Here is a 69,183-nt window from a genome sequence, read left to right as displayed (position 1 = left end):
CGCCTTCTCCGACGCTGCACCCCGTTCAACGTCAACCGAAGAATGCGACCTCCAGCTGCTTTCTGAGAACATATCAGTTCATCACATCACATGACTGATCATCAGAGTCCAGGTGTGTCTGATCAGCTGCCATTGGTCTGGTTTCCTCAGCTGGTCCAATCAGCTTTCACAGGAGGAGGAACCAAGAGCCCAGCTGCCAGTGTTCAGTACGAGGAGAGGCTGACCTGGGATCAGAACAATCTATGACGTATTAACAGGATGTTGTTCTCTGTGTTACAATAAAACTGTAATCACTATTAAAATACAGAATGTTATTGCATTAACATTCCAGTTGAATAGATTCAATGTGGCAAGGGAAATGTTTGAGGGGGTTTGAAACAGATTAAAATGAAAAGTAAACTGTTTTTAAAAGAACAAAAGTCACAACCACACCTATAATTTACAATTTACAGCACCTTTTTCTGACACTTTGAGCCTCAGAGTTGAGGAAGAAGAAAGGAGCCACTACAAGGTAGTTCTGTTTTCTCTCATGTCATTTCTTTACTATTTGATTTAAGACTTGGTTTATTTTTGAATTCATATAAAATGCATTAACGGTGAAATTTGCAGCACATGGAAAATTAAATAAACTTATCTTTTTGTGGACTTAGTGATCAACAGACAGACAATAACTCAGTCTGTCTGTCTGTTATATACTCATATTGCCTAGTACCTGATACTCAGATAATAGAGCATGTGAAAAAAATGGGAAACATTTTTACTCTACATAACGTCTAAATGGGTTCAACTGTTTTATCTTCATAATGATTAAACTTTTCCGTCTCTTTCCTCTTTATCGTCACCTTTTTGTTTTCAGGATGGTTCACGAACCACAGAGGTTATCTTTAAAGCCTTTCTTCCAAAAGGTTGTGATTGCTGAATTCATTGTTGGCTTCCTTCTCCTGGTTGACAGCTGCAAAGGTAAACAGAGATACTGGTGACAGCTCTGGCTGAGAGAGAAAAGTCATCCAGCTACTGTTAACTGTTAATGAAGAAATGGAATAAATATATATGCCATCAACAAGTAATTAAGACCCTTGATAATTAAAATCTCTGATGGAGAAAAGTTACAAGGTGTTGAATTGATTTCCAGGTGAGTCTCTGGAGACGAAGCGTCCTCGGCTCGTTGCAGCGATGGCCGGTGATGACGTGGTTTTACCGTGTCACCTGGGAGTTACTGTGAACCCCGACGAGTTGGTGGTGGAATGGGGGAGACTGGACCTCAATCCCAGATTTGTGTTTATGTGGTTTGAAGGGAGTGAAAATGTAAATGAGAAAAACATCGCATACAAGGGAAGAACGTCTGTGTTCACAGACAGACTGAGAGACGGAGACGTTTCATTGAGGCTGACGGCTGTAAAACACTCTGACAACGGCAGATTCAGATGCTACAATCCTAGAGATTCAAGAATATTCTGTTGATCTGCTTGTTGGTAAGAAAACACAACATAACTCTCTTTCTCAGCTATTCTCTGCATACAGACCACTGCAAATGATCAGTGTCTCTGATTTTACTCTGTATACACAGTAAAATTTCCAGATTAAAATGTACTCAATTTGAAAAAAATTTTACTCTAAAAAAGACAACATTTGGTCCCAGTCTAAATAGAGTAAAATTTACTCTCATGGAAGAGTTGAAATTACAGATTAACATCAACACCATTTAGTGCAAAATTTTAATCAATACCAAGAGAATTTACTCCAAGTTGTTTAAAAGAAAAAGTACTCTACCGTATTTTAACTCCAAGTGGAATATAATTTACTCTAAAGAGAATTGCATTCTATTCTAAGTAGAGAAAAATTTTAGTCTAACTAAAAATAAATTTTACACAAAATAGAATAACATTTTATTCCATATAGTGTAAAATTGTGCTCTTAATAGTATAAAATTTTACTCCTAATTTAATTTAATTCCATATTGTGCAGTTAAACATTTAATTAAATTCTAAAACAGTGCCAAATTTAACTTTATTTCACTCACTAAGCAATTGTTTTATAGCTATAATACACAGCTGAGTTTGTAAGAGTACAATGCAAAGACCAGAAATCAGTATTTGAACAGCCATTTTTATTGTTCACAGGAAACAGTATGGAACAATATAAACATTTGCATCTTCATGACTGTATGACACCTGTAAATCAAAAGCTCTGTAACAGTAAAGCTCTTCTACATAAATAACATGAGGTCCATCTCTTGTACACAAAACTTGAAAAGCACTGAAATGCTCATTCAGACACACTGTTTGCAGAGCAAATGTAACAAACAGTAACCTCTCATCTTTCACAACAACATTGTAGATCTTATGGAAAACTGGCATTTCACAAAAAACTTCCTTACAAACAACTAAATCTGCACGATACATATTTCCATGATGTTTGGCCCATTTTACATTTAATACCTTGGTGTTGATTGGTAACTGAATCATAGCAAAACAACTATTTAACGCAGCATCCGAGCCCTCAACTCTGCAACCCTAGGATTCACTTTGGTTGTCTCAACATCTATCTCATAAATGGCGGTCTGCAGAAAGTTGTACACATTGACCAGATTACGATCATATGAAGTGCGGAACACAAAGTGAGCTTTAAAAAGCTCATCAAAACAGGCAAGAGAACCTTGTGATTTACAAGGTATGGCATGTTTGTCAATCACAATGAAGTACTTGTGAATCACGCTCCTCTGAGTCCCTACTGCAAGCAGGTATGGTTGACGGCTTTCTGCGATGCCATCAAGGTGCTCCTGGATGCTGGTTCCTGTCTGTGGCAAAAACAGTATAAAACATGATTAGTCTTGGGTTTCAAAGAAGAGAGGGTTCTAATAGATAAGGCAAATTACTTTTCAGCATCTTTTAAATGTCACTTGAAATTAAATTTGAGACCAACTTCACAAGAAATACAAATAAATAAATATATATATATAAAAAGGGAAAAATAGAGAATTTTGATCAACATAAATGTTCCCTTTACTGTAACCTTACCTTGACAAACTTCACAAGATGTTCACTGGCTTGTCTGGCTGAGAGTTTTCCTGGTCTCTTGCGCCCATGAGGTGACGGTGGCAGGAGGTGCACTAGGATCACACAACTAAAACGGGAAAAAAAAACATATCAGCTCCATACAACTCGATATAAACGGGGTTTATGGACAAAATAGTAAATCAAAAATGTTTTACTGACAACTTACACAGTTTGCATACAAAGCACAACTTTAATTCTTTTTTTTTTTTTTAATCGTTGCTCTACGTTCAAGAAAAGTTACTAGCATAGTCCTCCCGCGCCATTTTGTGGGCGGAATACTGACTCCACATGCTAGCAGAGCTAGCTCCTCTTTTAAACTCCGTTTCTCAGCTTAAAAATAGCGGCAGCCTTGACTTGTGAAAATAAAATAATGGACGTAGAATTGTACAACACTGATGGGTTTTTTCCTGCTTACATTGTTGTAAACGGCTAAATTAAGTTAGCTAACATGCTAACTAGTTAGCCAACCATGTTAATTCCTCGCTGCACCCCTCCTTCCCCCACTACCATACAGCAGCACGTCATCATAATTAGTCTTAATAATTAAAAAAATCATAAAACCCCACGTAAAATATATCTACAACCCATTTGGGGACTTACCTGGCACACAGCTAATCGTTGCCTCCGTTTCCACTGCAGGATAACAAGATGGTGGAAGAAACGAAACTTAAGGAACTTCAGTGGCGTGTTCTTGTTTTACTCCGATATAATTTCCTCTATTTTTTTACTCCGATTCTATTGACCAATGGAAATGATTTCACTCTTTAATGTATAAACAGGACTCTTTTAGATGAAAATGATGTTAACTCCGAAAAAATTACTCTCCTATTTTTCCTGTGTAGGTTTATGTTTGACTAAAATGAACATTGTTCTTTTATTCTATGAACTACTGACAACTTGTCTTCAAAATTCAAAGCAAAAATTTTGTGTTTATTTGCAGAAAATGAAACATGGTCAAACATCACCCCATCATTCCTTTATCTGATCATCAGGTTCTGCTTCCTCACCTGGTGTCAGTTTATCTGGACTGGATGTCAGCAGCAGTGGAGTGAAGCTGGACTGCAGGGCTGCAGGCTGGTATCCAGAACCTGAGCTGTTCTGGCTGGACGGAGACGGAAACATCATGTCTGCTGGACCTGCAGAGAAAAGCCCAGATCCTGATGGTGTTTACACTGTTAGCAGCAGAGTGACTGTAGAGAAGAGAAACTACAACAACTTTACCTGCAGAGTCCAACAGAGAGACATCAACCAGAGCAGAGAGACACACATTCATGTTCCAGGTAGGAAACCAAAACATTTTGATCAGTAAACACTTTAGTTATTTCAGTAACGGTTCTGTTTGGTCGTGTTTCAGACGATTTCTTCATGAATGAGTCCAGCTGCTCCGTTTCTATCAGCTTCAATGTGATTTTAGTCATCATGTTTGTTCTTGGAGTCGCTTTTCTTATTTGGATGAAGCAACAAAACAAAAAGAGTGAGTGTGTTTTATCAGGAAGCCTTTAAAATCTTGAAGAAAATTTCATTCATCATAAGCTTCTTCTTGTTTCTACAGAAAAGAAAAAGTTAACAAAGAAAATCAGTGAAGAGCAAAAGAATCTCATTGCAGCAGCAAAACTAGAGGAGGAGCAAGAAAAGAGCAAGAAGGAACAGAAAATGATTGATCAGCAGATTAATGCATTAATGGAGATGTCAGAGGAACTAAAGGAGCAGAAAAAAAAACTTAATGATCAAACGGAGGAGACAGCAACAATGATTGATGAAGATGAGAAGAAGTTTAAGGCTGTTGATGAGGAAGTAACAAACCAGACGGGGAGCATGACAGAAAAAAAAGCACAAGGATACTTAAAACTGAAGGAAATTATAACAGAGAGCAAAGAGAAACTGACTAAGAGAAAGCAAGGTCATCAAGAGGTCGGATTTATGACAGATAAACTAATAAAGAGAACAAACGATGAAATTAACAAACTGGAGGAAAGAAAACAGGAGATAGAAAACAATCTAAAGGAAATAAACAAACAACTTGATCAAAAAGAGACACAGGAGTAAATCTGATGTCACTCATGAGACAGAAATAAATGAAGTTTTCATTTATTCTGCAACATCTTGATAAAAGAAAAGTTTCAACAGGTTCAAACTCAGCAGATTTACTGAAAACACTAAAACTTTTCTATCACTGAAACACTAAAGAAAGTTTAGATGTGGATTTAATCTGACAGGTGAAAAAACTGCTGGAAACTCAGAAAACAAACCAACTGAAAACATACCTAGAATATTTTACATATGTGTAAAATCTATTTTTCTTTCAGCTTTATAAACTTTTTATTTACTAAAATAAATGAAAAAACTCAATGAAAATAAATCAATGACATTTTTGTGTAATCTGATTTATACTGAATAAACACACAGGTGGTTTAAATGTTTAAATAATGTTTATATTTTCTTTGTAATAACAAATAAATCAGATTTTGTATTCCACTGAGTGTTTGTCCTATCATTGATGAGATACTCAGAAATGAAACATGTAAAATGTTGCTCTCATTAGAAATTAAACAGTTCATTCTAAAATAATGTTTATTTTACTTATAGAGCTTTAATCATTTTTTTAGTAAACATAACATCCTGTTGTTTTTTTATCTCAATATTTAATTCTTAATGTTTTTTCACCATCATAAAGCCTCATCTGTCATTCTTATAATCTTTGATAAAATTACAGGGAAGAGAAAATTCTGAACTTTATTGTTTTACTTCATCTTTACTTTTTCACATCAGTGTAGAATAATTTTAGATTTTCTTTTAGTTCAGTAAAAATTAAAAGCTGTTAATTGGAGGTTTATATTGAATGTTGTCTTCTAACAACATGCAGAAAGTGGAAAACAGTTGGACATTCACAGAGTTATGGGGATTGAACCTGTTTTTTAATGATGATATGAATATTTCTAATCAGTGTTCAGAGAATTATCCGTTCTCCATCAGGTTCTTTATGTATGAGGTTGAAGAAGAGTCAGTGAGTTGAATTCATGAATTAATTTATTAATACCAAATAATTTTCCATAGTTCATGCTATCCTTATGAGCAAGCAGAGTAAAATGGCATGAAGCAAGTTTTTTATTCCCTTTGTTAGCTTCTGTCTACGGACTAAAGAGGGTTTTTCCCTAAACATACATGTTATTTATTTTATCCTGAGCTTTGTGTGCATGCAATAGCTAAAAAGATTTTTCGTAGCTAAAAAAGGTAGAGGAAAACATTATTTATTATTCCCAAATCATATGCAAATCAGTTTTTGAAACTCTGGAGTAAACAGCTGTAATAAATCAACAGCTGTAATAAATCAACAGCTGCTTCTTCAGATTTACTCTGTTCAGCTTCAGATAAAATCTAATTTAATTTAACTAAAATCATGTTATTTGGTTTTAAATGACCAGTAATTTAAAAGAAATTAAAAAGCATATTTATTTATAAATATTTTAATAAATAAATATTTATGTATTTATTAAAAAAATAATAAATATTCTCGTCTCTATCTAGTTTATAAGCCGTTTTGATTTTTTCTGATAAACTGACGGTATTTACTGACTTTTTGTAATTTTATAATTACTGCTCCTGCTGTATTTCAAGCTGGTCTCACTGCAGGTTCTCAGAACTTTGGTTGTTCATAAATCATCTTGCTGTCATAACCATCATGAGAGGAGTTCAGATTCTCCACCTGTTCATGTTTTCCAGGTTCAGCTTCCTTCCACAGTCCAAAAGTACATCAGGAAACTTATTCTTTCTAAACTGCTCTAAGGTGTGGAGATGGCCTTGTGATAGACTGGTGATGTTTCCATGGTAACAGCAGTGTTGTGAAACAATGCAGGCCTTATCTTGCCTGCAGCAGTTAAATGCTGCCCTGTTTTATTTTGATATGCAAGTAGATTCAGAAACCAATTAAATCTCATTTGAATTACTGCCATCGTGTTTTTCTCTGGCAGGTTCATAGGGCATCAACCCTGAAAACATTTGATCCTTCAGCTTTAATGACAGTAGATAAAGCAACACTGCAGACTAAAGGGTGTTGTGTCAACCTTTGTAAAGCAGGACAATTCAACCATTTTCTATGTAACAGGATCTTGACTCTGTTGCTCTTGGACCTCAGATGTGAACTAAGTGGATTTGGTTTGAAGCTGAACAAAACCGGTAAGATTTATTAATGTTTGATTTCTTAATTTGATTCAAAAGTTTATCTCTTTAACTACTAAAGTTAGGAATCCACTTTGTCTACTTTACTTTTTTATGGAAACCATTACATTTGTACGTAATCAAGATAGGTCATATTTTACATTTAAATGAAATCAGAATCATTTCTGCTTCACATAGAATAGTTTGTTTCTTTTTATTAGAAAATTAACTAAACAACCTAGTTTAGTTTCACAAAGGTAATATGTTAAGGATTAGTTGTTTTTACTTTTCTGTTGAACAAAATAGCTGGAGATTAACACAGAAAATTATGTATTAATTTTTGCTCCTGTTTTTGATCCAATCTTCCTTGGACACATATTTCCTAAGATGTGTGTCTGGAATTGTTCTTTTTTAAAAATTGGAGATTTTTAAGTAGATTAATAAAAGAAATGTATGAAGCTTGATATCTCTTATTCATCTGCTTTGTTGTTCAGACACTAAATGTTTGCAAACACCATGTCCAGGAGAGTTAACCTGACATTCTTAAAAAGAAAGTAAAGTTTCTTTTTTCCATATCTGAGTGCCAAACTAAAGCCCAACAGATTTACTTTCACAAGCCGAGCACTAACGCTTTGGCCAAGATGCTCCACTTGATATACATATTAAATTTTATTAGAATTTGCTTTGGGTTTGTTTCAAATGTAATGAACCCAGAGATGAAAAGAAAAGAAAAAAGAAAGACAAAAAGGTGGAGAAAATGTTTAAATGGAAATGAAATAGAAGTAGAGGAGAGAGAACAAGTCAAGTTGATAGAAATCTGCCTCTAGATCTGCAGAAAGAGAAATGACAGAACCAAGAAACTGCAGCAACAAACAACACATGTATATATAATTATAACAGTTATGACATCATTGGAAATACAAAATGTATTCAGTGGCAACCGCAGCCCAACAGAGTGTATCTGACAAACACCTGAATCTAAACACCTGTGTGTGTTCTTGTGCCTAGAAGGTTTCTCCATAAGAATGTCCAATAATCAGTTTAGCGACTCACAGTCCAACTAATCAGGACAGGAGGACAGAAGGAGGACTGGAGCCACAAACACTGAGTTGGACACCTGGGAAGGTATTTGTTGTTGGACTAATTAGCTTCCAGAGTGAAGCTTTATTACATCTGTTATGGAAATGTTGTGCATGAACATAAAAAAAAAACAATTAGCCATTAAACATGTCAGGGAATACAAAGAGGATCATGGAACTGAATTAAAGAACAAAAATGAAAAGAAAAAGTACTTCAAGAAATGTAAGTCACTGATGATTGTGATACATAAAGCAAAAATATTTAATGTTAAAGATTAATCAGTTACAAAAAAAAAGAATATAGAACTGTAAACGTTTATTGATAATTTAACATCAGAGTGAAGATGAATACAGATTATTTGAACAGTGAATTTTGTTTTTATTTTGTTGGTAACAATAAAAACAGAAGATTTTATTTAAGATGTTTTAATGAAAGTGATGTTAATAATCCAGAAATGAAATATTTCTAGACACCAAACTGGTATTTAGATGACTTTTAATGCTCCATGAAATCACAATATTTTATGTTGAAGAATAGTGAAAATCTTTGTATTGATATAGAGGATATTTAATGCTCAATGAAACAGAAAATGAAGAATTTGAGTGAAAAAGAAAATCATTGTAAAACAGCAACTGAACATTAACAAATGACCTGAGTTTGTAGATATTCTGATTATAAGAGTAATGAACAGAAGAGACAATTTAATTTGAAGTTACTCAGTACAAGTGTATTAAATTCAGAAGAAAGAAAAATCAGTTATGAAAGTGATAACAGTCATAACATTTGATAGAGTCTAAATATAGATTTTATTTGACTATTTCATTCTCCTCCACAGTAACATGTCTTCATTTACACTCAGTTTTAATCATATCACAACATTTAAACTTTTTCTCTGAAGTTACCTTTTTCCTTTGCCAGATCTTCTTTAAATTTTTTCAGTTCTTCTTCCAATCCACCAAGTCTGGACTTTAACTGATTCTCTTTCTCTTCTTGTTCTTCCATTTTCTTGGTCAGTTCATCGTTCTTCTCTGTGTGGGAAACAAAACAAACAAACTTCAGATTAGCAGAAACAATATCTTATAATAATTATATGTAAAAGCTTTGTAAAATATTATTATTCAGCGGTGAAACTTAGAACTCAGTGTATGGTTCACACAAAAATGTGTTCCTGACAATCACAGTTGGTAAGAAACAAAGATTCCCATTAAATTCCATAGGAAATGAATGCGAATCATTTTGGACCCACTCACCGAAGAATTGGGTAGTGCTGTAAATAATAGGAATAAGGAAATAATCAAAACAAAAGTCCAAAACAACAAGGGATCTTAATCAAGATGAAATGTTCAAGCTCCCAAAACACATCAGGAAAATGGTCCTGATGGCCGTGAGAGATGAAGCACTCAGCCAATGTGTCAGACCATTGTCACTGGAAAATATGAAGTTGAAGGAACAATAATGGGAGAAAAAATATTTATGAAAACTCTTGGAAATCTGAAGTAACATATGAATATAATCTTTCTCAGAAGATAACAAGACATTATCAGATTACTGATTAAGTCCAGCAATAAAGTAGTTTATTGCTGGACTTTGACCCAGTTGCTTATGAGACTCTGAAGTTTGCTGAGCCAAACTGAGTTGAGCTGCTTTCACTGCAAACACAAAAGGTATGCTTTTAGAATATCACATTTGAAACAACTGGTAAAGCCTGATTTTCTTTTGTTTTATTTACTTTATTTATGTCTATCACAAAAAAAAATCAAAGTTTTCACTTGCTTTATCTTGATACCTTTGAATTTTTTGTCTTTTAAAGATTTGGTTATTTTTGGAAATTAATGTTACCTGCTTTCTATTTTTAAACTTCAAGTATTTCGTTCTCATGTAGCATTTTGAAAAGTTTATTTAAGTTGTTATATTATGGCAGGTAACAAGTCAGAGCAGCCCAGGATCCAAGACGCCGAGGCAAGAAGTAATAACCATGAGCCACTTCTTACCCCCACAAGTCCTGAAACAAGTGGAAGTAAGCAACTCATTGGACATTTTACTGAAACTGAGACTGAAATTGTGACAACCAGTAAATCAGTGGAGATGATAAGTGAAAGAAAAATGTTTGATGTAAAAGACTATGCTAAAAACATAAAGATTGTTACATTTACAGTTGGATGAGAAAAGAAGTCCATCACATGTCTATGTGAAGCCAAATTACGTCAGAACTGGACGTTATGATCTGGATGGCTGAATTATGCTTCAGTTATTTTGGAATAGAGTAGATTTTAAACAACTTTTGCAAAGAATTACAAATAACCTAGTTGGATTGTTGGACATTTTGCATTTATTATTACAAAATAATACATTTTGGTGCCTAGTGTCTTTGTGATGATATAATCTGTATATTGTTTCCAACAACAGGTGAGAATTTAAATCCACAGAGGGAAACAAAACCACAAAATAAAGACAAGATGTTACCTAGTGTCGCAGAAGTGAAGCAGGAACTAGAACACCAAAATGGTAAACAAAGAAAATATATCAAAGCCAATCATTTGATATAAAATATTAAATAGATATATAAAAAAAAATAATAACTGATACATTTCTAGTGAAATTTGGAAAAAAAGTATCACTGGTCTATATATGACCCAAAATACTCAGGTTTTTGTTTATTTAGTTTTGTTTTTTGATATTTTGGATCTGATTGTTCAGTATTTTGCAATGTTAGTCTTTTTTCCATTAGTAGACAAGGATGATACGCTTCAGAAGGACCTAGAACAACTCCAACACACCAACAAGCGGTTACTCGAATCCCAGAAGGCATCAAAACGTGAACTGGAGACCCTGAAGGATCAGCTGACCCAAAAACTCCAAGACGTTGAGAATAAGAGGAAGGAAAATAAAGAAGAACTTCAGTTGGTGGAGGAAACCTCTGACGGGGAGCAGATGTTAGAGGAAAAAGATAGGCTGTTAAAGTCCCAGTGGAAACTGGATGAGGAAAAGAATATTTATGAAAGATACATACTCAGCACAGAGAAGGCGCTGGAACCTCTGGAGATGCAGATGACAAGAACTGAGAATTAAACAGAAGAAAAGGTGTCTAAGGCAGAAAAAAGTGATAAATAAAAACAAATGTGGAGTCACTAATCAGCAAGCTTCACTTGAACTAAAATATGCTTATTTTTCTTACGTTACTGTTTCACCAACATTTTTGAACATTTTTAATATGTTTGGTTTTGCTAAATACATGTCATGGTTAAATGTAAAAGAATGAAAACCATACACACATTTTTTTTAAACCCCTGTGATTGTCTCAGTCACAGGGATATGTACATAGTTTTAGTTTAATTACTTTTCAGTAATTTATTGCAATGATATTTTTGAATTAGGCTCAAAGGTTCTTTTTGTCAGTTGCATATTAATATTTGTTTGACTGTAATTTCCAAAGTGTTCAAATTAAACAATTACTATAAACACTGCAAACCATTTAGCCTGATGTTTTCTCCTGCTCTTTTTATATTTGTAGGATTTATTTGGATTTTCTACAAAAACTTTGTGCTTATATTTGTTTCAGACAAAACATAACTTTTCATAATGATTGATAGAATCAATCACTCAATCAATCAATCAAATTTTATTTGTATAGCACATTTCAGCAGTAAGGCATTTCAAAGTGCTTTGATCCATGTCTAAAAAATGTTGAATTCAGGAAAAAATGTGCCCATTATGAAATGGATTATAGAGAGCAAGAAGTTGTGACAAGGAACTATGTCATAATAAATTTTGAAACTCAGTTTATTTTTCTAGAAAATTTCTGACATAAATATCAAAATTTCTGAATTTACCGGCTAAAATTTATTGCCTTTTTATTCTGCTATGGCCGTAATACATCTTTGTATTTATATGACACAAATTTAAGTGATGATTTATTTTTAATATGTGAAAACCTTTTTATTAAGAGAAATCAAAATGTTGCCTGGCATAGGAAAAATTAAGCCTAGGCATAAATTCAAACTGGAAGACTCATTCATCTGACCTGCTCAGCCAAACATGTCGTCATGTGCCTCAATTCCAACCTATCGGTGATGATCTCCTCCAATCATCAAGAGTCGCTCCCTTGATAAGGACCAGCTGTTCATCTGCTCACGCTCCATGACCGAACTTCACCCGTCCTCCACCCATCCTCCTCCTTCAGCTTGTCACTTCTTCAATATTCACTCAGTCTTCGGCATCCTCTCCACCACCAGTGTCCGGGGCCGAAATGGGTTAGACGTCTCTAATCTTCATACACAGCGGCTCATTCTCTGACATTTGTCAATTAAACTTTCTAATACCATTCTCTCTCTCTGTGTGTGAGTCCTTCCATTTTGAAATAAGGATGTCGAGAAAACAGCAGAAGATGATGAGGATGTTTAAAAAATGAAGTGTTTGAAATAAAATGGAATTAATTTTAAAAATTCTGTTATTTTTTGGTTATTATTCTCATTCTGCTGCATTTGTTTTGAATTGCTTGGTTCCTTGTCTCAGTTATTATTAAATCCATGATACAACCCCATTTTCCTGTTGTTATTTGGGTCCTGAAAATAGTCATGCACGATAAATGATGCATCAGTTTTTTGTCCTTTAAAGAAACTAAAATCAAAACCATTAAAAAAAAAATCTGACCAGCTTTCTGCATGTTTGCACAGGTATTATCCTGATATATCTTAGGTGATGAGCTCCGAAGTCTATGGGGTTTGAATGCCTGTTTGCCATCACCTTAATCTTTCTCTCCCTCACAGATTTTCTGTCAGAATCAAGTTAGGATTGAGTAACTAAATTTATAGACCACTTTCCATAGAGACAGGAATTATGTGATGTAAACAGGGAGTAATAAAAAAACTGCATAACATAAAACACTAACAAAACAATGTTAATCGTGCAATAAAATACAAAAATGTTTTAAAGAGATTATGCAGGTGTAAAGAACTGAGTGTTTTAATGATTCTAATGATAAAAAGAAAACACTAGAGGTAGACATAATGTTCTGAAAAACAAGATCCTGAGGAGTATGGAAAACTTAGATCACAACTAGACTATAAAAAATACAGAAAAACAAATACTGACAAACTGATAGAGCTACTTGAGATCATGGTAAACAAAGTACAGAATGTGATGTTTTTATCATGAAACAATAAACATTTCTTATTTTGTTATTTCCATCTTGGTGCATTGATAGTGATTTAGACACACCGCCATTTGTTTCACCAAGTGCTGTTGTCTTTCAGATACTTTTAAAATAATATCAGTGTTATAAGTTGCTTCTACACATAATTTTTTGTTCCTTGTCAGTATGTTGGGAACACTGACAACAATATTTTTGCTTCCATTAAGTTTGCTTTGACCACAGTTCCTTGTAAAAGGATCGTAAAGGAATTAGATATTTTTTTCCTACAAAAATACAAGGAGGCAGAACATCCATCCATCCATTTTCTGTTCACCCTTGTCCCTAATGGGGTCGGGAGGGTTGCTGGTGCCCATCTCCAGCTACGTTCCAGGCGAGAGGCGGGGTACACCCTGGACAGGTTGCCAGTCTGTCGCAGGGCGGAGGCAGAACATGTTGGAATTTAGTTCTGTATTAGCAAATGTAAACTTGGAAATGTTTATTGATACAGCTCTGAATGTTTCTAAGAGCAGCATGTCTGCAGTTCATAAAAGTTAGAATCTGCACATTTACATTTTGATACCTAGTCTAGTTTTTATTTAAATATTATCCAGGTATTGATCGCTGCATCATAATAAAACAAAAATCAGTCTTTGAATCTCTGCATAAATTCACAATTTGATTTCCATGACTTTTCAAAGCTTATTAAACAACTGAGGACTAGCTCTGGTTTAAATTTCACTCATTCTACTGCCAGTTTGGTGGGAATTAAAACATATTTGGGACATTAAACTTGAAATATCCACCACCATCCAATGCCCCGTAATCACAACCCGTCTGAAATGGGCCCTGATAGGTGGAGCTGTTGGAATGGCTATTGGTGTTTCAAAATCCATTGCTTCTGCCTGGATATATCAATGTAAGTTACAGTTATTGAGTAGTGTTTTTGCTAGTTACAATAATTTTTTTGAGTTAAATTTTAAAAAATGAACAGTGTTAGTTTTGTAACAATGCAATGAAATGTTTATTTATCTCAGTATGTCATTTTCTTACATGACAGATAAGAAGTCAAGACAGAACAGAACAAGCTTGAGTCGAGCTGTGATCAGTCAGAGTCTCTTCTTACCACCAGGAGTCCTGCAGAACGGGAAAACAGACAAGCTGCTAAAACTTGGACTGAAAATGAGTCAACCAATACATCAGCTGAGATTATATGTGAAAAAGAAACATTTGATGTAAAAGATTAATTAGTTTACAAATAATGCCTGATATATTTCCGATCTTATAAGTTCATGTTGTTTTTCCAATAATAGATGGGAACTCTGATCTTCAGAAGGACAAAAAACAGTTGCTTGACACGGTGAACGCAGTAAAACATGAACTGGAGAACCAGAAGGATCAGCTGAACCAAGATGTTGAGATTAAGAGGAAGGAAAACAAAGAGGAAGTTCAGAATGTGGAGAAAAAAATAACTGAGAGAAAAAGCTCTGATGATGAGGAGCTGCTACTGAGGAGAAAAAAGCTTTTAAAGTCCCAGTGGAAACTGAATGAGGAGAAGAAACTTTATGAAAGACAGATACTGAACATAGAGAAAGTGATGGAACCTATAGAGAAATACATAATGAGAACAATGGAGAAAAATAAGTGTCAGGAAAACAGCAGAGGAAAATGTATCTAAATAGAATAAAATACAGAAAGAAACAAATGTGAAGTCACAAATCAGAAATAACAAGGATGTAATCGGTTGTGCTTGTTACTTTGTAAAACCTGACATGTTAACTCAAATGATTTAGGAAAACTGATTACATAAATTGATTTAAGTTTTGTAACTCAACTATTTTAGTTTAATTTATAACGTGATTAGAGTCTAAAGAACCCAAAGCAATTATGATAAGTTAACTGAAATGCATATGTTTGTCCACTTGCTTTATTTAGTATGTTGCAACTTAAACCATTAACTATGTTAGACTCTATTTATTCATTCTTATTTAAATGAATTACATGTCCATATTAAAATTAAGTCAAATTAACTTGAGTGGTTCTTATTTTAGCTACTTAGATGTCTACTAGAGTCACTCAAATAGAGAAAGCGATTGCACAAAACTAAACGAGTGGTATTAATACAACAAACTTTTTCCATTCAGTTTTTTATTAAAGCAAAACTGTAGCTTCAAACATAACAAAAGCCATTGTCAAATACAAAAAAATATTGGTCTTTTAAACCTGACACCTTAAGGGTACTTACATATTTGTACTTCAAATTGCTAAATGTGCTTGAAACATTGATTTAGGTGTAGATCAATAAATGATAGATCAACATATGTGGGACATTAATGCACTAGATCCATTAAGGATCATTTCAAGCTCTTCAGGTCTGATAGTCACAGTAACTGTGTGATACAGTTTAAATGTATTTATCAATTCAAAAAGTCATCCTCTTCCAGACGTCTCAAGTTTTATGATATTTCTTTCTGCGTCGACTGAAGATCCTTTTTGTTTTCTTCTTTTTGATTCTGGACTTTTTTAAGCTGCTGTAAAAGATCCTGTTTCTGCTTCTCCAGTTCATCTTTCACTTTGTCCTGTGTATCACCAAGTTGTTTTATTTTCCCCGTCAGCTCAGCATTCATCTCTGTTGCAGAGAAAATACAGACTTTAATACTGAGGTAACAACATATTCCAGTAAAATGTCCAGAATGCTACAAAAACAGAAACATCAATTTAGAACTGAGTCTGAAAGTACAAAATTTTGACCTTTTGGTTAAAAACTGAAAACCATCTGCTGTGTTTGACATTTCTAAGTGTTTGTATTGATTCTGAATTTCCTACTTATTTCACTGGTTTGACAACTAGATGATGAAATGAAGCAGATCCAGATCAGTCCTGATGAGGCATCACTGAAATGTTATAAAACCAGATTTTATAATTCGTTGTTTCGGTATTTTTATAACCTATTTGAAACAATAAAATGATTTAAAACATTACAGGATTTTAAATGTAATATTTGAAGGGAATAATAATAATACTAATGGGAACTGGAAGAGAAAGAATAAACATAAAAGACAGCTACTGAACATTGAAAATGTTTTGGAACCTAAAGAGATTCAGATGGCAAAAGAAATGATAAGGAATTCTTAAACATTTTAATATGTAATAATAATATGAGCCCGAAACCCATTTTCTTCCTGTTTTTCCATATTTCTTCTTCTAAAAATGTTTTTTATTTTGCTGAACATTTTAAATGAGTGGAGCTGACTGTTAATGACAAAACAGGGGATTCATTAGAATCCTACTGAGATCACACACAAAGACACATTATTATAAAATAATACTACTACTATTAATAATAACACATGGCAAAAGAATAAAATAAATCCTTTACAACTGACTAAAAGTGTTTCTCACGAGAATTTATTTTCATACTTGCAAATCTCAAAAAAAGTTGAGAAGGGAGAATGAATGAAGATCAGTTCAATGTTTGCCAGGAGCTGCAGGTGAAAATGCAAAACTACGACCATAAAACTGCCAAACAGAGGAGATAACTATTCATTATGGAGAATTAAACATCAGCTAGCAGGACCCTATTTAATGCACTTCTGGGTCTGTTGGTCATTTCACTGCCATGCATGCGAAGTTGTTTTTCAGTATTTTTGTTGTTTTTTCCTGTTCATGTGCTTGTTAGGTTATTTTTCTGGTTTTTATATTTCGTTTTGTTGGTGTTGGCTAAGATCAACTTTTATTTTATTCAGGGTTGTTTGTAATGTTGGCATGATCTCTTCCTGAATCTAATTATCTGAAGGTACTGTGAAGAGTCAAAATATGGAATAAAACAAACATTAAATTTAATCTGGCATCTTTATTCTCTATGTCCAGTTGACCTCACTAGGGGACAATGGACATATTTATTCCAGAAATGTTGTATTGTTTTTATGCTGTACTATAGAAATAATCATCCCTACATGTTGCATCTGGTTCATTGAATTCAGATGGAGGATGAAAAGTTTTGTTACTGAAAGCTTTGTATGATTTTTCTATTTATTCACATTTTAGAGCGGGGGTGGGCAATCCTGGTCCTCGAGGGCCGGTGTCTTGCAACTCTTAGATGTCCCTAATCCATCAACAGTGGATAAAAATGTATCTGATTTTGCAAATTTACATTTTAGTTTCACTTTTAAACTGACTGAGCTACGTTTACACATTAACTAAGTATTGCTCTCTGCACCACAATAAAACAATAATCAGTCTTTAAATCTCACAAGGTGATTTCCATAAAGATTTGAATCTCATAAAACAAGTAAGATCTAACGGTCATTTCATTTAATTTTTACACATTTTACAGCCAGTCTGAAGGAAATGAAACATATTTGGGACACTAGATTTGAAAAAAAAAAAAAACCTTTGATGTTTGAGTCCTGGTTCAGGTTGTCAGGGAGAGTTATATGTCTTGGAGTGTCGGTCAAATATTCTGACCAAAGGTTTTCTAGTGAAGAACAGAATTAACATGTCACTATCACACAATGAGGAGTCAGAGGGATCAGGGCCGTGCAGAGACCTTTGGAGGGTCAGAGGCTCAAATTTAAAAAGGGCCCCATTGAACAAAAACTCCGTACAACAACATAGCAACAACCCATATTGTCCAAGAATCTAACTGGATCCTACTGTATCGTCGCCATCATGCAGGAAATGCAAAGCAAATCTAGTCTCTATTTTCCCCAACAGGTAAAAAGTTTCTGTTTCTGCTGCTGACAGTCCTGGAGGGCTGAGCTGATCTGAGACTGTAGCTGTTAAACAGGCCAGAGGAGAGAAGGTCAAAGGTCATAATGTTATGAAATAAGCTAATTTGCTGCCATTTTACTAATGAAGCCCTAATAATATCTATTTAACCTCTAGAACAACCTGGCTGCAGACTGATTTATAGATCCAAAAGTTAAACCTCTAGATCTAGAATTATAAGACTGGAATATCAAGGCAAAGAAAACTCAGTAGCTGCTGGTAGGGGCCATTCAGGGGCCTCCAGAAACTCAGGGGCCTCCAGACACCCAGGGGCCCCTAGAAATGGTTTAATTGTAACACAGACCATAGATCTAAACCTGTAGCATCATTTATAGAGAATAACAATGTTATTACCGTATTTTCTGCACTATAAGGCGTATAGAATAGCCACTACAGTAGAGGCTGGGGTTACGTTATGCATCCATTAGATAGAACTGCGCTAAAGGGAATGTCAACAAAATAGTCAGATAGGTCAGTCAAACTTTATTAATAGATTACAAACCAGCGTTCTGAAAACGCTGTTCATTCCCAAAATGAATAAACAGCTGTTTTATTATTTTCCCCGAGGTAAAGTAAGTGACGTGGTATTTTCGTGACACAGTTTATCTTTTAACAACAGCAAGGTATAACATGTAGTGGAGGGGAACTTTTCCTCAATTCAATAAACACGTAAAAAACAGTCTGATACTGTCAGGTCTAAATACCTATTAAAGACAAATTAAACAAACACAGGAAAGACAAGAGAGTTGGATTCTTTGTACTCGCGAGGAGAGCAGACAGAGATGTGCTTTCAGTTACAAATCTCCTACCGCTCTGAAAACACATATGCCTGCTCCTCTCTTTTTATTGCTTTTAGGATCCCTCTTACATTGGGCGCTGCAACTCTCAAAGGGCGGGGGAAACAATTCATCACATAGTTGCAGCGCTAATGACAGTCACTATCCAGACACAGGTTACCTAAACACTAGAATATTGTTGTTTCAGGCATTTAAGCAGGGCACGTTGTATATCTTCAAGGCGATGGCTTTATAGCTATCTAAAGAACAAAGGAGAGCAGAGTTTATTGCAGGGCAATAAACTCTGCTGGAAGTAGTTGTCACTTCTATCTCCCAGGAAGTCCTGCAGGGCAACAAACTGCTGGGAGCAGCTGTCACCTCTATCTCCCAGGGAGGCCTCAGGAAGGAATCAAAGTTATTCAACACACAGAAACATTACCCATACTAAGAGTAAAAGAGAAAAAAGCATATAAGTGAACATTATCTAAATATAACTACAAGGCTACATGATACAACAAATATTTGATAATACTAATAATACAATTTACCCAACAGATACTGTTACGGTAAATCAAACGTTAGTGCAATCACAATATAGATCCACTTCCGCACCATTGATTCGTTCATGTTAAATTCTCTGGCTGCTGCTCTAGATAGATAGATAGATAGCATTTATTGTCATTGAACAGAATTCAACGAAATTTCCATTGCAGCTCCCGTGCAAAAGGTCAAATATATACAGTATAAATAAGCAAACACACAATAATAATAATAACAATATATACAACTAAATTAACTAAAGGCACTCAACCACACCAAAGAAGTAGCAGCAGGTCCAATTATGGCTATTCCCGTGTTTTACTGCGTCACTGATCGCCTTGAGCTTAAACTCTGCGGCGTAAGCGTGTCTCTTAATAGGAGCCATTTTGGGGTCTTTACAAAAAACCCAGCGTGCACCGCGCGCTTCTTCTTCTACGGGGGAAAATGAAGTCGGCGGCTGCTTACCGTAGTTGCGAAACCAGTTGTGGCTCAATATTGGTCCATATATAAGATTATAAGGCGCACTCTCGGCTTTTGAGAAAATTGAAGGTTTTTAGGTGCGCCTTATAGTGCAGAAAATACGGTACATTTTATTTAATGCATTCAGCTGAGAAAAATAAATAGTACATTTAGGATTTAATTAGGACGTTTACTTTGTAAAAGTTTAAAGAATCATCTTGATAGTTTCATTGTTGTGTTACCATGGCTACAATATGGTGTAATCTTTGTGTTTGAATTGGGTTTGTTCACAAATACATCACAGCCAATAACCAATAATCAGTGATTGATTTTAAACTGGGCCAATAAACCTGGTCTCCCTCTTACAGATTCACCTGATCGACATTTAAACATGTTAGTGATGCTGAGGTTCTTAGTAGGACGGGGGGTTCTGGCTAAGGCCCCATATTACCTTGGGCCGGCCCTGGAGGAACAGCTGCTGCGATGCGCATCTCTGGAATCTACCTGGAATCTACCTGGAACCTACCTGGAATCCACCTGGAATCTACCTGGAATCCCCCGGTGGCCCCTGTCAGTCCCCTGATGCTTTGGAGACATTTTGATTTATTTCATTGTGGCATGTTTGGCTTTTTGCTGCGGTTCTGATTATTGCTACAATATTTTCTCTGATGTTTATTTTGTGACTCTAATTGGGCCGAATCTTCCTTTAAGACTTGAGGTTCCGCAATAACTTCTATTTACAGCCCAGAACCTTCGGCGGCTTCAACCCGCCTGGTAGAAACGGTAAGGAGAAGCAGAACGAACAGAGAGCAGGTGGTGCCAGGTGGTACCAGGTGGTACCAGGTGGTACCAGGTGGTACCGCGGCTTTGAGCTGCGTTGCGACTCGCGGTGACAGTCTCAGTGTCTTATATCAGGATGTCTGATATAAAGACAGATATTCTTTCTATCTGTCGGTGGTTCCGACCCAGACTGCCTGTAGTGAACCGGGCTTTTAGCAGAATGATGAAGTTAAAGTCAGAAGTTTCTCTGCAGCATTTCTGAGTTTAGTGGTGAGGCGGGTTTTGTCCCACTATTGCAGGACGATTATAAAAATATAAATAGAAACAATTTTTCTAACGTCAACATCAGACCTACGTTTTTATTCACAAACCAGTTAATGAAAATATTCTTGCCCATAATTAGATAGAGGAACAGATCCTCCTCCTCCTCCTCTTCCTCACCATGGAGTCTGAACAACATGGAGGCTCTGAGAGTCATTATTAGCCTGAGGGCAGCCAGACTAGTTTATTTTTACTACATTATTATATTTAGAGAAATATTATTGCTGAGGGGAACAAACAGGCCTTCTGACATACAGATTAAAAATAAAAAATAAAAATTTTTTGAAAAACAAAACAAACTCAAAAAGGGCACTAGGGGCATCAAGGATAAAACGGGCAGGGGCTCAAGCCCCCCACACCCCCCCTCTGCACATGCCTGAGAGGGATTATTAAAATGAATGAAAGTCAATACAAAGTTATTATATGGGTAGAAACTGGTACCCCGTGTGTGGGCGGGCGGGGGTGTGTGTGTGTGTATGTGTGTGTACTTGCATAGACAAAGAATGTTTCTGTTTATTCACTGATGTAATGAAAACCAATAGTTTTATTTAGACTAAAGCAGCGGACGCCATTTTCTAGGCTTAGTCTGAGGAACTGGCAATTTAACTGTCTAAACTTTTACTGGTCAATTTAGTAATTATACAGTTGCAGTATGGAAATTATACTTTAATTTCTGTAGATGTCATTATGAGTAAAATATATTTCGTGTATATTTTACAGGATGTTACCATGTAAAACACTAAATAAACCATAAACTGTCGTGGACACACCTTGGTTTGTCGAAAAACAGAGGTTAAAGTTCAAATCAGAGCACTTTGATCTAGTGGCTCATGTTACGGTTTATTCAACAATTTTCCTTTGCAGAGCAGGTATGAATTTCTCTTAATTTGTTATGCAGTTGTTATTTATATATTCATTATGTAAATTGCAGGGTATTACAGTGAAAATGAAAATTTGCTAACAGTAACAAGTCGTTATCAAATGCAGAGATTCTATTAAATATTAAAAAAGCTCAAAAACATGCGTCTCTAAAGACAATTACCAGATTTCAGACACATTTTAGAAAGTTAAATGTACTGTGGAATAAAATAATTATTCCCAGTGTGTTTACTTTTATTAGAAGTTTATTTAATATTAATCTTACAATGTTTAATCATTTATTATGTCTCACTCAGTCTTACAGAGTCATTGTTTCTCTTTTTAGCCTTCACAGTTTGCCTCAGTGGGTCAGAAGCTTAGCAACAGGCGATAAGTAAATAGTTGTCATACCTTGCGGAGTGACAAGACCAGACCGACGGCGGAGCGATTATTATTAGACACAGAATATTCTGTCTGAAACCCATTTTTAACTGAAAGTTGCATTTTTCTCTGTGTGTGTATTAATCTGATTAGCTCCTTGGGAATGTTGGTGGTGACACTCTGTCTGTGGGAGAAGGACAGTATACAGTATATGTAGAGAGGTGATTCCTTTGTCTAGTTAGATCTCTTCTGAGTTCTCCATCTGTGCAGATGTAAAATAAAGCTGTGTTTTGTTCTTTCTCTTTAACAAGGTTTGGACTTTGTTAATTTTTCTCGCTCCACAGTACTTTTATTGTTTTCAGGTTGCAACAGTTTTTACCATTGCAGTTCCTCTGATCGACATGTTTTATAAAACCATTTCTGTTGTCCTGGCTGTGAGCACATTCACAGGTAAGTCCTGCTGTCTTGTGTGTGTGTATATTCAGATTTTTTTTTACATTGTTTTTCTTAGACTTTTATCCAAAAGATGTTGTGGCAAAAAACGATAAACTCAGCCATATGTCACCATCACCAGTGGTGGAACAGCAGAAGTTTATGGAAAAGGTGAAACAAGAACCCAAACCAGAACCTGAACAGGTATGTAAATATAACATTATCAAATCTTTCACCTCGTTTTGAAATTTTAATTGAGTTTTACTTTTTTTATCAGAATATTGTGAACTAAACTGAAATAGATGAACTTATATCCACATATTAATTTATGTTCTTCAGTGAATATTTCCCACTCCTTGTTATCATCTTTCTCCTCATTCACATTATTTTTTAGGTAAACCAAGAAGAGCTCAGCAATATGTTATCATCATCAGAGATGGAACAGCTGGAGGATATTGAAGAGGTGAAACAAGAACCCAAACCAGAACCTGAGAATGTATATGGAAATATAACTGTTGTGGCCATTTATGCTAAAGTTTTGTAGTTTATAATTTCTACCAATGTCGTTTTGTTCTTTGGGTAGTTGGAATATATTTAAGTTAATTTAGAATCAAAATTTGTAATTAATTTTTATATTTGGAATTGTTTAGATTACGTTGTTAATTGTTAGGCCCGTCCACCAATTTGAGTAATTAAGAACACACCGAGTGCTGGGTGCTGGGTGGATTGTTTGGTAAATGTCTGGTGTGGACGGGAGGTTTGGTCAAATGATTTTTTTGACCACTTATTTACACTTATTTGCACTTGTTTACATTTGTTTACACTTGTTTACACCTTCAAATATTAAATTGAGATTATTTTTCATTTCAACTAAGTTACAAGACCTTTTTTGGTAATTATTTTATTTCTACTTTTACAATAAATGAATCAATTCAAAGTGCGTACAAATCCAAAACCACCTGTTACCACCCACAGCCTTTATTGGAATTTTTGGCTTTTTTGGAACAAAAGGCTGCGACATTTAACATTTTCAAATCTTTCACCTCGTTTTGAAATTTTAATTGAGTTTTACTTTTTTTATCAGAATATTGTGAACTAAACTGAAATAGATGAACTTATATCCACATATTAATTTATGTTCTTCAGTAAATATTTCCCACTCCTTGTTATCATCTTTCTCCTCATTCACATTATTTTGTAGGAATTTCTAGAAGATCTCAGCAGTATGTCATCATCATCAGAGGTAGAACAGCTGGAGGTTATTGAAGAGGTGAAACAAGAACCCAAACCAGAACCTGAGAATGTATATGTAAATATAACATTATCAAATCTTTCACCTTGTTTGAAATTTGAACTGGATTTTTATTTTTCAAAATTTTTCAGGTTTTGCACCAAGTTCAAGAAGATGAAATGATCTCAACATATTCAGTTATGTTCTTAATTGGATCTGTAACACTTCCTGTTATCATCCTTCTCATTATTCACTCATATGTAGGTGAGCTATGATCTCAGGTTGAATAATTTGATTAAACTTTAATTTCTTGTTCTTAATGAAATTAGACTTAATGTTTTCTGGAAGTTGTTTAAAGTTAAATAAGGTTGTGTTGTTATTTTAGTTTACATAGAGGCAGTTTTCTTCTTTGTCATCATTGGGATCATCATTATTATTAAAGGTAAGTTAATCCACTATTTTCATATTTACCTTAACAGTATTTTGTCTTTGACTCATATTTATCATATTAAGATAAAGTAATAATTTGCTTTATTAAAAAAGTTTTTTTGATCTAAATGTTACTTTGAATATTATGTAGAAACTAATCTGTTAAATCATCCATCAGTTAAAACACAACTGTCTCTATCATCTCATGGTCCAAAGTGATTTCTAACTTTCACCTCTCCTTTAACTTGGTGCACAGCTTGAAGCAAAACATGATCAATGGTACCATCTGTATCCGGTCCCTTTACTACAATACCCCAAAATAAAACCCAATTTTCATTACCTTCAGATCGGCCATAAATACGCAGGTGAGGCAGAAAGTACTGATAGCTTGCAGTGCTGAGAACCATTGGGCACAAAGGACAACAGGTTCCCTTCTTCTATGAATTGAAAAGACTAAAAACAATTTAGGAGAAATACAATAAAATGCAATAACATACAATAAAGTACAATTAATATACAACTGATTTAGCATGACTCCACTCTGATCAATCTATAGACAGGAAAACTATTTTTTATACAGTTTACAATCAGGAGTTTGTTGAAGAGCTGCAGACAGAAATATGTGATAAACTGAAAACATGGAATAGCAGGTGATCTGGTGACCAACCTTAATGTTTTAAGTTACACAGAAAACCCTAAATTAAATTAAATAAACTCTATAAACTCCATCTCAATGGTAAAATATGATGGTGGAAATTCAAGCACTAGGTTTGCGTTACATTTGCAGAATCAAATGAGCTTCTCAGGGTTAATAATGAATGGAGCTAAAGATCCAAAGATACAACCAGATATGTGGCACAATGGCCCAGTCAAAGCCCAGACATAAAATTGGTGCTCACAGATCCTCTCCATTGACTCTCCATTGGACCGTGAAACCTCTCAATAGTTACAACAATTCATCAGTTCCAAACATAACGAAATAACTAATACTGAAATTGAATTGTGATTTTCAGAGACTGATATGAAATTTAACTGAAGATTTGATATCAGCACCAGATTTGATTCTCTCCATATCAACGTAGTTACAAAAGAAAGAATCTGGGGTTGTAACAGTTTATTGATGATTCATCAGAAAAACTAAATTTGTTCTGCCAAAAGAAAAATTCTGATGTAATTTAGTATGGATGGCTTAAATCAAAGAGGAATATTTTTCTGCTGTATTAATGTTTGTGTCTTTTTTTTCTTACACAGACAAGAACAATAAACTGACCGAGGAAATAAAACAGAATGAGACGCAGTTAAAGTTTAGACTTGGCACATTGGAAGATGAACTCAACAAATGGAAACAAGAACTGGAAAAGGAAAAAGGTAACCTCAGAGAAAACTTTACATATTTAATGTTAGTAGTATTTAGATAGTCTGATCATCATTCAGAATGCCTTTTAAATTTTATATCTTTATTTCCAACAACAGATGAGAACCAGAAGCTGCAGAACAAAGTCAAAACTGAACTGGAGAACCAGAAGGATCAGCTGAACCAGAAACTCCAAGACGTCGAGATTAAGAGGAAGGAAAACAAAGAGGAAGTTCAGATGATGGAGAAAAAAATAACTGAGAAAGAAAACTATGATAACAAGGATCTGCTATTAGGGGAAAAACAAAAGCTGTTAGAGTCCCAGTGGAAACTGGATGAGGAGAAAAAACTTTATCAAAAACAGATACTCAACATAGAGAAGGCTTTGGAACCTATAGAGATACACATGATGAGAATGAAGGAAAAAAAATAATGATGTTGAGAAAACAGTAGAGGATGATGAAGATGCCAATGCTATGGCCCTTGGCCTTGTATGTTTTCTTTTTCTCTTCCTTTTCTGTGTAGCTGCACCTTTCCTGCCAGTTGACTCCATTGAGAACTGGATGCAGTCCTACTTCTGTGCAGCTTCCCGAGGCCTACAGCAGAGCTGATTGGCTCACCAATTGTCAGCTCCACCAATCCCTGATGAGGCCTCCCGTTTCAAATTTACTACTTCCAAAGAGAAGATGCGGCTGATTTTTTGTTGAGACATCTTGCCACTTTGCTGGGTGTTTGAATGCTTTAAATAGAAATGAAGCCTAGGCGCAAATTCAAACTGGAAGACTCTTTTATCCCCACCGGGACCCGTTAATTGAAGCGACCTGCCCACAATCGTTGACCTATCAACGCCGGACCAAGCCACGTCATGTCCAATCATCGACCAAGTCCCAGCTGATAAGGACCTTCATTCATGGCGTCCTTCGCTCTCCAGCCGAGCTCAACCCACCACCCCTTCTCCTCCATTCGCCCGGTCCTGAGGCCCGCACCCTTCTTCAACCTCCACCACCAGTGCCGGGCCCTGGGGGATGACGTTCCTAACAGCATCGGGATGCTCATCTGAAGCCTATCGCTAACGCTGCGATAACCGTTATCCCCAGCCAGGGCCCGAGCGCCAAAGACTTTAAATTCTGTTTGTCAATAAACTCTTCTAATTGTCTTCTTATCTCCGTCTGAGTCTCTCCAGATTGAATTGTCTTTCTGTGAGCTTTTGTAAACCTTGTTGATAGCTTTGATAGTTTTGATAGCTTTGTCCCTCTGGGATTATTGTGCGTAAACGTCTAGTTGGCTACTAGAGATTTGAAGTTTGTTTTTGTTTAACCTTAGCTTTTTGTCCTGTTTTGTTAAAATATTTGGTTTACAACTCTGATTGTTTTGTGGATTTTGTTTTATTTAGTACTTTTGTATAAGAGCCTAATTTTTGATTTTTGTTGATTTTCACCTTTTTTTTTAAACCCAGACAGTTAACCCTAAACTGTTAAACACTTAATGTTTAATTGTTTAACTTAAACATTAAACATGTATAAGTTTTTAACATCTGGGTTTCTTTACTGTCACTTCTCCTTCCCTCTGGCTGAGCTGGGTCATAACAGCCGAGAAAACAGCAGAGGATGATGAAGATGTTTCGAAAATAACAAAGTGTTTGAAATAAAATGGAGCAGTAATTAATTTCTGTTATTCTCATCCTGCTTCATTTGTTTTGAATTGCTTGGTTCCTTGTTTCAGTTATTCAGTACAATATTGAATCCACTCTGGACCCCATTTTCCTGTCGTTATTTGGGCCCTGAAAATAGTCATGCATGAAAAAATGATGCATCAGTTTTTGTCCTTTAAATAAACTAAAATCAAAACCATTTTTAAAAAATTCTGACCAGTTTTCTGCATGTTTTCGCAGGTATTTTCCTGATACAGTATATATTAGGTGATGAGCTCCACAGTATTTGGGTTGGAAGGCCTGCTTGCCATCACCCTAATCTTTCTCTCCCTCAGACTTAATTTATAGGCCACTTGCCATAGAGACAGGAATTATGTTATTTGTTTTTTCAGAAGACATAAACAGAGAGTAATTAAAAAACAAATGAACTTCATAACATAAAAATTTAGCGAAACAATGTTAATCATGTTATACTGTACAGCAACGGGATTCACAATTAGTTATAAAAATAGACCTTATTTGTCTATTTTTGATATTGGTGATGAAGATGAGGACCAAACAGAGGAAGAGGAGCTGCTGCTGCCTTCAGCTTCGTAAATGAAACAATTAATGACATTTACCTGGTCGGACTGTGTGATCCGGTAAGTATTTCTATGGCTCTGGGTCCAGTTAGGCAACAGCGGTTTACAGTCTGAACTTTGTTCGGTGTTGGTAGTGCTAACACCGAACAACTGTTTGTTAAGACCAAAAGTTGCCATAGCAACTGACAACAACGCCACAAAAACACTCAAATATTTTTCACACAGAGCAGAACATTCAGTCTGTTGCAGTAGTATGATTTAAGGCTTAATGTTTATTTTGTTATTATTAATAAGTGATTGCTGTGGTAAGAGGAGAAAACTATAAATATATCGCTGCACTTTACTGGATGGCTAGCTCCATGCTTAGCTCGCTGTTACTGTCTCTTACTCTGCAGTTGTGGAGTCACAATGTCTGGGATCATGAGCGCCCCCTGCCATGAGTCCAGAGAACTGCCTGCCTCACTTTGAATCAGTTCTCTGCCGTTTCTGATCGCTTCTCAGCCCACGAATCAGCTGGTGACAAAAAACACTGAACATTATATACATAAGCTAAATTATGGAAAATCAGTTCATATATTAAATGTTTTTTTAACCATTTTATTGGCGACTTACAGACAGGAGGAGCATGCTCTCATAACATGGCAGCCAGTGCAGTTAGAGAGAGGTTGATCAATCCCAGGTGAGGCTCAGCCTGCTGCTGCCTTGCCGATTTCGCTTCCGAGCATTTGAATGGGAAAATGCGAAAATTCAAAGATTTTGAAGAAAAAATTTTCTAAATTGGTTAAGCTAAATGAAAAAGAAATATGTAATAGTACAAACCACAAGGTGAAAATAGCAATTTCAGTTATTTTATCATTATATATAATTTTTCCATGATGGCAGGTTCTGCCTCACCTGCCTCCCCTGACAGCACGTCACTGACGTAAACATAATGTTCTGAAAAACAAGATCCTATAATCCTGAGGAGTAAAGAAACTGAGATCATGACTAGACTATACAAAATAATGAAAAACAAATACTGACAAACTGATAGAGCTACTTGAGATCATGGTAAACAAAGTACAGAATGTGATGTTTTTATCATGAAACAATAAACATTCCTTATTTTGTTATTTAAATCTTGGTGCATTGTTAGTGATTTAGACACACCACCATTTGTTTCACCAAGTGCTGTTGTCTTTCAGATACTTTTAAAATAATATCATTGTTATAAGTTGCTTCTACACATAATTTTTTGTTCTTTATTAGTATTTTGTGAACGTTGATGACAAGATTTTTGCTTCCCTTAAGTTTGCTTTGACCACATTTCCTTGTAAAAGATCTGAAGTCCTCAGTTATTAAAATTGTATGAAAAGTTGTGGTGACAAATATAAACTTTAATGTTGTTGTTAGATTAATGCCCTGAAAAATATTAGATATCAAATCATCAAAAATCAAATCAAATTTTATTTATATATCACATTTCAGCAGCAAGGCATTTCAAAGTGCTTTACATCATAACAAACACAGAATCACAATGCAACATAGAATCAATCATTAAGTCAAGTTCCATCAATAAATTTGTAATTGATTACATTTCAAATACAATCCTAAACAGGTGGGTTTTCAGTTGAGATTTAAAAGAAGTCAGTGTTTCAGCTGTTTTACAGTTTTCTGGAAGTTTGTTCCAAATTTGTGGTGCATAGATGCTGAAAGCTGCTTCTCCTCGTTTGGTTCTGGTTCTGGGGATGCAGAGCAGAACCAGAACCAGAACCTGAGAGGTCTGGAAGGTTGATACAACAACAGCAGATCTTTAATGTATTGTGGTGCTAAGCCGTTCAGTGATTTGTAAACTAACAACAGTATTTTAAAGTCTATTCTTTGAGCTACAGGGAGCCAGTGGAGGGACTTTAAACTGGTGTTATGTGCTCTATCTTCCTGGTTTTAGTCAGAACGCCAGCAGCAGCATCTGGATCAGCTGCAGCTGTTTGATTGATTTGTTGGACAGACCTGTGAAGACGCTGTTGCAATAATCAATACGACTGAAGATGAAGGCATGGATGAGTTTCTCTAGATCTGGCTGAGACATCAGTCCTTTAATCCTGGAAATGTTCTTCAGGTGATAGAAGGCCGACTTTGTAACTGTCTTTATGTGGCTCTGGAGGTTCAGGTCAGAGTCCATCACTACTCCCAGGTTTTAGCCTGATCGCTGGTTTTTAGTTGTAATAACTGAAGCTGTGCATTGACTCTAGATCCATAACTCTAGATCTATAACTCTAGATCGTTCCTCTTTAGGTCCAAAAATAATAACTTCAGTTTTGTTTCTGTTCAGCTGGAGAAAGTTTTGGCACATCCACACATTTATCTGTTCTAAGCATCTGTTCAGTGATTGGAAGGGGTCAAAGGTCACCTGGTGACATCGTAATGTAGAGCTGTGTGTCATCTGCATAGTTATGGTAGCTAATATTATTTCCTGTTATAACCTGAGCTAGTGGGAGCATATAAATATTGAATAAAAGGGGCCCTAAGATTGAACCTTGGGGTACCCCACATGTGACCTTTGACCTCTTTGATGAAAAGTTTTCAATTGAAACAAAGAAATCCCTGTTCTTTATGTAGGATTCAAACCAGTTAAACACTGGACCGGAGAGTCCGACCCAACTCTCCAGTCGATTCAGTAATATATCGTGGTCAACAGTGTCAAAAGCTGCACTGAGATCCAACAGAACCAGCACTGTGGTTCTGCCACAGTTCGTATTTATATGGATGTCATTGAACACTTTTATGAGGGCGGTCTCTGTGCTGTGGTGAGCACGAAAACCAGACTGGAAGGAGATATGATATTAACTCAGAAAGATTTTCTTTCCTGTAAAACAACTACTGTAGGAGGCAGAACATGTTGGAATTTAGTTTTGTATTTTGTTTCAAATGTAAACTTGGAAATGTTTATTGATACAGCTAAAAATGTTTCTAAGAGCAGCATGTGTACAGCATAAATGTTAGAATCCGTTTCTGCACATTTACATTTTGTTTCATTTTGATACATAGCTTGGTTTTTGTTTAAATATTATCCAGGTATTGATCTTTGCACCATAATAAAACAATAATCAGTCCTTGAATCTCTGCATAAATTCACAAGATGATTTCCATGAGTGTTTGAACCTTATAAAACATCTGAGGACTAGCTGGGGGTTTTAACTTTCACTCATTTTTCGGTCAGTTTGGTGGGAATTAAAACGTATTCAGGACATTAAACCTGAAATATCAGTACACTAAATTCTTTCATCTGGATACAAATATCTGATAATTTTAACTTATGAGGGTTGTAGTTTTATTGTTTTGTTGTTAGTTTGGTGTAACAACCTCAATACGAGTTGGCTACAATCTTAGCAACACCATTTAATTCCTCTAATCACAAGAAATGTTCTGTTCACAACCAGAACATTTCATGTTGACTGATCCACTATGAGGCTTTATGCTGAGTGCATCATATTTTAACTTTAATTTTTAATAGGCTGACACTGGGAGGCGGTGGAAGGGGTTGTGCTGTTTGCAGTAAAACATTTATTAAAAATTAGGTCCGTTTTTAGAAAAAAAAGATCATATATATACCAAACTTTTGAGTAACAAGTATAGTTAACTTAAATTTTAAAAAAAGAATTCTCTGTTTGCAGAATCATCTTTGATGAACAAAAACTTTTTCAATTCTATTTATGAAACTGTTGTGCATTATTTGACTCAAAATGTTATATTGGGATTTTTCACTGTGTTGAAACAGAACAATAAAAATAATGTGACATGTTCATGTCAATAAAGATAAACTGTAATTTATTGCAGGACTTTGTCCCAGTTTGTTATTGTAGACTCAGGTTGGCTGAGGTGAGCGGATTCCATCGAGAACACGATCAGTATGTTCTTAAAATGTTTAGTTTTGTCTAGTTAGCTATAGCTATTCACCAAAATCTACAGCTTCATGTTTCATCTTGTGTTTCTGTTTCTTCTCAGGTTGCATTCTGCTGCTGCTTTAGTGTTTCAACGTCCTGGTTCTGTCCTCCTGTTGCCATGAAGGCTGTTTTTTGTTTTTATAACTGGTGGATTCTCTTCCTCATTGTTTCCTCCAGTTCTTCTGCTGGTGAGTTTCTTTATTTTATCATTAATCCTACACATAATTTGTGTAGAATCCACAAATTATTCTGCTTCTCCTTCCTGCTTTTGGATTCTTCACTGCAGAAAAAAACAGAGTGAAACACACATCTGTGTAAGCTGGTTTCCACTTCTGCTCTTTTGTGTTGCAGGTTTACTTTTCATGTTTTGATATTTTTCAGTCTGTTTATTCTATTAAATTGTGAATAAATGGTTTTAATATGAATTATTACACAGGTGTAATTGTTTTCCATCATTTTGAGTAGAAGGGGTTGTTTTATTCAAAGAGAAAATGTCTTTGCCACCATCATTTGTGGCTTATTATTTATTTCTCTCCAGATAATACTTCAGCTGAAATGGACCAAAGCAGCAATCTGAAATGGGCCCTGATAGGTGGAGCTGTTGGATTGGCTATTGGTGTTAGTGTTGTTTTCTGTATATGTAAGTTATAGTTATTGAATGATAATTTTGCTACAATTAGCTTTTTTGAGTTAAATTTAAAAATATGAGCAGTTTTAGCTTTGTAACAATGCAATAAAATGTTTATTTATCTCAGTATGTCATTTTTCTTCCATGACAGATAAGGTGTCAGTAAAGAAAAGGCAACGAGACATTGAGTCGAGCGGTGGTCAGTCAGAGTCTCTTCTTTCCACCGAGAATCCTGCAGAAAGGGAAAATAGACGAACTGAGACAACCAGTAAGTCAACTAATATTATATGTGAAAGATAAACATTTATTTAGGATGTAAAAGATTAACTAACTAAAGACAAACCAGTTGATGAAAGAAATCCATCATGTGAGTGGAAACTGATCTGGGTGGTGAAATTGAGTAAAATTAAATAACTTTTGCAAGAAATTACAAATGGGTTCATTGGACTGTTGGCTGTTTTGCACTGAATTTCTCTATGATGATATAATCTCTAGATTGTTTCCAATAGAAGGTGAGAATGTAAATTATCAGAGTGAAACAGAAGAATTAGAAAATAAACCGAAAATGTTGCTTAGCGGGATAAAGAAGTGCAGCAGGAACTGGAAAATCAAAATGATTCACTTGGCAACTTAAAGTTGAGACTGAATTATTGAATAACTTAAAGTAAACAAAGATAAATTAAAGCCAATCATTCAATGTAAAAGGTTAATTAGTTTCAAAATAATACTTGATAGTGAAATTTGGGAAAATTCATCAATTGTCAACATATAATTGTTCAGGGTTTTGTTTTTTGTTTTTTTGAGGGGAGCTTGTTTTATTATGTCTTTGAAATGAATATATAGACACAACTTCTCATGAGATTTACAGACATCTTGAACTATTTGTTGTTGTTGTTTTGCATCACATTATGGTCTTAAGTTCATGTCCTTTTTTCCACTAACAGATGGGAACTCTGACCTTCAGAGGGAAAACAAACAGTTACATGACACACTGAATGCAGTAAAACATGAACTGGAGAACCAGAAAGATCAGCTGAACCAGAAACTCCAAGATGTTGAGACTAAGAGGAAGAAAAACAAAGAGGAAGTTCAGATTGTGGAGAAAAAAATAAGTGAGTGAGAAACCCCTGTTGGAGAGAAGCTGATGTTAAGTGTAAAAGAAAAACTGTTAAAGTCTCAGTGGAAACTGGATGAGGAGAAAAAAACATTACTGCCTCTTTCTTTCTTATTGAGGGTTTTGAGGAGTGCATCACGTGTTGTAAGTTGATCTCGCTTCTGACTATGCCTTTGTGTCTGTGCAAGTTAGTGCGCAGGTGTAAATGTATTTTTTCCACACTTTTAAAAAGTTGTTTTCTCTAATGAGCCAAAAAAATATTTAATTTGTGGCTCATTATTTACTTTAAAAGATTGTTTTTGTACATTTGCCGATCATCCAGTTTATTTCCTCTCCAGATGATACAACATCTGAGCAGGACCAATAGAGTGATTGGAGATGGGCTCTAATAGGCAGAGCATCATTTCAGTACCCAGAGATTATTACTGGATACAAAAAACTAACTTACAATTTATTGAGTTGTTGTCAAAATGTTTTGATAACTACCAGAATTTTTTTGTGCTACATTCAGATATATAGAAAATGTTTAATGTTTAAAAAGCAATAGTGTTAGCTTTTTAAAATTACAATGTAAAGTTTGTTATTAAGTTATTCTTTTACATGACAGGGAGAGAGTCAATGCAGAGAGAGTCAATGCAGAGAGAGTCAATGCAGTCCATGGACCTAAACGCTGAGGCAGCAAGTGATGGAGAGCAGCCGCACGAAACCACGAATGAAGTGGAACAGGAAAGTGAAAACCTGACTGAACACTTCACTGAAACTGGAAAGGAGAAAACCGGTAAGTCAGCAGAGATGATAAGTTAAAAGGAAATGTTTGAAAATAGATTAGTTGAAAAAGGAAACATTGTTAGATTCCCAGTGGAAATTGGAAAAGAAATGAAATCTATGACTTGCCAAGTGCCACATTAAGTCAGAACTAGACTTTACAATCTGGATGGTTAATTTGTTGCTCAGTTATTTTGTAATTGAGTATAATTTAATCAAGACATGAATTTATTATGGGCCAAGTGTACTGATATCCAACTTGCATTTAATTTTGATGTGAACACAGAAACAAGTCAACATTAAATGATGTGTTTCATCTGGATATTGTTTCCAGAAACAGAAAAGGATTTAAATCAGCAGAGGAAAACAGAAAAAAACTACAAAATAAAAATAACATGTTAATTAGTGAGATGAAATAAGTGAACCAAAAAAACTGAAAACCAAAAAGATAAACTTAAAAGCTTCAAAGAAACTGAGACTGAATTATTGAATAACTTTAAATGAGGATAATAAATCAAAGCCAATCACTTGATGTAATTTATTAATTATTTCAAAAAAAATGTTCAGTACATTTCTAGTGAAATTTGTAAAAATTGATTACTGGTCAAAATGTGTCCCAGAATGATCAGACTTTCTAGGAGTGGTGCTTGTTTATGTTTCCAGCTTGTTTTTTTGTTTTGTTTTGTTTGTTGTTTTTGTAATGCAGTTTAATAGAGAAACAACTTCTGATAGGATTGCAGATATCCTGATCTTATTTTTTTATTTTCCATCACATTTTGGTATTTAAAAGTTTCTCCTTTTTTTCATTAATAGATGAGAACAAACAGTGTCTTGACTTGCTGAACGCAGTAAAACATGAAGAGAACCAGAAGGACCAGCTGGACCAGAAACTCCAAGACGTTCAGACTAAGAGGAAGGAAAACAAAGAGGAAGTTCAGATGGAGGAGGAAAAAATAACTGAGAAGAAAAGCTCTGATTACATGGAGCAGCTATTAAAAGAAAAAGGAAAGCTGTTACAGTCCCAGTGGAATCTGGATGAGGAGAAGAAACATTATGAAAGACAGATACTGAACATCGAGAAGGCTTTGGAACCTATAGAGATGTACATGATGAAAACAGAAGTAAAATGAGGAGGTTTAGAAAAATAAAAGAAAATGTATCTTAAACAGAACAAAGTACTAAAGAAACACATGTGGAACCAAATCAGCAAGATTTGATTCCACATGTGTTGTGGAATCAAATACATGTCTTTGACTAAAGCTATACTTTAGTCAAAGTACAGCTTTGAATCTGTACTTTGACTCCCACTGTTCACTACTAAAGTCCTTTTTGTTATCACTTTACAGATTCCAGATTTAATTCTAGAGAAGAGATAACAACAACACTGCAGTATTTAAACGGGGGATCCAGCTGATTGTTCAGTTCATTTTGATTGTTTTTTTATAAAATATATGTCATGGTTAAACATTAATCAAGTTTGTAAATCGAATGTACATTTCTAAAACTTACAGATATCACCATCGCAGGGACATTTAAGATTCGATTACAACAACATTTTGTATTAGGCTAAAAAAAAGTTCTTTAACATGTCAGATGCATATTAAGCTGTTTTGTAATATGTGATTTTTTAAAAGTTTTTAACATTGAAATATTTTCAGTGTTCCTGATGTTCTCTCTTTTAAATACATGTCATATTTTGTGGGAAGTTAGATTTTATTCCTAGAAATTTTGTCCTGATATTTAATTACTGAAATACTGTGTTTATTGCCTTAAATAGTTAGGAATTCAGAAAAAGTTGCACATCATGATTTTGATTAAGGAGACAGAAAATGTATGAGAGGTCAATGAATAATGAATATTGTATCAAAAACAACTTTTTATGAAAGTTCTGGAATTTTTTTATAAAACTCTTCCAAATCAAAGAGAAATAACCTGAGCAACATACTTTGAAAATTACTTTTTTTTTGCCTCTCTAAAGTTTTTATTTTTTAATTTTTTTAATGCCATATATGAGGGGAGTTCGAACAATCCGAAGGGCCCCTGACTGACAGGGAAAAAATGTTTGTTTTCTTCACAGAAATAGAAAAAGAACTGGAACTCTGTCATTTACAAAATTAATCATATTGTGCTTTTAAAATAATTTTTAGCATTAAAAATGAATGTTTCCACTCCCAGATTAGTCTATCTATCTATCTTTATAGATATATATAAACAAAAAACAATATATACTGTATATAGATCTATCTATCTATCTATCTATCTATATATATATATATATCTATATATATATATAGATATATATATATATAGAGAGAGAGAGAGATAATATATTATATTTGCAAATGTAGTAATAGAAATTATTAGTAAGAGTTTTGCAATGACACGTAGAAAGAAATTATTTGTTCCAAAGTTCTGAATCTCAATGTAGTCACAGTTATCAAATATGAAATTGTTTGTTTACATTTCCTCCAGGTATATTCAGGTTAAGCATGAGATGCCTCCATTTAATTTGACATTAACAGGAAACATCTTTCATCATTAAAATGTTGTGCAAATCTGTAATATTTCCACTAGGCAGTATTTTTTCATCAGAGCGTCTTTGGTTTTTTTTTATTGAGTTTGAAAAGAACAAAAATGAACAACATGACATTTTGTCACTTGACAAAATGTCATGTTTACTGGTTTACTGTGTGGTGTCTTTTATAACTTTGTATTTTTGTGTTTTATGATTAAAGCACTTTAAACTGTGTTGTTGCTGAAATGTTCTACACAAATAAACTTGATTGATTTTCATATCACAAGACTGAAACTATTTCGTTTATTGCAGGACTTTGATCCTGTTGCTCATTCGCTCTTCGGTGAGCTGAGCTGAACTGAACTGTCTTCGTGGTGAACACTAAGGTACGCTTTTAGAATATTAGATTAAAAAATAATGACTTATTTTAATTCGTTTTTTCTAGTTAAACTAGGCCAGTTTATCAGAAAAATAGTCTACAGCTTCATTTGATGTATATTTGGATAACTGTGAAGTCTTGTCTTTCAGATATTTATGTTTTTGAATATAAATATGAATTGATTTTTGTTATAAAACTTTTTCTCATGTAGAACATGTCACTTGTGCTTAGTGTAATTTGATTTCTTCTTCCTGGTTTTCTCCTCTGTAGAATCGGATCATCCTGTTGCATTTTGTTGCATTTCCTATTTCCTGCTGTCTCCAGTTGTTCTGCTGGTGAGTTTTTTTTATTTTATCATGAAATCTGGACTGTAAAGATAAAATTTCCTGCCTCCTTTCTGCTTTTTGGATTCTGCAACATAAAAATTATTTTTTTTTCTAAAAGTGCAACACACATAAAAGTTTGACTTCTCTCCAGATAATCCTGCACCTGACATGACCCAGAGCAGCAATCTGAAATGGGCTTTTATAGGAGGTGTCATTGGAATGGCTATCGGTGTTTTGATATCCAGTGTTTTAGTCTGGATATACAAATGTAAGTTCTAGTTATGTATTTGTCCAATGTTTTGCAGTAAGCAATAGAAAATCTTTTAAAAATGCTGCTATTATACTTAAAATATTTAAAATGACTTTGTATTTAAAAAGCACCAGTGTTTCAAAGCACAATGAAATGTTTAACTCTGTTTTAATGTTATTTTTTCCATGGCAGGTAAGAAGTCGAGGCATTCTTCATACACTGAGCAAGGATGTGATGAAGAAGAGTCGCTTCTTCCCACCAGGAACAACTTGAGCAGAGAAAATAGACAAGTTCCTGAATCTGAGACTGAAAATGAGACAACCAGTAAGTGAGCTGAGGTGATGATAAATGAAAGTTATTAATGTGTTATTAAAGTATTTCCTTTACATGACAGGCATCAAGTCGAAGCAGTCCAGGCACAAAGATGGAGGGGGAAGACAGGATGAGAGAGAGTCGCTTCTTTCCACCCTGAACAAAGTGAAAACTGAACTGGAGAACCAGAAACATCAACTAGCAGAACAACTCAGAGAAGTTGAGTCTGAAATGAAGAAAAACAAAGAAGAACTTCAATCAGTGGAAACCAAAATAACAGACAGACAAAGCCATGATGACACAGAGTCTTTGTTAAAGGAAAAAGAAAAACTGTTACAGACCCAGTGGAAATTAGATGAGAAAAAGAAAACCATTGAAAGAAAAACACTGAACATAGAGAAAGCTCTGGAACCTATAGAGAACATAAATTAGTGTCCTTAGATTTTACACAGTAACCAACTCAACTAATTAAGTTGAGTAAAAACACAATTTAGTTTTACACATTAGAGAACCAGCAGGTGATAGGGAATTGATACTTTTTACCATTTATTTATTGACATATCTGCTGTTTTTATACTTCTGCAAAATGTGATTTCCTGTTAAAGACGTTTCCAGACAATGTGCCGATGCTTTCAGCTGTCTACAAGGACAGGTGACATCCTGTGTGTATGTCAAACGCAGCTTTCTTAAAGAGTTACCATATATGGAATGCATTTTCCTGTACTTGTTTTTGGTGTTGAATTATCATCATGACGACATGCCTATGCTTAGAAGTGAATAAATATTGAAAGGTTGCAAGACCCTGTTGGAGTTAGCTTGTCTGACTTAGCTAAGTCTGACAAGCTTCTCCCCTTCCTGCAGAAAGACAAGTTTTTGTGTCCTTGTGATTCTTTCAGAGTTTATTTGAAGAATAAACCTAACAGCAGATGTTTAGTAGCTGAAAAGTAAAGTCTAGCCTTCAGGAGATCCTGCTGACTATTCCACAGATGGGACCCATAAGAGAGGAAAAAGCCTCACTGTTTGTTGTGACTCTTGGAAATGATGACAGATCGGTGCTGAAGGACTGGAGGTGTTAAAAGCAGCTCTGTACTGTAAGACCACAGGGCCCATTTCAAAAGCATTTATTCTGAAACATGTCAGTAATTAAAGCTTTAAATTACTACATTTGTACATTTAAGAAAATGCATTAGATTAATAAAACTATGTGTTTATGTGTAATGTTGCTTTTAAATATAAGTGCACAAATATGTCTGACGAGATGTAAGAAATGTTAGAAAACATGATTGTATTAGAAGTTTTGTGGGGAAAAAGGTAATTCTATTCTCATTTCTATGTTTTTTAAATGAAACATTTAGAGATTGGTAGATTTAATCTCCGCAATCATTGTTGAACTCAAAACGTTTCTTTAAAACGTGTCATAAACTCTAAATCCTGAGACATGACTGGCCTTTCCTTCATCTTGTCTCTGATTTGGGTGATTTTACAGAGGACTGCGGCCAACTTGACAGAACTTTAAGTCTCAGAGCAGAAAGCTGATTACTGTGGTTCTTATGTTAAATCAGTCTTTTATGTCCAAAATGTGCTATATTATAATTTTATTTCACAAACTTGTGTTAAAAAGATCTTTGAATTATTACCAAAATAAAATCATCAAAACTATGGTTATTGATTATTTTCTTCCTTTAACATCCTCAGATCTTTATCTTTGGAAATTCATCTGTATGTTGCAACAACTGGAGTCAGAAGTTTACATACACTCATCCTGGGACAGAACGTCATTTTGCTTCTGGGCGTCACACTAATTTATTCAAACTATTGTTTCCAGGTTAAAATGATGAATCTGAATTCAGTGTAGATGAAAAGTAATGATGAGTTTTATACTTATTTTAATGGTTTTATATGCAGATAAATCTGTATAAATTTGACTATTTAGAAAAAGATTACTATTTTCTGTCAGTCATTTCAGAAACATAAATTCATATGTGCTTCTGTAAAGGTTTTGTTAAAAGTCTTTTACCAAACAGAAAATCTTTTGGGTTTCTGATAAATCACTGCAAAAGTTACAACCAACAGAACTGAACACACCTTATTTTATTACATCTAAAAGGAACTGAGTTGTTCATGGACTTTGACCCAGAATCTCATGTTCCTGTTACTTTGAACCTGTTTTACCATAAATGAGTCTCTGCAGAGCGGGTACGTACTGAAACCTTCTAATCCTTCTATCGCTCCATTTTTCACTTTAAGTTATTAATCTAGTCTGAAATATTTTCTCATTGTTCATATCACTGAAAGTCATTTTTAGTCACATTGTTAGATTATGAGTTTATTTTGATTGATAAAAACTCTTGAAATTAAACTGAGGGAAAAACAAATATCATTTGTTTAATGCCTTAACAGATTTAAATGAAAGGATTTTAAAATGACGATTGTAAATTTTAACATTTGTTTTTGGTACCTTACCACTGATTTCATGGTTCAGGTTCTTTTTACGATTGTTGGTTGTTTAACTGAACCTGCTGCAGGTTTGTCTTAATCAAAATGTTGGTGCATGTAAATGAAACTGGATGTTAAATTTTATCTCCTGTATTAAACTACACTTTATTGCTTTTTTAACCCTATTTAGGGCCAGGGCCAAAAAAGTGTACATTTGGGAGGAAAAAAGGGCCTTTTTCTAAAAATTCTGGAGGGCTAACCCTAGGTCGTAGGGTTACGGGGTCAATCTCTAAAAATCCGGTTATCCCTCGTTACCCCTATGACCCCCCCCTACCGATTTTTAAGACCCCCGGTCTCCCCGTCAGAGACCCCCAAACAGGACAAACTTTTCACAAAAATCATGGTTTTTGCTCCCTCGTGGCAACATTCGCTGTAATAACGTGTTTCTGCCACCAGATGGCATCGTTGCCATCTCGGTGTTTCTGTCAATGGGGAAAACTGCCACTTGGGTATTAGACCCGAACTTGCCACATGGGTATTCCATCAATGGGGGTGTTGCCACTTGGGTATTTTTACCCATACAACTGACACTTTGTCACATTTCACTCCATTTGGGCTTGCCAATTGGGTGTTTATGACAATGGGGGCTTGCCACCTGGGTATTCCTGAACATGGGGGGTTGCCACTTGGGTGTTTATGTCAATGGGGGCTTGCCACCTGGGTATTCGTGAACATGGGGCTTGCCACCTGGGTATTCCTGAACATGAGGGCTTGCCACCTGGGTATTCCTGAACATGAGGGCTTGCCACCTGGGTATTCGTGAACATGGGGCTTGCCACTTGGGGGACCAAGGGTTAAGCACCGTCCGAACCTGGGTACCCACACTTGCCAAATGGGGGTATATGACCACGGGGGTGTTGCCACTTGGGGGACCGAGACTTCAGCACCATTCGAACCTGGGTACCCAGACTTGCCACATGGGTGTTTATGTCAATGGGGGCTTGCCACTTGGGGGACCAGGGCAGATCATGGAGCTCATTTACCCAGGGATAGGGCACCCAAGGCCCGCATGGAGGTTGGATGAACCACCCCTTGGACCTCCAGAGAACCAGGGGGACTCATGGAGCTTAAGTACCCAGGAGTGGAGCACCATGGGGCTTGCCACCTGGGTGTTTATGTCAATGGGGGCTTGCCACTTGGGGGACCAAGACTTAAGCACCATTCGAACCTGGGGACCCAGACTTAAGCCAAATGGGTGTTTAGGACTATGGGGGTCTTGCCACTTTGGGGACCCACACTTAAGCACCCTTCGAACCTGGGTACCCCACACTTAAGCACCCCTCCGCGGACTACACCCACCAGTCCGCAGGCCCAGAGTCTCGTGCCCCTGGTAAGGCTCCCTTTGTGGACATGGCTTGCCACTTGGGTGTTTATGACAATGGGAGGGTTGCCACCTGGGTATTCGAGTACATGGGGCTTGCCACCTGGGTATTCGTGAACATGGGGCTTGCCTCTTGGGTGTTTATGACAATGGGAGGGTTGCCACCTGGGTATTCGAGTACATGGGGCTTGCCACCTGGGTGTTTATGTCAATGGGGGCTTGCCACTTGGGGGACCAAGACTTAAGCACCATTGGAACCTGTGTACCCCACACTTAAGCACCCCTACACGGACTACACCCACCAGTGTGCATGGCCCAGAGTCTCGTGCCCCTGGTAAGGCTGCCTTTGTGGACATGGGCTTGCCTCTTGGGTGTTTAGGACAATGGGAGGGTTGCCACCTGGGTATTTGAGTATATGGGGCTTGCCAAATGGGTATTTGGACCTCCAGAGGACCAGGGCAGATCATGGAGCTCATTTACCCAGGGATAGGGCACCCAAAGCCCGCATGGAGGGCAGATGAACCACCCCCATGGACCTCCAGACAACCAGGGGGGACTCATGGAGCTCCTTTACCCAGTGATAGGGCACCATGGGGCTTGCCACCTGGGTGTTTATGTCAATGGGGGCTTGCCACCTGGGTATTCGGGAACATGGGGCTTGCCAAATGGGTATCATAAAGGAGTATGCCCAAATAGCAGTTAAGTGATTGGTGCATTGTCGGTGCCTTTTCTCAGCAGAGATTTCCTTCTGCCTTTCCGGGGCGGCAGTCGAACCACAAATACCGTGCCGTTTGGGCGGACCGACCTTCACTCCCCCGTGGCACAATGGTTAAGAAGCTTGCCTCCCACCCGGCAGAGCCTGGTTCGATACCAGCTTGGGACGCAGAGCTGCAGGACTTGCCATCCGGGTATCATTTTCAATTGCATTGATGCCATATGGGAACCGACATTCACGGGGGCTTTAAGGGGGGGTCCCGTGCATTTATTGGGCCAAAGGTGAGCTCGGGTCATCACACACACTTGGAAGAATAAACGAAACCAGGCACAACCTCCTCTGATGCCCCCCTGCTCTGGGGGGGCTTTGCCAAGGAGTGGAGCACCATAACCCCGCATGGAGGTTGGGAGACAGACACCTTGGACCTCCAGACAACCAGGGGGGACTCATGGAGCTCATTTACCCAGGAATGGAGCACCATAACCCCGCATGGAGGGTGGGAGACAGACCCCCTGGACCTCCAGAGAACCAGGGGGACTCATGGAGCTCAAGTACCCAGGAATGAAGCACCATAACCCCGCATGGAGGGCAGATGAACCACCCCCATGGACCTCCAGAGAACCAGGGGGACTCATGGAGCTCATGTACCCAGGAATGGAGCACCATAACCCCGCATGGAGGCTGGATGAAACAGCCCCTGGACCTCCAGAGAACCAGGGCACATCATGGAGCTCATGTACCCAGGAATGAAGCACCATAACCCCGCATGGAGGGTGGGAGACAGACCCCCTGGACCTCCAGAGAACCAGGGGGGACTCATGGAACTCATTTACCCAGGGCTAGGGCACTGAAAGCCCGCATGGAGGGCAGATGAACCACCCCCATGGACCTCCAGAGAACCAGGGGGACTCATGGAGCTCATGTACCCAGGAATGAAGCACCATAACCCCGCATGGAGGTAGGATGAACCACCCCCATGGACCTCCAGAGAACCAGGGGGACTCATGGAGCTCAAGTACCCAGGAATGGAGCACCATAACCCCGCATGGAGGGTGGGAGACAGACCCCCTGGACCTCCAGAGAACCAGGGCACATCATGGAGCTCATGTACCCAGGAATGGAGCACCATAACCCCGCATGGAGGCTGGATGAAACAGCCCCTGGACCTCCAGAGAACCAGGGCACATCATGGAGCTCATGTACCCAGGAATGGAGCACCATAACCCCGCATGGAGGTAGGATGAACCACCCCCATGGACCTCCACAGTAGTACCCATGAACCACCCCCATGGACCTCCTGACTAGTACCCATGAACCACCAGCACTCAGACACTTAGCACACACAGCTAAGCCACTTTGCCACCAAGGATCACAGGTCAGAATACCCAAGTGGCAGGCCTCCCAATCCCCCACAATGCCCGTGGACCACACTACCCATGAACCACCAGCACTCAGACACTTAGCAGACCCAGCTAACCCACTTTGCCACCAGGGATCACCGGTCGGAACACCCAGGTGGCAGGCCCTCTGAGCTGAAAGTGAAAATCTGACATGATTCTAATCCTAATACAAGAGCTCCATCCAGGGGATTTTGCATGAACTGCATATGCACCCATATGACTCCAAAAGCGCCCAAATGGCCCATTCAAAGGAATACCGAGGTGGCAAACGAGCTCTTGCAGCCACTTAGGCATAGTGGCAGAACACGGCGGTGTCAAAGCCTATGGGAAAATTTTGCCACTTCGGACCGTGGCCCTAACCCAAGTATGTTTTTTTTTTTTTTTGTTATATTCGGTTTTACATCATTTTCTAATGTTTTAACGTTTCATTGTAACTTCAGGAAGCATTTTATATTTCTGTATTTGAAAATCTTAAAGACTTTGGTTTTTGTGTAATTTTGAGTTCTTTACCGTTAATAAATATTTATTTAATATCTTCCTTTAAAGTTTGCATGTTCCTCTATGTCTTAATTTGAAGTGTTTTCTTATTCTCTGTTCAATATTGACATTTTCAATAATTATTTTAAAAATATTTATTTGGAAATAAAAAGCTAGTTATATTTGAAATCAATCATGACAAAATAAACTAAAGGCTGAAGACCACAAGCAATATATAAAACAATATTTATTTACATAGTTGCCATTTCATTTTTGATAGAAATCCTTTAACACTAAATTAATTTAAAACCATACTCTCTGTGCTTTAATATTACATTTACAGGTTGGGTCATAAGCAAAAGATGTTAACTATAAATCATCTCTCCATTATTGCTGTGATTGGCTTCCTGCTCCTCATGTTCACCTGCAAAGGTAATCTTTACACAAATATATAGGAATCTGTTTAAATTTAGTTTGACTGTGACTGTGATATTTATCAGTGTTTCCTCTATGACTCCAGGATTAGAAATGTTTGCTTTAGTCACCACAGGTTGGGAAAAGTCAAGACGGTTAGTTAACAAAGACATTTTTTCTTTTAGGGTTGAAGATTCAACACAATCTGAGTTTCAGTTAGTCAACAAAAATCTGCATGAAATGAGGTAGAGCAGTTCTGTTGACCAAATTACAAACACGTTACCAGCAGTCATTCATGTTTGTTTATATTAATCTTCTTAATCTGCTTAATCTTCTTTATTTAAGGTATTTTATTCAAGTTTGGTGAACAACAAATTGCTGAATAAATACCCACTGGTGTATTTATTTACTCCTTAAGCTATTGCACTCTTGACCATTTGACTCATTCATCTGTCTTGCATTAATTTGACAAATTAGAGATTAGTTCAGTGTTATAATCTTAATCTTTCAAAACAAAATGAACTAAAACCAGCCAGTGTGCTTTTAATCCTCACAGTTTCTAAAACCTGTTAAAGTTGTAAAATCTCTGAATGCAGTAAAACAGAAACTGATGTTAAATCTGGATGGAATAGACAGAAAATAGTTTAATATTAATGTGTGTGTCATCACACACTTTCTGGCTGAATAAGTGCTAATAACCACATACTGTATAATAAAAGTGGTAGTTGTTTACTATTCTAATGATACTTTAATGGGAATAGCTACAACCACTAGAGGGCAGCAAAGTGCCTCCAAAACAAGCATGTAAATCAACACAAGGTGATTTTTGTTATGTTGGTTTTAAGAAAAATTGCCGCTAGATATGAAATTTTTCATCTTTTGTCATTTTCAGGTGAGTCACAGCAGACAGATTCGTCCCAGTCAGTTACAGTGTTGGTCGGTGAGGCCGTGGTTCTGCCGTGTTTCCTGAAACCTCCTAAAGATGCGTCTAAGATGACAGTGGAGTGGGGCAGACCCGACCTGAAACCCAGATTTGTGTTTGTGAGTCTTGAAGGTCAAGAATATACAGCCGACCAAAACGAAGCCTACAGGGGAAGATCGTCAATGTTTCCTGAAAATCTGAAAAATGGAGACGTTTCACTGAAACTCTCTGATGTCAGAATATCTGACAATGGAAGATACAGATGCTACTTACCCAAAGAGAAGAAGGAATATTTTGTTGAGCTTGTTGTTGGTAAGTAAAGAAAATAACTTAAAACATACAGTATACAATTAAAAAGCATATCTTCATGTTAATGTTTACTAAGGAATATTTGCAAAGACATTTTAACTAAAAACTACATCAGTTATCAAAGGTTTTACATCATGTTCCGAAATCAGCAAATTTAAAGATTTTATAGACAAGATTGTTTAATTATCTGATTTTGAATAAAACTCACTGAAAATGTGCGTCACTATGAACTTAAAATAAAAACAATTTAACATTTTAACTCAGATTGTGTATTATAATCTGTAATGTTTGTAATATTTTGAAAGATCTATGCTGAGTGCAGCTGTAAGGTTATCATTACCAAGTTTATTTATAATTGTTGATTCAAGACATAAAAATGATTGAAAAGTATTTTAACATAACAAAAACATTTAGAAGTTTTAAACACTTTTACTGTTACATTTGAAAGCAACATAGAATGAAATAATTGAGTAAATTTTACTTTAAATAAAAATCCCCTTCAAATTAACTTCCTGTTCATCACATACTGACTGTTCATAAATGCTTCACTTACAAAAGAAAAACATGAAGTTTATTCTGCCTCTTCAGTTCAGTTACAGCTTAAATGTAACATTTAGCTGATTTTCACAGATCGACTGTTAAACGATGTGATTCTTTTTCTGTCCTCTGATCATCAGGTTCTGTTTCCTCACCTGGTGTCAGTTTATCTGGACTGGATGTCAGCAGCAGTGGAGTGATGCTGGACTGCAGGGCTGCAGGCTGGTATCCAGAACCTGAGCTGTTCTGGCTGGACGGTGACGGAAACATCATGTCTGCTGGACCTGCAGAGAAAAGCCCAGATCCTGATGGTGTTTACACTGTTAGCAGCAGAGTGACTGTAGAGAAGAGAAACTACAACAACTTTACCTGCAGAGTCCAACAGAGAGACATCAACCAGAGCAGAGAGACACACATTCATGTTCCAGGTAGGAAACTAAAACATTTTGATCAGTAAACAGCTCAGATATTGTTTTTACATGAAACTCTTCATGACTCTGTTTCAGATGGTTTCTTCATTTCTCAGTCTGACTGTAATATTTTTAACATTTTTGCTGGGATTTTGGGCCTCATAATTGTTATTGGAGCTGCTGGGTTTATATGGAAATGGAGGCAAACTGAAATATGTGAGTTAATTATTATTAATGTGTTTTATTGTTCAATGAGATGCCATATTTAAACATATATTCAGGTTTTTAAACAGACCCAGAATAAATAAATGAATTTCTCTGAACTACATATTTTGCTAATCAGAAACTCAACTGATGGAAAAACTTAATTTTATTTATTTAATTTCTTGTTTCTGCAGCAAAGAAGAAGCTAAAAGTTCAAGCGAATGAGGAGGAAAAGCAGCTCATGATAAAAGAAAAAGAGAAATTATCTGAGAAGAAATCAAAGCTTGAGGAGGAGTTAAAATATAGAAATGAGGATCAGAAAATTATTGATCAGCTGATTGGAGCATTAATGGAGACGTCAGAGGAACTGAAGAATCAGAGAAAACAACTCCGTGATCAAAGAGAGAAAACAGAGAAAATGATTGATGAGGATGAGAAGAAATTTAACACAATTATTGATGAAGAAAGAAACCAGACGGAGAACTTGGTAGAGACTAGAGCACGAGGATATTTAAAACTGAAGGGAATCATAGCAGAGAGTCTAGAGAAAATGGAGAAGAGAAAGAAATATCATCAACATGTGGAACTGATGACAGAGAAACTAGTAGAGAAAACATGTAAAGAGGTTAACAGGCTGAAGGAGAGGAAACAGGAAATAGAGAAAAATGTAGAGGAAATTAAAAAACAACTTGATGAAATGAAAACATGAATGTTATTTCACCACTGAGACAGAAACAGATTCAGTTCATTTTTTACATGATGTCAGAAAATATGTCAAGTTTCATCTCAGCAGATTGTCTGATTTTTCATTAAGGTGTTTTTCTGAGTAGAAAATATAAGATAAAGACATTTTCTCAGATACAAAGTTTTCTTTTCATAAAGTTTAGAAACTTTAGGAATTAAACTAGAACATATTATATAAAAAAGGCAAAGCTTGAGAAGTTTTTTTTACTTTTCTTTTATCCTCTAAATTTCTCTGGGTTCAGTTTCAGGACAAAGTGAGAGAATCTAATTTATTTATATCAGCAGATAAATTCAGTTTAATGACCTCTGATGTTTCCATCTATGTTGACCAGTAAAGTTTTCTACTGTAGAAGAAACTACAAAACATTAATTAATGTGCAAGATGTAAAAATTATAGCTACCATTTGCTTTTTTTTTGCTAATATGAAGTTTGTTTTTTCAAGCTTTTTTGTATTTCTTTACCTTTTTTATTTCTATTATCTTTCATGTATTTACCAATGTATTTTTTAAAGTGTGCCATTTTCTTTAAATAGTGATAGAGTCCATCAGGAACATGATCCTCAATTTAACCAAAATAAAAGGCTCAAAAGTTATCATACAGTTGATCTTATTTAAAACAAACTACAAGAATAAATAACTGCGAAAACTTGTGAAAGAACAAAACAATTCATTTGAAATCTCTTAATATTGTCATATATAACCTGATATTTGTAACTGATCGTTGTGATGAAATTATGTTCAAATTAATTTTTAAAATAGTTGTTATATTCTCACAGTTTTCTGTTACAGTGAATAATATATAAACTCAACAATATGAAATACAAGAAATCATGACAAGAAATGAATGCACAGCTGTTTTTATTTGATTCACACCTTTAAAGGTCAATGATTAAAGATTTTATTTAATATGCACTATGAGTTAAAGACAACCTGGTCAAGTTATGGAAAATATAATACATCATATCTAAAATAAAAAAACTTTATTGAGAACCAAAGTTTTAATTATTTAAATCCATTTTGATTCTAAAAGAAATGGATTTGCCAATAAAAGAGAAAAACTATTTAAGTTTATTAACATTTTTATGCTTCCTGACACATTTTGATCATATTTTGCATCTCAGAAGTTCAAGCTGTCGGTTTACTTCCTGTCAGTGATGCGTTTCCTCCTCTGACAGACATGGACTGACGCTGTCTGTGGTTCTGCTCCTGATGGGAAACAAAACAATCAGTCAAGATTTAGTTTGAATCTCAATTTAGAGATTTCTCTTTGTGGAGGATTTATGTTACTGACTGAAGTTTCATATTGATTTATTTTGCCTCTATGCAGTTTTTAAATAAATAAATAATAATATTCTTGAGGTGAACCTGATGCAGAAGCTGCACCTCATCTCTCTGCTGCAGCAGCCGTGTGTATTTTTGATCATAACTTGCACTGATGTACAAAATAAACACAGCAGGTCGTTTTGCTGAAGCCTGTGGTTTTAATTTGAGGTTTTAAATCGAGAAGTTAAAAATTCTCCCCTTCGCTTCACAGATATCTGAAGATAGTTTAATAAACTGCTTTTAAAATTAAACACTGAGACCAAATTACCACAACCTGCACTAAATGTTTAAAGTTGTTAATTTATAGGGTTTAAAACTTACTGAATTAATTTTTAGCTCATAGTTTGAATACATCAAGTTATTGAATGAAATTATGCAGAAGAAAAGCAAAAAGACAAACTGTTGTAGAGGCCAGCATAATTTGCTGATCAGACATGCTGTCAATAAATAACTAACCTGGATATAAATGATTTTATTACCTTTTCTCAGCTTGTAGAGAATCACTCCAGTCACCAGAGACAACAAGACAAATAACACGACTCTGACAGCCGACTCCAGACTGAAGGTTTTGTTCTGCTCACACTGAACAGGAGTTTCTTCAGTTGGTCCTGAAAGTATATTTTAGGTATTAAAATATAAATATGACATCAACATAACGGGAAGTAAAACTTAAGACAAACTGACTAAAAGGAATGACTAACCTGTCACAGCAGGACTCTCTTCACTCAGTGCTGAATATTCCAGCTCAGTTATGAGCCTTTAAAACGTGACACCAACCTGTGAGTGTTCTGTGAACAGCCAGCCGGCTGTCAGGAGATTCTCCGGCTCCAGAGATGCTGCAGCTGTAGTTCCCTTCATCGGCCTTGGAGACGTTTCTGATGGTCATGTAGCTGTTGCTGCTGTAGCAGGTCATGAGATGGAGACCATCTTTATAGAAATCTCTGATGTGATGCAGCTCAGTTTTCTGGTGGATACACCGAAGTGTCACTTCTGATCCTTCTGCTACTGGTTGGACTGGAACCTCCAGGATCACCAGACCAGCTGAAGAATAAATATGGAGATAATTTATTTAAAAAGAAACATAACACATCAGGAGGGCGTTCTTCTGTTCTTTAACAATTTGACAATGACACACATGCACCCACTAAACAATATTTCAACTCATATGCTCCCAGTCCAACACACACACATACACACACCAATCCACCCCTACAAGCCATGCAAAGTCAATTATACATCAGCAAAATGCTATTTTGATGCTGAATGCAGTTTTGATTAATAAAGTCAATCAAACTTCTATGAAGCAAATCAGCTCTGGTGCAAATGATTTATTTGGTATCCCAAAAAAAGACACTCACTTTATATATATATATATATATGTGTGGAAAAATTAAGAGGTCACTTAAATAATCAGTTTCTCTGATTTTACTCTTTATAGGTTTATGTCTGAGTAAAATGAAAATTGTTAATTTACTCTATGAACTACTGACAACATGTGTCTGAAATTCCAAAGATTTTTTATTTTTTGTAGAAAATGAGAAATGGTCAAAATAATGAAGATGCAGCGCTTTCAGACCTCAAATAATGCAAAGAAAACAAGTTTATATTCATTTAGAAACAACAATACTAATGTTTTAACTCCGGAAGAGTTCAGAAATCAATATTTGGTGGAATAATCATATACCTACATATTTCTTTTCTTTTCTTCATACTAAATATTCTTCAATCTAGCTAATTATAGCATCTTGGCAAGACAAAACCATGACTTATTTTTATAAGATGAATTGAAGGAAATCTGGTTTTATTGTCTGTTTTTAAATCCAAAACAAAATGTACAGTGCATTCAAAGGTAAAATATAAAAGAGTATTTTGAGGTTACTCTACTCTCTGTATAAATTTCCAGTTATTAGTTTAGTATGAATAGATTTCATGTTCTTTTCTAATCTGAACCCTTTTCTGAATTATTGACCTGTAATAGAGACGCTGAGGGTCCGGCTCGTCTCCCCCAGGTCGTTTTCACACCAGTACTCTCCACTGTGTTTTTCCAAGGCCGGTTTGATGGTGCAGGATGGAGCTGGGGAGCTGCAGGGGTCTGAAGAGTTTGTTGGTCTGGATTTGTGAAACTCCCTCATTACTCTCCAGACATTTGCATCTTCCATCAGTTCACACTGGACAGTAATGGACTCATACTCAAAGAACTGAAGTCTCCTTGGAAAAATATCCGGGAAAGATGCATCTGAGTGGAAAACAAAGGGAAAAGCATGTGTTACAGAAAAAATAAGAGCACTGGTAAACACTAACTCATATGAAACAATTGAACTGATCAGATTTGAAATTTTCTTTTTCAATAAGTTAAACTAAACGCAGCTTAAATGTCACTTTTTGTAAAAACCTGTTTGTGATGCTCAACAACTCACCAGCGTTTTCAGCCGGTTCAGTTTGTTCAGTCAGCAGAACAAACATGTTCATCACTGCAAACACATTAAAATGAGATGAATATCTGATATGAACTGAGACAGAAGCTGCTTATTAAATGTTGTACTTACAGAAGCAGACAGATGTAACCTCCATGACGCTCAGCGTTACTGGAGTGAAGTTCTTCACACCGACTCATAATGATCACGTCGGTCAGCACTTCCTCTTCCTGTCTGGTTTATTTCAGGGCTTATTAAAACTGCAGGCTGAATTTGTATTTCTAGAAATAACAGAGCAGCCCACTGACTCTGTGCTGCACCTTTTAAAACACTTACAGCTCTGCACACCGTCAGTAAAGTGCAGCAGAAATCAGCTGTTGCTCCACAGACGTTTGCATGAAATGACTGACTGTCTTCCTCTCTGCAGCCAGTTTCAGTCGGGCTCTGCTCTGCTTGGTGAACAGCTAATACACGACCATGCAAAAATAGTCTCTTTTCTTATTTAAAATAAAAAGAAAATCAATACTATTGATCATCGTTCACGTCTGTCTGAGGTTTTATGAATACATTTCTAAACACAGCATGTAATATGTGGAGAACAGCAGCAGATGCAGGAAGTTGAACCAGTCATGATGGAGGAAAAGGCCTGCAGCAGGGGGAGACCAGAGTCTCATACTCAGTCTCTGGAGTAAATACCAAGAGTTTCAAAAACCATGGCAGTCACCATGGCAACATGCATCACATTTAGTCTGTGACATCATTAAAATGACCAATTAACACATAAAATATGGAGTGGAGTCAAATTTTATTATAATCCTGTTTCTTTAGAGATTTGCACATTTTAGGAGATACTTTCAAGAGATGTATTTTTTCTTCATTTGGAGGAGTTCATTGAACTATCACTTCCGGACCCAACTGCTCCAGTGTTATTGCACCACACCTCATTTTACAGTCATTTTATCTGAGACTTTTGCCCCCTGCAGTTTATAAAGAACAAAGGAGACGATGCATTCAGGAAGGTAATCTTATTTTTCTCCAATGTAAATTCTTCTACTTTACTTCCTAATGTGTTAAACTTTGTTTTCTTCTATCACTTTTTTATCTCCAGGATGATTCTCGCGCCTCAAAGTTTATCTCTAAAACCTTCGATCAAAGCGTTTGTGTTTGCTGAACTCATGTTTGGTTTCCTTCTCCTGGGATTCACCTGCAAAGGTAACTTACTAAGAAACACTGGCGACGATTCTGCAGACAGAAAGATACATTAGTTACTGTTCGCTGCCAAATGAAGAGCTGAGTTCATTTATGTATTATAAAGAAATGAGACGTTTGGTAGTAAAAATCTCTGAGACAAGTTATAAAGCTTTACATGTTGTAATAAAATCTAATAGTTTCTGTTTTCCTTTCCAGGATGAGTCTCTGGAGACGAAGCGTCCTCGGCTCGTTGCAGCGATGGCCGGTGATGACGTGGTTTTACCGTGTCACCTGGGAGTTACTGTGAACCCCGACGAGTTGGTGGTGGAATGGGGGAGACTGGACCTCAACCCCAGATTTGTGTTTATGTGGTTTGAAGGGAGTGAAAATGTAAATGAGAAAAACATCGCATACAAGGGAAGAACGTCTGTGTTCACAGACAGACTGAGAGACGGAGACGTTTCATTGAGGCTGACGGCTGTAAAACACTCTGACAACGGCAGATTCAGATGCTACAATCCAAAAGAGATTCAAGAATATTCTGTTGACCTGCTTGTTGGTGAGAAAACACAGATCAGTAAATTCAAAAACTATTTTCTTTTCTTTTTTCTTTCTTTGCTTGGGGATGTGGCCAACAATGTGCTGAGCTTTTCTAGCATCTGTTTTTAAAGTAACAGTAGCAATACTTCTAAATAGTTTTAACTAAGTAAAAGTAAAAATTACTCAAGAGTAAAAAAGTATTTTGTAAAAATCTTACTCAAGTACTGAGTGACAGATCGTAAATCCGATTTAATATTTCTACATGATGTAATCAGAATAAATATAATGTTACATTCAAAGTTTGATCTATTAAAAACTAAAACAAAACTAATGTAAGATAACAGATTCAGGAAAAAGAAACACTTTTCAAATATATATTTTGTTCACAATTAAACGTAAAAAAATTATATTTACAGTAGTTAATGTGTATATGTTAGAATAGGGTAACATATATTTAGTGTATTGTGTCTTATTGATCTTCAAATAATTAACTCTGTTAAACTGTTCATGATTTATTTACACATGTAAAATGTGTCAGTTTATATTCTGCCTCCTGCTGGCCTAAAGTGGTACCTACAGCATGTTTACTTTTATTATTGTATCCTCACACAAGGGCTGTTTTTGCTAAAATGACAGAAAGAGATTAATTTAAACACGGCTAAATGTAAAGAGACGGGAATTTAAAAAACTATGAGTCATAATTAGTCTGTTTTTCCCACATTTGGATTTACTTTAGGTTAAATTGGTTTTCATGCATATTCCTATAAACTATCATCCTGCAAAGCATAAAGAAATAATCTGACATCTCTGTCCTCTGATCATCAGGTTCTGTTTCCTCACCTGGTGTCAGTTTATCTGGACTGGATGTCAGCAGCAGTGGAGTGATGCTGGACTGCAGGGCTGCAGGCTGGTATCCAGAACCTGAGCTGTTCTGGCTGGACGGAGACGGAAACATCATGTCTGCTGGACCTGCAGAGAAAAGCCCAGATCCTGATGGTGTTTACACTGTTAGCAGCAGAGTGACTGTAGAGAAGAGAAACTACAACAACTTTACCTGCAGAGTCCAACAGAGAGACATCAACCAGAGCAGAGAGACACACATTCATGTTCCAGGTTGGAAACTAAAACATTTTGATCAGTAAACAGCTCAGATATTGTTTTTACATGAAACTCTTCATGACTCTGTTTCAGATGGTTTCTTCATTCCTGAGCCTGACTGTAGCGTTTCTATCGGCTCTATGGTGATTCTGCTTTTCACACTTTTTATTGGAGCTGCTGCTTTTATATGGAAATGGAGGCAAACTGAAATATGTGAGTTAATTATTATTGTGTTTTATTGTTCAATGAGATGCCATATTTAACCATCTATTCAGGTTTTTAAACAGACCCAGAATAAATAAATAAATTTCTCTGAAGTACATATTTTGCTAATCAGAAACTCAACTGATGGAAAAACTTAATTTTATTTATTTAATTTCTTGTTTCTGCAGCAAAGAAGAATCTAAAAGTTCAAGCGAATGAGGAGGAAAAGCAGCTCATGATAAAAGAAAAAGAGAAATTATCTGAGAAGAAATCAAAGCTTGAGGAGGAGTTAAAATATAGAAATGAGGATCAGAAAATTATTGATCAGCTGATTGGAGCATTAATGGAGACGTCAGAGGAACTGAAGAATCAGAGAAAACAACTCCGTGATCAAAGAGAGAAAACAGAGAAAATGATTGATGAGGATGAGAAGAAATTTAACACAATTATTGATGAAGAAAGAAACCAGACGGAGAACTTGGTAGAGACTAGAGCACGAGGATATTTAAAACTGAAGGGAATCATAGCAGAGAGTCTAGAGAAAATGGAGAAGAGAAAGAAAGATCATCAACATGTGGAACTGATGACAGAGAAACTAGTAGAGAAAACATGTAAAGAGGTTAACAGGCTGAAGGAGAGGAAACAGGAAATAGAGAAAAATGTAGAGGAAATTAAAAAACAACTTGATGAAATGAAAACATGAATGTTATTTCACCACTGAGACAGAAACAGATTCAGTTCATTTGTTTTTACATGATGTGAGGAAATAAAATTATCAGGTTTCAGTTCATTGGATTCGGTGGAAACTTTCAGACGTTTTTCTGATTCAGGGCAAAAAACATTTTGAAGAAATAAATCAGCAGAAAAGTTTAAACTCAGCAGTCATTTGATTTTTACATGTAAGGATTGTTTTAAAAATGTCCTGGATGTGATTCATTAAATTAACTCCAACCAGGAACAAATATGGACTTTATAACTGTAACATAAATATCTGAAAACAGATATTTATCTGTTTTCAGATATTTATGTTTATTCTGAGGATTTATCTTCATCCTGACATTTGATTCAGTCTCTTTTTTATCAGGACACAGAATAAGACATGTTTGCTTTTTGTTTTAGTGCTTAAAACAAAATGTTTTGTCACTTTTTTGTATTTATTTAACTTTTCTTTAAATCTGGTCATTTCCCTTAATGCCTCTCAGAATGAACATCAAAATATCCAGTAACAAGGAGACTTTCTGTTGATTGTTTTACAGCAAATGTTTGTATCTGTGTTTTATTCTCATGTGTTTTAATCTGTGTTTTATAAATATTGCACAGTACTTTGGAGCAGTTGTTCACTTTGACTTAAAAAAGGGGAATTAATTTAATCACTACGAATATTGACAATTTATTTAGATAATTTGGTACGCATAACAGTTTGAAGTATCTGTGAAAAAAAAACAAATGCATGAAAATGGAATTAAATGATGTATAAAGCTAAACATGCGTCTGTTTTGTCCGAAAATACATCAGAGCAGTTCAATCTGTTAACAGCAGACAGAAAAATCAAAACCTTTGTTTTCTGAAATATTTAAACTAAAAGTCTTTCAGTTTTCAAACAATGAAATTTGTAAAAAGCTAAAGTTAAAGAAACAAAAATTATCCACATCCAGGCTGCATTTAACACGCAAATATCAGCTAAACTAATCCAGGGAAATATATATTTTTTTAATTAATGAAGAACAAATACTTTACTGAGCTAAATAATTTTGCTCTTTTAGTGCAGGAAAAAGAAGCATTAAGAAATTATCAAAAACCATTAATAGTCAAACATTTTCGTCACTGAATTGATGTTAGCAGAGTGTAATAATATTTCACTTTTTTTTACTTTATTTTCCCCTTGTGAAAAGTTTTTGACCATAAGTTGTATCTGTAAATTTAATAATGTGAATTTAATAATGTGAGATTAATTAATGTGAGTTTAATTAATGTGAGTTTCACAGAATCGACTGGTATCTTCATGGATCAGTTCATCGTTTCCTCCTCTGACAGACGGACTGCTGCTGTCCGCCGTCCTCTCTGCCTCTGATGAGACACAATGAAGGTCAAATTATGTTCATGTCTGTTTCCTCTCATTCAGTCTCAAAATTAGAAATGAAAACTCATCAGGCAGCAGCAGCAGCAGCAGCAGCAGCAGCAGCTATGCTTTTTGTACTATTTCCAGACATGATTTTCACAGTTACCTAAATAAACACTGAGGACCAAATTACTGTGGTTTTATTGTTCAACCTGAGAAGGTAAAAATATTCCCCTCTAAACTTCACAGACACAAAACTAATTATAAAACTGAACAAAATGTCAAAGCAAATGAGATCAATCAGTTTATGATGTTCAAAAGATATTGACTCAATATTTTGTCCATAGACTCAATAAATGGCAGGAAATTAAAAAACAGACAGAAAAACCTTCCAGCTGTTTGTCATAAAGATTCTTTATGATGCAATAATTTCCTGTAAAACCATCAAAATGTTTCACTGCATCGACTTTTGACTCATTCCTGAAAGCTTCATATTTCTTCAGACTTTAATAATTTACCTCTGAGACAAAATGTATCATTTCTATAACAATTGTTACAAATTTTGAAATAGTTAATTTACAGTAATATCTGTTTTAGTTCCTTTAGAATCTTAAGTGTTTTAAGATTAAACTAAATACAAAGTTATGCTTATTAAATAAAACGTCCTTAATCTATTTGGAAAAACTTTCAGATATTGAAGTATTAAGTGCATCTTGATCAAATTTAGATAAGTTGGCCTAAAATGAAATATTATTTTTTATCAAACTGAAAGCATCAAACAGTTTCATCATAAAACATAAAAGGAGCAAAACAATTTTCAAATAAGGAATTTAATTATCAGTCAAACCTCCGATCTAAACCAACCGGAGCCTGGCCCGTCTGTTTCAGTCCTGATCTCAACCAGGCTCTAATATTAATCACAAAAATATTTCACAGCATAAAGCAGGATAAAATAAAATAAAATTAAATATCCTAAAATAAAACAACTGTGTCCGACTCTATCACTGGTTTGATAAGCTAAAACATTTTCATTGTGCAAAGAAAGGAGATAAAAGGAACAAACACTTTGTCTAAGAATTGTGTTATAATCAGAATATTGTTGCATATTCATACACAATGTTTAGTTTATAGGAGTCCAGTAACAATATAATGGTGTTAAAAAGAAAAGCTATGAAGTAGAGAGTTTTTTACAGCAGCGACTTCAAACCACATTAACTTTATTAATTATAGTCCATTAAATAATGTTGTCAGTACAGAAATAAATGATTAATTATGAAGCATCTTACTGGTATGTTGTTTTCTCTTGTAGTGAATCAGAGCGATCACCGCTGACATCAAGGCCACAAGTAGAAATTTTGCTGCAGTCTGAAGAATGAAGGTTTCACACCGTTTGGACCGAACCAAATGACTCGGTCCAAACGACCCGTTTCTTTCAGACGGGCCTGAAAGAAACATTTCAAATGTTAGAAGACAAACAGATACAAACAAAGACAGACTGACCTGTTACAGCAGGACTCTCTTCACTCAGTGCTGAATATTCCAGCTCAGTTATGAGCCTTTAAAACGTGACACCAACCTGTGAGTGTTCTGTGAACAGCCAGCCGGCTGTCAGGAGATTCTCCGGCTCCAGAGATGCTGCAGCTGTAGTTCCCTTCATCGGCCTTAGAGACGTTTCTGATGGTCATGTTGCTGCTGTAGCAGGTCATGAGATGGAGACCATCTTTATAGAAATCGCTGATGTGATGCAGCTCAGTTTTCTGGTGGATACACCAAAGTGTCAGGTCTGATCCTTCTGCTACTGGTTGGACTGGAACCTCCAGGATCACCAGACCAGCTGAGAAGAATGAATATTCACAGAGAGCACATAATTTATTAAAAATGTACTTAATTAGAATTTAATGTACTTTATTTTTAGCCTAATTGTTGCAGGTGAAGGTTAAAGTGGTTTTTTTTTTAAATACCACAATGACATAATTTGTTCTTTTACTTTTTATTCTGTTTTCTACAAATTAATTTCAAGCCATACCTGTAATAGAAATATTAATAGAATTGGTCATTTCTCCTTCTTTATTTTCACACCAGTACTCTCCGCTGTACACTTCAAAGGCCGGATCCAGAGTGCAGGAAGGTTCTGCTGAGCTGCAGGGGTCCAAAGAATTTGTTCCTCTGTTTTGGTTGAATTTCCTCATTACTCTCCAGCCACTGACTCCATCTAAACACTCACATTGTACAGTTACAATCTCATACTCAAAGAACTGAAGTCTTTCTGGGAAAATGTAAGGAAAACCTGAATCAGAGCAGAAGAGAAGAAGAAAAGGATTGTTGAGTGGAAATAAATCAAAATTTAAAAAACAATAAAGTAGTTGTAGTTCTTTAAAAATATCAAATTAAGTTCATCTTTAGGGATTAAAATCAAACGATGTAACATAAATATTGGAACAATGATCAGTTTAATACTCACCAGTTTTCTGTTCAGTTTGTGAAATCAGCAGGAGAAACAAGTTGATCCCTGAAAAGAGACAAACATGCAGGATGAGAACGGACTGGCAGCTCGGTTACATGAACTGGTACTTACAGAACGATGGAGCCTCCATGACTGATGCCTGATGCCGACTGAACTGTTCAACACCGACACTGTCTGGGTCATACGGGTCAGAACTTCCTCTTCCTGTCTACGTTGTTTCTGGGGCTGAATGAAGCTGCAGGCTGAAGTTGAAGTTCTAGAAATAAATGCAGAGACACAAACTGACACATTTCTAAAAACACAGACTGGACTGATGGAGGTTTGATGCACCTGACGCTGATCGGAGTTATTTTAGATGATCTGTTTTCTAATTCAGAGTCTCTGACTGAAAGCTGCTCCTTTTACAGCTCAAACCTGCACACAGTATTTGACTATTTAGTTGTTCAACAATCAATTTTCAAACATAAAATATGTGAAATATGGTGAATTTTCTGCTAAATCACTTAAATAAAAAAATGAGCGCCAACAAAATCTGATTTAGTAAATAAAAAAAACAACCAATGAATAAATAATAAATTAGAGCATTCTTCTTTTACACACAGGCTGTGTGGTGCAAAGTGAACAAAGCTTGTTTGACCATGGAGAAGGAGATGATTGTGAACGTTGGAGAGAAAATATTTCCCTCTGATTATTGAAACTGAGCTGTGGAAAGTTTGTGCAGCACAAAATGTTTGCAGATCAGTCATGACTGCATCACACAGTGATGCTGCTGCTGCTTCCTCCTCCTGAAGCGATGAAAATCTCTGAACCGCCATCATCTGCTCATCGCTAGCAATGCTTTCTAACTGCAACGTTTCTTACTGCAAGACAAAACAGTGCAAGGGAGCACAGCAACATAAAAGACAATCACATCATCAATGAGCAATAAATATAAGTTAAGCACATTGTTAGTTTGTGTCTGTAGAGTTTATAGCAGCTTCATTAGTAGCTAAAACTCCTTTTTCATTCATTCTCCAGACTCCAGCAATGATTGTGGCTTTTTGCTCTCATTCTAGAGGTTGAGGGACATTATGTAGAGTAAAAATGTAGCATAAAAAAATAGCACCAATGTGGTTAGAAAGGAGTTAAAAGGTTTATTATGAGAAACTTTAGAGAAATTATGAGAGGATGTGCAACTCAAACCAATAAACAGTCAATACCTTTCAAAGTTTTCTAAGTGAAGTCAAATGGAACTACTCACAAAGTCCAACCAAGTTTTCACAGCAGAGCATTAAGGTCCAGCTGCTTTCTTCTTCTTCTTCTTGTTTTTAATGGGGTTGGCAAGCAACTTAATGGTGTGCATTACCGCCACCTACTGGTATGGAGTGTGGATCAGGACGCAACTTAAAAAAAAAGAAAACCACTAAATCCTTTCTATCAGTTTAGTTTTCTTAAGAAATTTTATGAAATAACATAAATATTCAGAGGAAGAGGAATATCTCAAAATATCTGGAATTTTTAACTGTAACTTATTCTTTAGAAGCCTATATTCTAATTTCCTTCTCTCCTCGGATTACTTTGGACATAACAATAAAACATGTTCTACTGTCTCTTCTTGAAGACAAAGATCACAATTACCTGATGGATGTTTCCCCATTTTAAATAGTGTACTGTTTAAACCTGTATGACCAAACCGTAATCTGGATATAATGTTTTCTTCTTTTCTACTTCTTTCTGTTGCCCTCATTGCACCAACTGTCCTTTGAATACAATAAAGCCATCTACCAGTTCTTTCTTCTTCCCACTGCTTCTGCCATCTTTCCTTAAGGAGAAGGATCATCCAAATGTAAAATTCAGCATTTAAAAATGAAAAAGTGAATCTTACTTTTGAGGAAAACTCATGTAAATATGTGATATTTATAGTGTTTTCTGATTGATTTTCACCTTTCAAAGCGTGATGGTTTCTTTTCTCCGGATCCCATACATTCCAGCAGCTGCTTCTGGGTTCTCCCACTGACACGTAGCAAAAAAAATACTTTTATTAGTCATTGTCAGTTACACAAGAGCCTCAGATGTAGTTCACAACTTCAATAACCTTACATTAACTCTTCTGTGACCCTGGTTATTTTGTTTGTTTAACTTTAACTGGGTTGATCCAAGATACATTAGACATGGTCAGGGTACATATAAGAGACCATAGATACACCCTCCCATCAAACTTCAATATGACAGGTTATGAATATGAACATGAATAATTAGGAGTATGACGGGGAGGGGGGAGGGACTTATATGTTAATGAATGTGACACCTCTTCCCGCTATGGGTCGTAGTGCTTGATGTCATGAGATAGAGTGGATGTTATTGGCTTATTGTAATTCTTTATCACAGCTCTGTACTGTTGGTGAGTCTGAAAGGCTGCTGTTCTTTAGTGGTCTAGACTTCCTCTCCCCCCAATACTTTGCACTTGGTCTGAAAGACACCTTTCTCCTCCTGCTCTTTGGTGGGATAATCAGACTTGCCACCTCAGCTGTCTTCTGCTCTTTGAGTGGTCAACCCAACCTGCTTCCTCTCCCCCCATCAAATTCTTTCTCCTGTCTTTGTATTCAGCTTGAAACACACCTCTCTTTGCTCATCCTATGACTCGTCTCCTCAGCATTAATTGTTTGTCCTGTTCTTCTGGGGTTCTGAGAGACACCCCCTACCTAGCTACAATTGTTTTTACCTATCTCCTTTTACCAAGGTGTTGAGGGGATCCGTTTTGGTGGCCTTAGGATCTCATCTCTGCTTTTTGCGGATGATGTGGTCCTATTGGCTTCATCGGGTCGTGATCTGCAGCTCTCGCTGGAGCGGTTCGCAGCCAAGTGTGAAGCGACCGGGATGAGGATCAGTGCCTCCAAATCCGAGGCCATGGTCTTGAGCCAGAAAAGGGTAGAGTGCCTTCTCCGGGTCAGGGGGGATGTCCTGCCCCAAGTGGAGGAGTTCAAGTATCTTGGGATTTTGTTCATGAATGAGGGAAGAAGGGAGCGGGAGACCGACAGGCGGATTGGCGAAGCGTCTGCCGTCAAGCGGGCGCTGTACCGGTCCGTTGTGGTGAAGAAAGAACTGAGCCAAAAAGCGAAGCTCTCGATTTACCGGTCGATCTACGTTCCCACCCTCATCTATGGTCATGAGCTTTGGGTCATGACCGAAAGAACGAGATCGCGGATACAAGCGGCCGAAATGGGTTTTCTCCGTAGGGTGGCTGGGCTCTCCCTTAGAGAGAGAAGCTCAGTCATCCGGGAGGGACTCAGAGTAGAGCCGCTGCTCCTTCACATCGAGAGGAGCCAGTTGAGGGGCATCTGGTCAGGATGCCTCCTGGACGCCTCCCTGGTGAGGCGTTCCGGGCACGTCCCACCGGGAGGAGGCCCCGGGGAAGACCCAGGACACGCTGGAGGGACTATGTCTCTCGGCTGGGAACGCCTCGGGATTCCCCCAGAGGAGCTGAATTATTCATAGTGGACTCACGGGATTATATTGCATTGACATGAACATTTTCAGTGTGATTGTGTTTAAACTGAGACTAACTTTCATCCTTCTGAGAATTTATTCTCTAACAATCATATGATCTTTCTACATCAAGTAAAGAAACTATTTCTGATAAGATCTTTATAGAAGATCACATCACAATAAAATACTTGTTAAACTCTTTTATTATCAGTAAAAAAAACAAAAACAAATGTTTTGATCATCATGGAGTTGAAGTTTATGTCAACTGCATTCAGTTTATCTAACGTGTTTTTAGCCTCTATTGAAGTATTCCACCATGTTGGCCATTAAGTCCCAGTTAGCTTTTCATCTGGACACTTAGTAAAAAATCATAAGCTTGAATTTTTTATCCTGATCTGACTTAGAAACAAACCACATTTATGATTCCTGAGAAAGGATCCGAGAACGCAAATCATCCTGAGTAAACAGCAGCAGGCGGGGAACTGTGTTCAGCTCCAAAGGAATCATATCAATCAACGTGTGAACAACAAAAGTGTCCAGTAACCACTTGCTACATGTCAGAATTGGTCAAATATTTAATGCTCCAATATGCATCAGCAAATCACCAATTCAGTTCAATGTAAATAGAAATTAAATGTCGTAATATCCAGTATCAAGCAGTCTTCTAAAGACAGTGTTGCCGTCATGGCCTGCTAACTGTTCCAATAGCTAACATTGGAATATTCCAATATTCCAATATGGATTTTTCTATATCTAAATGTGACTGTGCGGCGAAGCTAAAAATTAAACTACTGTAATAATTGGTGCAACAACAGTTACATTTTGTCAGAAATATTTACAAATAAAATATAAATGGGGCATATGGGATCATTTCACCTCCTCTGGGTGTCACAGACACAGAATCTGAGCACCGGCAAGAGGAGCGTTTATATCTACTAGCTGGGGTTTATTTTACTATTTTTATGATTTACTTCATTTGTAAGAAATAAGCTATGTAGGAATATATGTGTGTGCCTGTGTCGCATTGTGCGTGTTTGTGTTTGTGTGGGTCAGACACACAACATGTCCACATTTGTGTGGCTCATAAGCATTGTGTTGATTTTGTGCTCCACTTACATGAAGCGCATTAGGGTTGTGTTTGTGTGAGTCGTGTGGAAATTAGGGCATAAGCAAATTATCACTGATATTTAAGATAAGTTATAATTTGCTTATCTTAGAGATAAGTGGATTATCTCTAAGATAATAAGCAAATTATTACATATCTGTAAGATAAGTAATAATTATCTTATTAATTAAGATAATTATTATTAATATGCAAATTATTACATATCTCTAAGATAAGTAATAATTTGCTTATTATTATCTGTAATAAGTAATAATTTGCTTATTATCTTAGAGATAATCAAATTATCTCTAAGATAATAAGCAAATTATTACGTATCTCTAAGATAAGTAATTGTGTGTCTGTAATAATTTGCTCGTCTTAAGCAAATTATTCTCAGGTAAGAGAAGATCCTACATCATGGTCCTGCTGCTGGCCTCTGGTCTGTTGTCTCCTCCCCGACTCTTTGCTCCTTCTATTGTGACAATAAACATTTCTTTAAAATATATCAAAAGCAACAATGAGAACAACTTTTGCAAAGGAAAAAAACAGGACTGGGTTTATTCCTGGCAACAACTAACTATCAAGCAATGCAACATGGCTCAACAGCAACAGCAAGGGCCCCTCCTTTTCCAGTTCAGGCATTCGCCTTGTTAGGCCTACGACAAAGTTTATTTGCCCACAGCTGATGAAGCCAATAGAACCTCATCACATCTGCAAAAAGCAGAGACGAGATGCTAAGGCCACTAAAACGGATCCCATTAAAAAACCTTGACTGCATCTAGAAACTGGTGGCAAAGGGCAACCTGTGGAGGGCAACCTGTGGAGGGCAACCTGTGGAGAGCAATCTGTGGAGAGCAACCTGTGGAGGGCAACCTGTGGAGATCAACCTGTGGAGGGCAACCTGTGGAGAGCAACCTGTGGAGAGCAACCTGTGGAGGGTAACCTGTGGAGGGCAACCTGTGGAGAGCAACCTGTGGAGAGCAACCTGTGGAGAGCAACCTATGGAGAGCAATCTGTGGAGAGCAACCTGTGGAGGGTAACCTGTGGAGGGCAATCTGTGGAGGGCAACCTGTGGAGAGCAATCTGTGGAGAGCAACTCTCACTATGTTTCTCTAATCTGAACTACTTGCAAATTCAATTTTCTAGAAATTAATACTACCTTTTTGAGGACAATGTACATTATAGTCAATAACCCGAATTTACATCATTTTTGAAATCCTGGGGGGAACCGGAGCACCCGGAGAAAACCCCACACTAACACGGGGAGAACAGACAAACTCCCACAGAAAGAGGCGCCTGGTTGAGAATGAAGAACGCTTTTCTGTGAAGATGCAGCGCTAACCACTGCATCACCGTGTTGTCCTTTTTTGTTTTTTAGTCTAAAATGTAAGATGTAATTTGGGGTTTTGAAAATGGTTCAGGACTGACCTGGACTCTTTAACTAGTTGCTTGTTTTAGAGGTTTTCTTGCTTTTCTCACCACAAATGTTTCTCCAATCGGAACCGTTTGCAAATTAAATTTTCCAGAAATTAATACTACCTTTTTTGTGGACAATTTACATTGGTCAATAACCCTAATTTATATGGTTTTGGAAATCTGTGGGAAACCGGAGCACCCGGAGAAAAACCCACGGTCATTTTTTTGGGGGGGATCTAAAATAAGAAATATATTTTGGGGTTTCAAACGGTTCAGAAATTACATTTTTTCCTAATCGCTTGACTCAGAGGCTTTCTTGCTTTTCTTCTTGAACATTTGTGGTTTTCTGAGCCCCAAACAGTGTCGTATCTTCTTCCACACTGATTTTTCCTTGGCGACTGCCCCCACTGGTTCCTGTGACAGATTTTCCACAGAGCGGTCCGTCACGTCCATGGACTTCTATGTTCTCTGCATGTTTTCCATAAAGTCGTTTACCTGGTTGGGAGAGGCATCAGGAACATCAATGTTTTCTGACAGGGTTTCCTCTGTCAGACGGTCCTGATCCATGGACGCAGTGTCAGAAACCTTGTTTTCCGGGGTAGTGTCTTTCTCGTTTGGTTCTTTTTGTCTCTCAGGTCCTAATTCGTGTTTGTGTTGATGATCAGTTTTCATGTTTTGCTGCTGTGAGTTAAGCTCACAGCTGGAGGGAAGTTGTTGAAGAGCAGTCAGTTGTTTTAGGAGACTGTCTTTCTCAGCTTTAAGCTCGGTGATAATCTTCATGCCACTCATCATTTGCTCTGAATAAGTTTTAAACTCTTTATGTACATGCTGCTTAAATGTTTCTAACTGCTGCATTAGAGTCAGAACATTTCCATCATATCTGGCTTTTAGTTCTTGGTAATTAACTGTTGCGAACTCCAGAACAGATTGCAGATGTTTTATTACCTTAGTTGATTGCCATTGCAGGAAAGAGATATCTTCTGCATTTTTCTGGTTGAGGTTGTCCTTCTCTGCTCTGAGTGCCTTGATGAGCTCAATAAGATCATGCTTTGTTTTTTCCAAATTAGCTTCTGTCATATGAGTCACATCTGCTTCATACCTCGAGTTTAGTTCTTGGTATGAACCATTAATCTGTTCCAGTTCTCTCAACAGGTATTTCTCGGTTTCCTTGAAGCTGCTGATCTCCTTTGACATTTTCTCTATTAAATTTTGGTCTTGTCTGATCTTGTCTTCATTGACCATCTGCAGGTCAGCCTGACGTTTCCTCTCACTAATGTCTGCTTCAGATTTGGACTGAAGCTCCTCATATTTAGCCTTCATGTCGTTCAGCTCTTGTTGGAGTGCTCTGTTTTTGTCTTTTAATTCCTCAATCCTTGACATGAACGCTCGCTCTGTGGCAATAGGATCTACCTTCACTAGGTCTAGGTCCTCTTGCAGCTGCTGTTTTGTGTCGCTGTCCACCTCGGAATCGATAATTGCAGGGCTGAGAGTCTCTGGATTGTTGCGCATTTCAATTTCCTGTAGTTGTTCCTTCAACTCGATGCTTCTGCCGATGAAAATCTCCTTAAGAGCTCTCTGCGTCTCTACCTCAGCTTTTGTTTCTTCCAGTTTTGTTTGGGTGTCGTCCAGCTTTTGGTTCTGGTCCAATAATTTTGCTTTCTCCATTTTTAAAAGAGAGGCAAGTCGTTGTATCTCTATATGGAAATCAAAGGGAGGAGGTCTGTTCCCTACCCACCCATACTGACGTCCTTTGGCTAAATCACTGATGGAACAATTTTGGCTTTGATGTGCCATGTTTTGACAAAATAGTACTTGTTCAAATCAGTTGGCTAACAATCTCACTGTAAAAGCGCTTTGCGTGCGTCTGAACTCCTCAGTTGTGCAGCAAGCAATGACAAGAAGGTAGAAGTTTGTTACATAGATAGAGTGCTGATGACATCACAAGCATGACTCTAGTTGTGACATCACAGAGTTTTCCTTCATCTTTGGAATGTGTTACCGTTGGTTACACTGTCTATATTGTTATACAAGCAGTTTATGGAGAGACGTTTTTTTTGGCAATATTTACATAAAATGTGTGAATTTAGATTTCCAGATTTGTTTCATTGTGTCCAATGAAACATAAAACCTTTCAAAAGTATTCACACACTCACACTTTTACAAACCTGAAAGTTGCAAAGAAAGATGATACTCTCCTTTAAATCTTTGTTTTAATATGTAGCGTCGCTGCTGGCTATCTGTTTGTATTGGGACTTTTTTGTCCTCCTGTGATTCTGTACATTCATTTTCGCGTTTAGATGTTTTCCTGTTGGCCTTTCTTTAAACCCCTCAAGAGGCTCGGCAGCACAAACACTCAGCGATGATCGAGATCAGCGGGAGCTTACATCCATCAATCAGTTCTTGGTCCATTAAGTCCCCACAGAAATATTATCTGTTTCTTTTTGTCTTTTTTTTTACTCTTGGTTTTGTGCTGCTTCTGTCTGCTGTCTCTCTTTGGATCCGTTTGGCCTGAGGTACCGGCTCTCCAGAACTAATCTAGACAAAAGTTTTCTCTTTTGTGATGTGATAAAAAAAAATGCCTCAAAGTCTTTTGTATTATTATTATTATTATTATTATTTGCTCTACAGAGCTAAAGCTGGTTGAATAATCTGTTGGTCTCCTTTCTTTCTTTTGTAGAGATATTTGATATTTGAGAGATAAGACACGCCGTGTCTTCCATTTTGTTGACCCCAGTAAAGGTTCCTCATTTCTGCCTGCTACTATGATTGAAGTCTGAGTTCTCCAGCAATCAGTGCAGAACGATTACCAATGAAACATGCAGCAGGAGATCTCTCACCTGTGCAACAACACCGGCTGTTTTACCTGGAGGTTGATACTGATGGAGCTGACAGTCTATGAAGCAACACTGACCTGAAACATAAAATATGCTGCTATAATTGGAACTCTATAATGTAATCTCAGTAAATATGTTTTATACTATGTCTATTTTTATAAACTATCGTATCCGTAATAAAAACAGATAGGTTGCTGAATCTAGCTGATGGGTCGGTCCCGAATGTTTGGGCTGTTAGAGTCGGTTCTTTGAATTGAACCACGGGAACCGGCTCCTAGAGCCGTTCTTCATTATGAGGGCCGGGGCTGCAAACACAGTTCCTACCCAACTCTTCAAACCGCACAGTGATCGATCTGCACAGGTGCTGTGAGGAACAAAAGACAATTTTAACTCTGTTTCTCGTCCAGTAGCATAAACACTGAAATTAAGAAACCACAATCCCTGAATTAGGAGGGAATGTGGGGCAAATGTGATGAAAGATTTGCATTATTACTAAACTTCTATCACTGCTGGATCAAAGAACTATGGAATATTATGTATTTATTCATATTTTAAAGGTATATACTTTTAGGACTGCCATGTAGTAAAAGCTGCATGAGCTGGCTACTGGTGTCTAAAACTCACTCACCATGTCTTCTCATCTTCTGAAACAACCAGGAGGGGTATTGTGAAGCACCGCCTCACAGGGCGGGTATCAAAAAGGCTAACATGAGGTGCAAGTTGGGCGGGTTAAAGTAAGAGAAACCAGATACTGCATTCAAAGCATGATGAAGACCAGCAAGCAAAACATTCACAGAGTGGATGTAGTAGAATATCAGAGTTCAGGAGATACAGGATAGAAGATTTGACTGAATCAAGACAATGTTGACAAGTTCAGACTGGGGAACTAACTGGAAAATTGCTGGCTAAGCAGAAAAATAGACTGTA

At 36.5% G+C, this 69,183-nt stretch overlaps 8 protein-coding genes and 1 long non-coding RNA gene across 13 annotated transcripts; 6 read left to right on the top strand and 3 right to left on the bottom strand.

The window, feature by feature from the left end:
• Positions 1 to 516: 516 nt before the first annotated feature.
• LOC114157917 (butyrophilin subfamily 1 member A1-like) lies at positions 517 to 1,461 on the top strand. Its single transcript, XM_028039089.1, has 2 exons — positions 517 to 960; positions 1,133 to 1,461. The coding sequence occupies exons 1-2, from the start codon at positions 804 to 806 to the stop codon at positions 1,459 to 1,461; spliced, it is 486 nt and encodes a 161-aa protein (XP_027894890.1). The 5' UTR covers positions 517 to 803.
• A 625-nt stretch (positions 1,462 to 2,086) lies between these two features.
• LOC114156858 (uncharacterized) lies at positions 2,087 to 3,118 on the bottom strand. Its single transcript, XR_003598030.1, has 2 exons — positions 3,018 to 3,118; positions 2,087 to 2,797 (listed from the first exon to the last, which is right to left on the bottom strand). It is a non-coding gene; the product is annotated as an uncharacterized LOC114156858 (long non-coding RNA).
• Positions 3,119 to 4,053: 935 nt separating this feature from the next.
• Positions 4,054 to 5,366, top strand: LOC114157027 (butyrophilin subfamily 2 member A1-like). Its single transcript, XM_028037691.1, has 3 exons — positions 4,054 to 4,336; positions 4,411 to 4,530; positions 4,609 to 5,366. The coding sequence occupies exons 1-3, from the start codon at positions 4,180 to 4,182 to the stop codon at positions 5,100 to 5,102; spliced, it is 771 nt and encodes a 256-aa protein (XP_027893492.1). The 5' UTR covers positions 4,054 to 4,179; the 3' UTR covers positions 5,103 to 5,366.
• Positions 5,367 to 24,301: 18,935 nt separating this feature from the next.
• Positions 24,302 to 26,498, top strand: LOC114157916 (golgin subfamily A member 6-like protein 7). The gene is made up of 4 exons (XM_028039088.1): positions 24,302 to 24,314; positions 24,353 to 24,409; positions 25,648 to 25,764; positions 25,870 to 26,498. Exons 1-4 carry the CDS (start codon positions 24,302 to 24,304, stop codon positions 26,181 to 26,183), a joined length of 501 nt encoding a protein of 166 aa, XP_027894889.1. The 3' UTR covers positions 26,184 to 26,498.
• Positions 26,499 to 31,812: 5,314 nt separating this feature from the next.
• Positions 31,813 to 36,334, top strand: LOC114156779 (myb-like protein X). The gene is made up of 7 exons (XM_028037275.1): positions 31,813 to 31,840; positions 31,967 to 32,093; positions 32,444 to 32,545; positions 32,685 to 32,801; positions 33,478 to 33,646; positions 34,286 to 34,425; positions 35,226 to 36,334. Exons 2-7 carry the CDS (start codon positions 32,024 to 32,026, stop codon positions 35,540 to 35,542), a joined length of 915 nt encoding a protein of 304 aa, XP_027893076.1. The 5' UTR covers positions 31,813 to 31,840; positions 31,967 to 32,023; the 3' UTR covers positions 35,543 to 36,334.
• Positions 36,335 to 40,342: 4,008 nt separating this feature from the next.
• On the top strand, positions 40,343 to 56,268 carry LOC114157326 (butyrophilin subfamily 2 member A1-like). Of its 2 annotated transcripts, XM_028038212.1 has the most exons (7): positions 40,343 to 40,390; positions 44,947 to 45,035; positions 45,910 to 46,251; positions 46,926 to 47,213; positions 47,292 to 47,411; positions 47,594 to 48,155; positions 55,667 to 56,268. In XM_028038212.1, the coding sequence occupies exons 2-6, from the start codon at positions 44,966 to 44,968 to the stop codon at positions 48,106 to 48,108; spliced, it is 1,335 nt and encodes a 444-aa protein (XP_027894013.1). In that variant the 5' UTR covers positions 40,343 to 40,390; positions 44,947 to 44,965; the 3' UTR covers positions 48,109 to 48,155; positions 55,667 to 56,268. The 2 variants fall into 2 exon arrangements, with proteins under 2 accessions (XP_027894013.1, XP_027894012.1); XM_028038211.1 differs by lacking the exon at positions 55,667 to 56,268 and having other exon boundaries at positions 47,594 to 48,980.
• On the bottom strand, positions 48,352 to 52,786 carry LOC114157329 (low affinity immunoglobulin gamma Fc region receptor III-like). 2 transcript variants are annotated; one of them, XM_028038217.1, is made up of 6 exons: positions 52,013 to 52,786; positions 51,884 to 51,937; positions 51,436 to 51,702; positions 50,244 to 50,507; positions 49,946 to 50,074; positions 48,352 to 49,349 (listed from the first exon to the last, which is right to left on the bottom strand). In XM_028038217.1, the coding sequence occupies exons 1-6, from the start codon at positions 52,035 to 52,037 to the stop codon at positions 49,282 to 49,284; spliced, it is 807 nt and encodes a 268-aa protein (XP_027894018.1). In that variant the 5' UTR covers positions 52,038 to 52,786; the 3' UTR covers positions 48,352 to 49,281. The 2 variants fall into 2 exon arrangements, with proteins under 2 accessions (XP_027894018.1, XP_027894017.1); XM_028038216.1 differs by having other exon boundaries at positions 49,923 to 50,074; positions 52,013 to 52,124.
• On the top strand, positions 52,844 to 58,368 carry LOC114157325 (butyrophilin subfamily 1 member A1-like). 2 transcript variants are annotated; one of them, XM_028038210.1, is made up of 6 exons: positions 52,844 to 52,899; positions 52,989 to 53,093; positions 53,290 to 53,630; positions 54,437 to 54,724; positions 54,803 to 54,922; positions 58,282 to 58,368. In XM_028038210.1, the coding sequence occupies exons 1-6, from the start codon at positions 52,886 to 52,888 to the stop codon at positions 58,302 to 58,304; spliced, it is 891 nt and encodes a 296-aa protein (XP_027894011.1). In that variant the 5' UTR covers positions 52,844 to 52,885; the 3' UTR covers positions 58,305 to 58,368. The 2 variants fall into 2 exon arrangements, with proteins under 2 accessions (XP_027894011.1, XP_027894010.1); XM_028038209.1 differs by lacking the exon at positions 58,282 to 58,368 and adding an exon at positions 55,102 to 56,268.
• Positions 56,291 to 60,826, bottom strand: LOC114157328 (uncharacterized). Of its 2 annotated transcripts, none has more exons than XM_028038214.1 (7): positions 60,677 to 60,826; positions 59,548 to 59,692; positions 59,434 to 59,481; positions 58,999 to 59,259; positions 58,549 to 58,806; positions 58,259 to 58,414; positions 56,291 to 56,980 (listed from the first exon to the last, which is right to left on the bottom strand). In XM_028038214.1, the coding sequence occupies exons 2-7, from the start codon at positions 59,564 to 59,566 to the stop codon at positions 56,877 to 56,879; spliced, it is 846 nt and encodes a 281-aa protein (XP_027894015.1). In that variant the 5' UTR covers positions 59,567 to 59,692; positions 60,677 to 60,826; the 3' UTR covers positions 56,291 to 56,876. The 2 variants fall into 2 exon arrangements, with proteins under 2 accessions (XP_027894015.1, XP_027894014.1); XM_028038213.1 differs by having other exon boundaries at positions 59,548 to 60,296; positions 60,677 to 60,811.
• Positions 60,827 to 69,183: the final 8,357 nt, after the last annotated feature.

Source organism: Xiphophorus couchianus, chromosome 14, assembly GCF_001444195.1.
Source record: "Xiphophorus couchianus chromosome 14, X_couchianus-1.0, whole genome shotgun sequence".
In the NCBI taxonomy this organism is placed as follows: Eukaryota; Metazoa; Chordata; class Actinopteri; order Cyprinodontiformes; family Poeciliidae; genus Xiphophorus; species Xiphophorus couchianus.
Note: the sequence above shows the minus strand (reverse complement) of the source record. Positions and strands in the feature narration are given on the sequence as shown.

Coding starts and splice junctions, on each gene's coding strand:
- LOC114157917 (XM_028039089.1), top strand. CDS start 804: ATGATTAAACTTTTCCGTCTCTTTCCTCTTTATCGTCACCTTTTTGTT. Junction 961..1,132: donor CCTGGTTGACAGCTGCAAAG/GTAAACAGAGAT, acceptor ATTGATTTCCAG/GTGAGTCTCTGGAGACGAAG.
- LOC114157027 (XM_028037691.1), top strand. CDS start 4,180: ATGTCTGCTGGACCTGCAGAGAAAAGCCCAGATCCTGATGGTGTTTAC. Junction 4,337..4,410: donor GACACACATTCATGTTCCAG/GTAGGAAACCAA, acceptor GTCGTGTTTCAG/ACGATTTCTTCATGAATGAG. Junction 4,531..4,608: donor GAAGCAACAAAACAAAAAGA/GTGAGTGTGTTT, acceptor TTGTTTCTACAG/AAAAGAAAAAGTTAACAAAG.
- LOC114157916 (XM_028039088.1), top strand. Junction 24,410..25,647: donor GATCATCATTATTATTAAAG/GTAAGTTAATCC, acceptor TTTCTTACACAG/ACAAGAACAATAAACTGACC. Junction 25,765..25,869: donor AGAACTGGAAAAGGAAAAAG/GTAACCTCAGAG, acceptor TTCCAACAACAG/ATGAGAACCAGAAGCTGCAG.
- LOC114156779 (XM_028037275.1), top strand. CDS start 32,024: ATGAAGGCTGTTTTTTGTTTTTATAACTGGTGGATTCTCTTCCTCATT. Junction 32,546..32,684: donor TAGTGTTGTTTTCTGTATAT/GTAAGTTATAGT, acceptor CTTCCATGACAG/ATAAGGTGTCAGTAAAGAAA. Junction 33,647..34,285: donor ATTGTGGAGAAAAAAATAAG/TGAGTGAGAAAC, acceptor AGAGTCAATGCA/GAGAGAGTCAATGCAGTCCA.
- LOC114157326 (XM_028038212.1), top strand. CDS start 44,966: ATGTTAACTATAAATCATCTCTCCATTATTGCTGTGATTGGCTTCCTG. Junction 45,036..45,909: donor CCTCATGTTCACCTGCAAAG/GTAATCTTTACA, acceptor TGTCATTTTCAG/GTGAGTCACAGCAGACAGAT. Junction 47,214..47,291: donor GACACACATTCATGTTCCAG/GTAGGAAACTAA, acceptor ACTCTGTTTCAG/ATGGTTTCTTCATTTCTCAG.
- LOC114157329 (XM_028038216.1), bottom strand. CDS start 52,037: ATGGAGGTTACATCTGTCTGCTTCT. Junction 51,703..51,883: donor TGAACCGGCTGAAAACGCTG/GTGAGTTGTTGA, acceptor TTTTCCACTCAG/ATGCATCTTTCCCGGATATT. Junction 50,508..51,435: donor CCTCAGCGTCTCTATTACAG/GTCAATAATTCA, acceptor TTTATTCTTCAG/CTGGTCTGGTGATCCTGGAG.
- LOC114157325 (XM_028038209.1), top strand. Junction 53,631..54,436: donor TTCTGTTGACCTGCTTGTTG/GTGAGAAAACAC, acceptor TCTGATCATCAG/GTTCTGTTTCCTCACCTGGT. Junction 54,725..54,802: donor GACACACATTCATGTTCCAG/GTTGGAAACTAA, acceptor ACTCTGTTTCAG/ATGGTTTCTTCATTCCTGAG.
- LOC114157328 (XM_028038214.1), bottom strand. Junction 59,260..59,433: donor ACAAACTGAACAGAAAACTG/GTGAGTATTAAA, acceptor GCTCTGATTCAG/GTTTTCCTTACATTTTCCCA. Junction 56,981..58,258: donor CAAGAGAAAACAACATACCA/GTAAGATGCTTC, acceptor GTGTCTCATCAG/AGGCAGAGAGGACGGCGGAC.